The 56,202-nt window shown below is 31.7% G+C and overlaps 2 protein-coding genes across 3 annotated transcripts; both read left to right on the top strand.

Annotated features, from left to right (window-relative positions):
• Positions 1 to 8,101: 8,101 nt before the first annotated feature.
• Positions 8,102 to 18,742, top strand: LOC137828148 (amino acid transporter AVT1C-like). Its single transcript, XM_068634600.1, has 13 exons — positions 8,102 to 8,289; positions 8,735 to 8,967; positions 9,363 to 9,670; positions 11,318 to 11,532; positions 11,864 to 11,887; positions 12,084 to 12,264; positions 12,663 to 12,879; positions 13,144 to 13,279; positions 13,407 to 13,428; positions 13,900 to 14,043; positions 14,234 to 14,277; positions 14,360 to 14,422; positions 18,351 to 18,742. Exons 2-13 carry the CDS (start codon positions 8,789 to 8,791, stop codon positions 18,447 to 18,449), a joined length of 1,632 nt encoding a protein of 543 aa, XP_068490701.1. The 5' UTR covers positions 8,102 to 8,289; positions 8,735 to 8,788; the 3' UTR covers positions 18,450 to 18,742.
• A 23,756-nt stretch (positions 18,743 to 42,498) lies between these two features.
• On the top strand, positions 42,499 to 49,959 carry LOC137827675 (pumilio homolog 4). 2 transcript variants are annotated; one of them, XM_068633920.1, is made up of 12 exons: positions 42,499 to 42,693; positions 42,876 to 42,943; positions 43,272 to 43,956; positions 44,907 to 45,591; positions 45,707 to 46,292; positions 46,370 to 46,511; positions 46,619 to 46,726; positions 47,260 to 47,472; positions 47,576 to 47,686; positions 48,494 to 48,688; positions 49,041 to 49,215; positions 49,511 to 49,959. In XM_068633920.1, exons 3-12 carry the CDS (start codon positions 43,291 to 43,293, stop codon positions 49,534 to 49,536), a joined length of 2,907 nt encoding a protein of 968 aa, XP_068490021.1. In that variant the 5' UTR covers positions 42,499 to 42,693; positions 42,876 to 42,943; positions 43,272 to 43,290; the 3' UTR covers positions 49,537 to 49,959. The 2 variants fall into 2 exon arrangements, with proteins under 2 accessions (XP_068490021.1, XP_068490020.1); XM_068633919.1 differs by having other exon boundaries at positions 42,536 to 42,693; positions 44,907 to 45,612.
• The last annotated feature ends 6,243 nt before the right edge of the window (positions 49,960 to 56,202 follow it).

Here is a 56,202-nt window from a genome sequence, read left to right as displayed (position 1 = left end):
AATTTAAATATTTAATATATTAAATAGGGTGTTTTTACCGAAAACAAGTTCTATGAGTGTAACTCGACGAGGACCGTGAGTTCCTCGGGGAACGAGCCTTCAGTTGGTCTCCGATGATAGGGGAAGGTCCACCGACAAATTTAAGACTCTCTGATGTTTAAGTTAGTAGGAGTACAAAGATAGTATGTTCTTTAGTGTATGAGTTTAAGAGTATGAGATAAAATGAATCTGTACTTCCTGGATAGTGAATATTTGTAGGTTGATCAGGTGGTGTCCTAAGTGGACCTATTTTGTAACTACTATTTATTTCTTAAATAATCATTCCTCCTTTAAGGCCTATTAATTAGTCTGTTTTCTTTTTTATTGCCCTTTATGACGAATAAAGGCTCGGTTACGAAATTGGATACTAACCCCGAGCTAACGGTCGTGCCCGATCTCAAATCAGGTAGGTACATAAGGAATATCAAAACTCATTCAAAGCTTTTATTTTCTAAAAGCCCGACTTTGTGGTGTGAAGTTAATTTGCATAAAATTCATTATCATACGAGTGGAAGAGTCTTCCTTGATTTTTTTTTTTTATCTAGTTATTTAACTATTTGATTTAGATTTTTAACAAATATATTTCGTTTGAGAAAGAAAAAGAGAATCACTAGGAAAACGTTTTAACTCAATACCTAAAAAATATTCAAGATCATCAAGTTGTTTGGGAGCAAAGACTAGGTGCAGTTTAGAGATGTCAGACTGTAATAGTATAGAGGAAAAGCCTATGAAAATTACATCATCTACATAAATGAGAACATAAAAGCATCCTATAGCAAATTTCAACATCCACAAATAAGGATCATACTTACTTTGAACAAACCTGAAATCAACAAAGAGTGGTGGTGAGTTTCTCATACCAGGCTCTAGAGTTTTAAGCCATATATGGCTTTCTGGAGTTTAGAAACAAGAGTGGAATCAACTGACTCAAAACTAGATGGTTGAGTCATGTAAACATCTTGTAATAGAACATCATTTAAGAACACACTATTGATGTCAATCTTTTTGAACATAGGCTTTGATGTCTCCAAATCCAAGTGGATTGCTTGAAGACTCTGTTGTTGCTTGTGTGTGTGTGTTTTGTGTAGTTTGAATTTGTTAATCCCCTCATAGTTATGATCCAAGGTTGCGATTCAAGTTCTCTTAAAAAAGATATGCTTTCTAAAGAGAGTGGAAAATCAACTTGTTGAATTGTCGTTTCGACTAGTTGTTTTACACTTAGTGTTTTTGAAAAGAATTTGAAAAAGCTTGAAATTGGTTGACCTTGTTGCCAAGCCAATTCAACCAATTGTTTCGTGTTTTCAAACAGTTGATTTTTGGAAAATTTAACAAAATTTTGTTAAAGTGGTTTAATTTGCATTAAATATTTTTAACAACTAATTGGAGTATATATATAATCTATTTTATGTTCCTGGTTGTTAGTGATTCAGATTATCTCTTTCAAATCAGTTTTCTAAGATTGCTTCAAGCTTTGGATTCTTTCTGAGAGTGGAATAGGATTGCTTTGTGCTTTTCATTTTCAATTTGTGATTGAACCAAGTGTTATCATTCATTTTCTCTCTTGACTATTGTATTTATGTAAGAACTATTGTGGTGCAGATCCAGAGGTTGTTCTATGATATGTGGTGTTGTTTGCCAAATGTGGTGTGTGTTCTTGAAGGGTTCAAGATCACCACTTTGGTGTGTGTTGTATAATCAAGGTGTTTGATTGCTTAGTGGAATTCTCAAAGGTTTCTGAGGACTGGATGTAGCTCTGGATTAAGAGTGAATCAGTATAAAACCTTCTATGTTGATCTTTCTATCCCTTATCTAATTTAAATTTGTTCTGCTTTGATTTCATTGACTGCTGATAAAAACAACCGATTGTTTCACAAAAACAATCGGTTGATTTTCTGGAATCATATTAAAAACATATTTGTTTTTTGCTGAACTGATTTCTCCTTCATTGATTTCTCATTGGCTTTCAATCTACTTTCAACATTTGTAGAAAATCTTTCATAAACAATTCACCCCCCTCTCTTGTTTAAGGCCTACAACAAATCTTTTGAATGCGCCATTTGTTTGTAAGAGTTAAAATAAGATTAATGGGAATTGTAACAGGCCACTTGATAAAAAGTCTCAAAATAATCACATCCAAATTTTTTATAAAAACTTTTAGCCACTAGACGAACTTTGTATCTATTAATAATACCATTTGCATTTTCTTTAATTTGAAACGCCCATTTGTATCCAATTGCAGTTCATCTAGCTTGAAGAGAGGTGAGAGACCATGTGTCATTAGCTAATAAAGAATCATATTCCTGATAAGTGTCAAATTTCAATAATATTTCATATTAAAATACAGGCACTTATGAGTACTAATTGCTAAAATAAGTATAAAATAATCCCTGATTTATGAATTTATACATTTTTAGATATTTTATGATTTGTATTTGAATAAGAACGATTTATTTCCAAATTTTGTGTTAATTTCAGGATTCTAGGGGATAATGGAGATAATGGGGCAAAAGAAAATATACAAAGCTAAAAAGAGAAAGTTTGATTGCATCAACACTCAGCAAAGTGGCCCAACACGAAAAAAGCATCAACTGCCACTAGGGGAGCTCGCTTAAGCAAGCTATATCTCGTTTGAGTGAGATAGCACCAGTGAAGTTGGGTTGGACGTCATTTTGCTCGCTCAAGCGAGAATCCACTTAAGCCCATGAAAAATAGGTTAAATAGGGGGCTTAAGACACAACCCTAGTGTGCAAAATTGAGAGGAAAACACCATTGAGTGACTCGTCAAGGAGAAACATCCTGGATCTTCTTTTCATGTCATCCCTACGTGTAATAGGTATCATGAGTGACTAATTCTACCCTTTGGAAATTGGGAGTAATCTGTTCAAACTCTGATGTATTGAGATGATATTTAAATATAATATTGTGTTTTTATTGATTATTGGTATTATTGTTTTGCTTCTAATTCTTGATCTAGAATCTTAAATCTGATTGGGAAGTATTTTTAGGGTTCTGGCCTAAACGATAATACTTAACATATTTGAGTGCAAGAAATAGACATGAAATGTTAATTGTCATCAACGTCTAATTTTAAAGATAAGTTGTTTTTATAAATATGCGAGAAATCAATATTTAGGAAACATCTTAATAATTTTATATGTGAGAAATCGATATAAATGAATTTTATACGGTATCAATATCAATCAACAAACATAATGTTATCATGCTAATCAAAATACATAAGAGTGGGGAAGATGTAACTCAATTCCTATTTTTTCAATTGAAGCAACAAATTCCTGATAAACTAGAAAAGACTCAATTTCATCAAATGAAAAGAAATCTAGCTTGCTATTGATAAGACAAATAAATTATTCATATTCAATAGGAAGACCTCTAATAAGAACATCCAATTGCTCATGTTTAGAGACCGGATCACCAAGAGAATTGAGGGAATCAACAAGAGCCTTGATTCATATTAAAAACTTAATCGAATAATCTTCTTTCTGCATATTACGTAATTCAGATTGCAACTATTATGCCCTAGCTTCATTTGGGAATTGAAGTGCGTATGAGTCTTTTCTCAGAATTGAGAAAGCTTGCAACCGATTACTTTGGCTAAGAAAGATGCAGACAAAGAAAATTATAACCATGAAAACAAAAATTGGTCTTGCATTTCCCAAGCACTGTATTCAAAATTTTCAATCCCTAAATCACTATCAAAAAAGGAAAAGAATTGTTATGGAATAAGAGGATTAACAACATATCGATGAAGACAATGTGCCTTAATCACATACTCCACTTATTGTTTTCAAATAAAAAAAATTTGTATCGGAGAGTTTTTTTGGTATGGAATACGAAAAGATAACTAACAATCAAATTTGCAAAGCCATAAAGATAATAAATGTTGGCTCAGGAGTGATAGCCATAAAGAAAACTATTTCAAACTAAGAAGATGATCACCAGAATTGACACAAGAATGATAACCATAAAAGAGACTCTTCATACTATAATAATGATAGAATTTATATTTGCAAGTAGAGAGAAAAAATATAAAACTACAACCAATGAGTACATAATGCATGCAAGAGCATTAAGAAGCTTGTAACAAGTATGCATAACAAAGTGAAAAAATAAATTCTAACCAAAATGGTAAAAGATTGTGTCGGTTTGCTCATTAGTACCAACTTCAGTTCTTAGGTGGGACCTAAAGTCAAGTCCCTTCAAAAATGACTAAACAAGCTTTAGCCATTATATCTATCAAGTTTTGTTGTTATGTTATGATTATTATTATTATACTTATTAGTATGATTATCAATCTTAATATAATTAATAATATAAATATTATTCATATATTTAATATCATTCATATTATTAATTATTATAATAATGTTATTAATATTATTAAAATTATTAAATATTATTAATATTATTAAATATTATTATATATTATTATATATTATTATATATTATTAAATATTATTATATATTATTATATATTATTATATATTATTAAATATTATTAAATATTATTACATATTATTAAATATTATTAAATATTATTAATATTATTAAATATTATTAACTATTATTACTATTATTAATATTATTAATATTATTAAATATTATTAGTATTATTAATATTATTAAATATTATTAATATTATTAATATTATTAAATATTATTAATATTATTAATATTATTAAATATTATTAATATTATTAATATTATTAATATTATTAATATTATTAATATTATTAATATTATTAATATTATTAATATTATTAATATTATTAATATTATTAATATTATTAAATATTATTAATATTATTAAATATTATTAATATTATTAAATATTATTAATATTATTAAATATTATTAATATTATTAAATATTATTAATATTATTAAATATTATTAATATTATTAAATATTATAAATATTATTAAATATTATAAATATTATTAAATAGTATAAATATTATTAAATATTATTAAATATTACTGATATTATTAAATATTATTAATATTATTAAATATTATTAAATATTATTAGATATTATTAAATATTACTGATATTATTAAATATTATTAATATTATTAAATATTACTAAATATTATTAAATATTATTAATATTATTATAAATAATATTAATTTTTATTAACATTATTTATATTATTAATATTATTATAAATAATATTATTTTTTATTAACATTATTTATATTATTAATATTATTATTACTAATATTATTAATTTTAGTCATATTATTAATATCATTAATACTATTAATATTACTAATACGACTAATATTACTAATAATAATATTACTCATATTATTAATATAATATTAATAATATTATTTATATTATTAATTTTATAATATTAATAATATGTATAACAATATTATTAATTATTATTATTATTTATGAATATTAGTTTTAATTTTATAATTATTCATATTATAATAATATTTTAATATTATCTATATAATTATTATGATAATAGTTGGTAGGTAATAAAGATTTGTGGGAAATAGTTGGTAGGTAATAGAGTTTCATGGGTAATATAAATTCGTGGATAATAGTTAGTAGGTAAATAAAAATCCGTGGGTAATAGTTAATAGATAATAGAAATCTGTGTGTAATAGTTGATAGGTAATGTTAAATTTGCATACGGATTCAGATTCATGTGTAATATCCGTAGTTAAGGTTATCCGTAGATAATACTCGTAGGTAATGCTGAATTTACTTGTGAATCCAAATTCGTTGATAAAAATCCATAGATAATACTATTTTTTTTGTAGTGGCTATTCTCTCTGACAAAGGTTTCAAATTGCTGAAAGATAAATTTAAATTGCTAAAAGGTTTTATCTTTTTATTTGGATTTGAGTTACTAGTTTTGTTGTTCTTTATATTCTAGTAAATTTGGTTTGGAAATTTTATAGTGGAGTTGCTGGTTTTGTTGGTTTTTATATTCTCGTGATTTAGAGGTTTATCATTGTTTGTTGACTTTGGTTTGGTTTTGGAAATTTTCTGGATATTTATGTGAGTTCCGTGGAAGGAGTTTTTATTGTAAAAAATATTTAGTTTAATATGTACATATTTTATATCTAACTCTTTACTTGTAGCTATTTGCTAATTAGTATTATAATTTTATCTTAATATCTCAAATAAACCTTTTAATATTGACTTTTATAATCTAGATTAATAGGTGCATTTTAATTTTAAAATTTTGCATCTATATTTTACAGTATTTTATATCTTTTATTTCAACTACGTTCTAGTGCATATAGATTTTTTTTAATATAGCCGACATAATTATGTATTTAATTAATTTAATTATTTTGTTTGTGTGAGCTTGGCCGATATATGATGGTGTCTTTGATAGTATTTATGTCGGTCAGGGTAACGATATTCTCGTCTGTCTTACTTCAATTTGATCAACGCAATTTACGTCTCTTGCTGATCAACGCAAAATAACTCTTTCATCGACTTGTTGATCGACTTTGTCATTTGTTTTATCTTGCATCCATTTTTTACTGATGTAAACCGATTGTTTTTTTTTTTTTAATAATTACTGTGTAGTGAAACTTATTTTTATTTCTATTAGTAATTAATAATGTATTTTTAATACATATTATATATATATATATATTTATTGATTTTATTATTAGTTGAATTCATTAGGATTAAAGGAATAAGACGATTCTCAGTTTATGTGATGAATTTCGGTCATAATTTCATTAGTCTCACTGTGTTCCATTCTCTAAGTATTTTACTTTGAGAATATGCTAACAGTACTCATAAGAGAAGTGTATGACCACTCTAATGATATAAGGTAGAAGGGAAAAGGTAAATTTAATTTACTATTATTTCAATAACTAACAAAACTATTTAGTATAAGTAATTAAATATAAGGTTTTTTTATCAGCGTAACTGTACCAGAAATACCAAATTCATATATAACCAAAATCAGAAAACAACATAAAAAATAAACATCAATATATGATTCTAGATAATCTGCCCAATAAAAAAATATATTGTGTTTTAATTTTTTTTGTTAGCAGTAATTATTAAATGAGATAGCGATATTTTGTGATGTAATTTATAGGTGGTTGTTAATTCAAATGATGTCATCATTATATCTTTAGGAATCCAAACTTGTATCTATAATTGATATACTGTTATGAATTGAATTCATATTTCAGTTAAATTTCTATCACTTTTTATCACAATTAAACACTATATATTCCTTCTTTCTTTTATATCTTTTCAGGTTATAATAATAATAATAAAACAGTTAAAATTAATACTTATTGATATTAAAATTATTATCAACTTCTTCTAATGTTATTAATTTCTCATAGCTCTAGATTATTCATATATTATTTTACACTTGTCTTGAACATCTCGTAAAGGTAGTTTTTCCTTCACATCTTTTGAAAAATGCTAAACATACCTATGCCTATGAGGTAGATATATTGAAGAAAAAGATAAATACAAATAAAAGTGAAACATATATATATATATATATATATATATATAATGAGTTTTAATTATAAAAAATGTCAGTTCGGATGGAAAGAAAATTAGATAACTTATTATAAGGAGGATTTGAGTCCCTCCAAAATATGAAAATCAAATGCATGTGAAATTACTATTATAATTATTATTAATTATAATAATAATAAATTAAAAAGAAAATACTAACGTGTAATCTTTTTTCATTCGCTTGTAAGCACATGGTTACAGTACAAACGGATTACAAGGACAACAATTTTTTTATAATTTGAGTAAGGAATTGTTTTCATTGATTTACCTTAAATATAATAATTTTTGCATAAATTTGTAACCATAAGATTTATTTTACATGATAAAACCACATTGTTATATTTGACAAAAAATAAATCCTAGGCTAACAGGTGCCTAAGATAAAGTGGTTACTAGCATATGATTCATGATGAGCTATTACAACAAACAAAAGAAAAATGGGGGCCCATGCCAGCATGACAACATGGCAAATTCACTATCTATTGTTTTCCAGTAATGTACGGCTACGATTTCTAATATGCCTGCACTGTTGAAGACAAAGTACAGATGTGCATAACAATAAACTGCTACACCTTCCATTATTCTTCTGCTCCGTCGTCACAGATTCTTTTTCAAGTTTTTCAGTTCACACAGACACCATCAAAACCGCTATAAGAGTTCGCAACATTGAGAGTCTAGTGTCACTGAAAAAACCACAAAGATAAGGTAAATAGCCACCCTTTTTTTTATCTGTGTTCTTCTCTCCCTTGTTTTTCACTTTGTTTCTTTGCAAAAATTTAAGGAAACATACAAAACAAAAACCATGAGAGGAAACACTTTAAAGGTGTTTCCTTGCCACCCCCCTTTTTTCTTTACCTTCCTTGTGTGTGTTTTCTTGTTTGGCTTAATCAAACTTGATGAAAATGCATGCATATCCAAAATCTAGCTGGATTCGTTAATACAAGCTTCTGAGTAAGAATACTCAAAGAGAGACCTTTTTAATCTCACCCCACGTGAAGTTTTTATTTTGGTTTTGAAGAATAGGTTAAGGAATAGGATACGGTTGATCCCGACACAGATTCTATGTTGTAAAATTGCCTTGAATTGCTCATAGAGATTTTCTTTCTTTCTGCTCATATGTGTGTTTTATGAGTGTGGTTATTCTGTGAAGGTGAATTGTTGAAGAGGTGGAGGATTTTTTAACGGAGAAAGAGCTTGAAGGAAAATGAATAATTCTGTTTCTGAGAACAGTTTTATCATCGAGAGTGATGAAGATGATGTGGAGAAGGATTTCAACAAAGATGGAGGTGATGGTAACGATTCTGATTCTTCCAGTTACTCAACCGAAAACCCTCCACAGCGAAAGCCCAGTTCTTACAACATCTCGTGGCCTCAGAGTTACAGGTCTTCTATTTTCCTTGTTTTAATTCCACTGGATTTGTGAATTTCTCATGATTGTGTTTTCTTCTGTCCTTTTCTCTTTTATGTTTCTAAAGTGTCAAAAGGGCACCCTCTAATTTCTCTTCAATTATTGTTCGTTGTCTTTTCTTTTCCTCCTTTTTCATTACGTTTTTGAAAAGTGATTTTGCCTTTTTTAGGGTGAATGTAAAAATTGTTTGGAACCTTTTTCTGATTAGTTTTCGGCTTTAGAAGAAACCAGAAGATGCCACTTGTGTTTGTCATAGTTAACAAACTATATCCAAAAGTTGAAAAACAAAATCTAACAACTTAATTTTGGTGTTTCCTAAGTAAAGTGCATGAACTGAATACGTATGTTATCATTGTTGATGGTGTTTCAGGCAGTCTATCGATCTATACAGTAGTGTGCCATCACCAAATATTGGATTTTTGGGCACACCCTCATTGTCAAGACTAAGCAGTTCTTTCCTTTCTACATCACTGACAAGGAGGCACACTCCTGAAGCACTTCCTTCAGTGGCAAAGCCTCTTTTACAAGAACCAGAAGATGAGCAGCATCAGAGACGTAGCTCTCATTCCTTGCTTCCTCCTCTTTCTTCTAGAAGATCTTCTTTGATTAAGAAGGATTCCAAGGTTTCTCATGAAGTTCCCTCTCGCCACTGCACTTTTGGACAAGCTGTGCTCAATGGTAAATTGTTGAATCTTGGTCTGTTATGTTCTTGGTTTGATCTATGCCCAGAATTCTATTTTATTATAAGAGAATAAACTGTTCAACCTTATCTTCGGAATAAATATAAAGGACAAAAAGAAGGAAGGGAAAATATCAAATCATAGTTAAGGTAAATTGAATGCATGATAATGATACAAATTAATTGGTGTACTGTATATGTTGTTTTCTTGTCATTATGTATCAGAAAATTTGAACTTCATTATATAAATGAAGGAGTTTCCTACATGCAAACAAAATTTGGTGAGAAAAGAGAGGGTTGTAATTCTCTTGATGTACATTATTTTTTTTCTGTGTTCGGGCATGATGATGATTCTGAGTTATAGAGCTTGAAAATTGATATAATGCACGACTTGCATTAAATGAAGCTAACAAGCAGATAACACTCTAAAAAACAGTGTCCTTATGAGTTACATCACAAAAAAAAACATGGTGGGTATGCACTCTGCCCCACTTCATGGATTTGGACGGTGTGGATCAGATTTTACCAACTTGTAAATTGGGAGGTGGGAATAGATTTGAGATATGGACACTCACATAAACCATTTTAAACCCACAATAGTTCTAGTGTAACATTTTGTATATGGAACAGAGTGTAATATAATTTAGTGATTATTTTTTAGAAATTAAAAAAAAACACAAGTTAACACTCCTAAAAAAGACACCCACTTGAAAACCAATATATTAATATTTTAATTCTATGATAACCAATATATTATTTTTTAATTTAAAATACTATATATATGATATAATATTATTGAAGTGAGTGTTATGTTGTGAAACTATCATTTTTGTTCTTTATAATAAGAAAATTCAGCTTCTAAAGAATAATTGATTTTAGGAGAAATTGTTTTAAATAGTTTATAATCATATTTATGTTTTCTGATTATTTTTGGTTTTTTATTATTTCAAAAATGATTTTTAATGAAGTTATTCTTTTTAGAAAACCTTAAATAAATACTTATCTAGAAAGTCACATTTAGCCCAAAACTGAGCACATTATACTTGAACATTATAAAGTAAATCATAGAGTTAAGCTTTAAGTGTTCAAATAATTGGTTAAATTTCTTCATTTTATGAATTATTTAATTTAAAACTACTTGAAACTGTTCTACTAGAAGATAAGGATTGGGTGTTCATTTATTAGTGAATGGATGTGTTTCGGAACATATATTGTTTTTTCTGCAAACTGCAATTAAGAAGTCCCACCGACATACTCAATCAATCCTCTGACTGGGGGGACCATGTTAGGCAATGATGTAAATTGATAGCTTCTCAGGCCTACCTAAGTTAGACAAGTGATGATTATTAACCACTTTGTCACCATCACTTGTTCAAAATGCTACATAAATTCATTTTCTCATTTCTGAGTTGACCATGATCTTATATTTAGATTTAATTTGTACTAAAGCTAATCACATGCATTTTTGTATTCACTAGTCCATTATAAATTTTGAACTGCATGAACCCCAATAAAAAAATCATACCTTAAATTGTAAAATGAACCGTAGGTTAAAATATTGTACAGCATTTGGTTTGAAACTGCATGACCCCTGCAGTGCAGGTGATGATGATGTTCCCTTATTCATCATATTTTGGATTTTGTAGGAATAAATGTTCTTTGTGGAGTTGGAATCCTTTCTACCCCTTATGCTGCCAAAGAAGGTGGATGGTTTGGACTCTCAGTTTTGTTCCTTTTCGCAATTATTTCATTTTATACTGGGCTGCTCTTGCGTTCCTGTTTGGACAGTGATCCTGAGCTTGAAACATACCCTGATATTGGCCAAGCTGCTTTTGGTACTACTGGACGTATTGCCATTTCAGTAAGTCTTCCCTTCATGCTTCTCTTTCTTACATCTATTATGAACTCTTGTACTGACATAAAAATATCACAGTAACTAGATAAGTTATAACATTTTATTATGTCTGTAATGACTCGTGCTCACTTTTCAAACATTGATTCTCTGTTTTGATTTAAGATTTATGTTTTATGTTCATTTCATAGGTTGTATTATAATTGTGTCAGGTCTTGTAATTTTAAAATTTGTTGTGTTCCGATGTCTTTATTCTAGGGGGACAAATTCCATGTTAATTAAAAATAACTATGCCTCTAATCACTTCTTAATACCTTCTCCTTTTTTTCTTTGGATGCAGATAGTATTGTACGTGGAATTATATGTAAGTACAGCCACCTTCACTCATCTAGTATTCCATTTGAGGTCTCATCCAATGTAATTTGTTAAAGCCAATTAAAAATGATGAAATTCTATGTGGCTACCTTGTTTGGATTCCACTGTTACATCTATTGGCTGCTAAGTATAATCTTTCTAAATTTATAGCAATTACTTTGCCTATTGAATATTCCTTCATGCAGGCTTGTTGCATTGAATATATAATTTTGGAGGGCGACAACTTGTCTTCCTTGTTTCCAAATGCACACTTGAATTTGGGTGGAATTGAACTGGATTCACGTACACTGTTTGCTGTGATTACTGCCTTGGCTGTTCTTCCTACTGTTTGGCTCCGCGATCTAAGCATTCTCAGTTACATATCTGGTAAGTGCTTATTATTTGGTTCAACAAATGATTAGTCGTTCATTCTCTGATCAAAAGTTAGAGCTTCGTCTCATTTACACTTGGCTCGTATGTCATCATTTCTCAAACAAGGTTTTATCATACTTCATGTTGTTCTTTTCTGTATTGGGATAAAGCTTTGTTGTTGCTGTGAAATGAAATGATAATACATGATATTGGTCATAATGTATGATATTGGTCAATTATATATAACATGTGCAGCTTCTCAAATTTCATTCCTCTAGTTATTATCATTCATGCTTGGTTACTATAACTGCTCATGAATCTGTCTTATGTTTTGGCAGTCAGCAATCATATATTATACTATCATCATTATTTGAAAAAGCTTATTATAACCTTATACCATGTTCTTTTTATAGCTGGTGGAGTTGTTGCATCAATTTTAGTGGTTCTCTGCTTGTTATGGGTTGGTGTAGACGAAGTCGGATTTCCTAGCAAAGGGACCCCACTCAATCTTGCAACTTTTCCTGTTGCTGTGGGTCTTTATGGTTACTGCTACTCCGGACATGCTGTTTTCCCAAACATTTATACATCCATGGCAAATCGAAACCAATTCCCTGGAGTGCTCTTAGCATGGTAAATAATTTTTGGCCATAATCTATAACTCGGTTGTCACTGGTCCTTCCACTGTATAGTAGATCTAAGTCTTGTACAAATGCAATTTACAAGTATATATAGAAGATATGATGATCTCTTTTAGGTAGTAAACTAGTAGAGAAGTATAAGGTAAATCACAATGCCTCAAGATGTGGAATATACTTGCATAGGATTTTTATTTTCTTCAGTAGAATTTCTTTTTCTGAATCTAATATATACAAGTATGATTTTTCCTTTCCTCAGTTTTGGTATTTGTACCTTATTGTATGCTGGAGCTGCTGTTATGGGATACACAATGTTTGGTGAAGCTATACTCTCTCAATTCACTCTCAACCTGCCTCAAGAATTGGTAGCAACCAAGATTGCTGTTTGGACCACGGTATACATTCTCTATTTTTGTGTCATTTATTATTCTCATACTATGCTTAATTCTGTATCAGCATATTATCAATTTTCAGGAAACTACATAAATAACCAACATTTGATCTGTTTCTTTTATTTTGCAGGTGGTTAATCCATTTACCAAATATCCTTTTTATAGGGGCCTTACATAAGTAGTTAAATACATGAGAGAGATACGAATAAGAAATGGTTTTGTTTCCATCCTGCATTTATAAATTTGAAATTCCTTCTTCTTCTAAAGTGATATTTGAGAGAGAAATATGAATAATTATCTCTTGCAAACAAAATATTGCCAAGTAACTCAAGCATCTTGCATCAGGAAGAGCAAGGAATGCTTCACAACTGAAAACATTTCTAATTAGCATCTTGCTTTACTAATGGAAAAAAAATTATAAAACCTGACAAATGTTTGTCCTTGTATTCCTATTCATGTACAACATGTTGATTCAAGGTGAAAGTGTTTGACAGGAAAGAATGTGTTATATCAATGTGTGTTTGAACATGTGTTTTATGATATGCTATTTCTCTTGCATTCCCTTTTAAAGACTCTCACACGGTGAGCAAAGGAAGTTGTTTTGAACTTAATTAGAATCACATTTGCATTGACTATATCTCCGGTGGCAATGAGTCTGGAGGAGTTGATACCATCAAACCAAGCCAAGTCTTATCTATATTCCATCTTCATCAGAACAGCACTGGTACTTTCCACCCTGGTTATTGGTCTCTCAATTCCCTTTTTTGGTGAGTCTTTCCGCTTCCTATTCTCATGTGCTTAGTTGTTGATCTATTTATCTTCAATATTACTTCTTTACTAAATCTGGAAATTACTTATTTTTGGACAGACCAACTTTTTCATTTCAGAAAATCATTGTACCGTGACATAGTTCTACCATGTTTTTATCAACAACGTATATAATTTTCTTTTTTGTAGGTCTGGTTATGTCATTGATTGGATCGTTGTTCACAATGCTTGTTGTAAGTTTCATTCAGTTGATCTGTTCTTGCTTATTGATCTCGACATTTTATTAATTAAAACTAAAACCATCCTCGATGACAGTCTTTGATACTACCCTGCGTTTGTTTCCTAAAAATCTTGCGAGGCAAAGTGACGCGAGTACAGGTATGATGCTTTCACTTTCAATAATACTGCTCAATATAAGTCATAAATTTAAGTTGAGTTGATAACCACTCCCTCTATTTTTTAAAAGCTTTGGAAGATGGTGTAAATTCAAGATTAAGAAATACAATAAATTTCTATATTTATATTTTACTTTATACTTTTAACTTCTTAATATGACCTTACTATTTATCTCCCATTTATGATAAATGTATAAATCTTTGAGAATTACATGGAGATAGGGTTACACTTGAAAAGTGTGAAGATTGATTCAGTAAAATCTTGTCTAAAAGGTTTCTGGACCGTTTGATTGTACTAGACCGTCAGCTTATACCATATGTGGTAGGTGGTCTAAGTCTAGTCTCAGTGTCTACTAACACTTGGACCGTGTGAAGAACCACTCTAAGAACTTTCCAGCTCGGTAATGAAAAACACAATTCATGTGTCTTCCTTATTAATTTAGGCATATTTTACGTGAGTTAATTATAACAGTATTGTTGTATAAATATAAACTTTTGTATTATTAGGGTTGGCTAACATTTGAGTTATGCTTAACTGAGAGTATGAGTGGGAGTTTGATATGAGAAAAACTACAAGTTGTAATCTTTGAGTATAGTGAATCATGTGATGCACGTAGATTGAAGTTCAAAAACACTTCAATTGAACCAAGTTATTTTTGTGTATGATTCTTTACTGTCCTCCCTCTTATGTGTACCTTCTACCTGGTATGCTTGCAAGTTTCTTTGTTATCGTTCTCTGTTTGTGTGGTAAACGGATTTGTAGTGGATTTGTCTGAGCTTATTCCTATAAAAATGGTGCGGTGAGTGTGAAACATCAATCATCATGACATCTGCAAAGTACAAGGTTGAGAAATTCAATGATTTGAACAACTTCAGATTGTGGAAAGTGAATCCAAGCTTGGTGCACCCATGGTAGGGAAGGACAAGAAACATTGTTAGAGAAGGTTCACAACGCTATTGTTCTTAGACTTGGTGATAAGGTGTTGAGGCAAGTCTCAAAGGAGAATAATGCATAGGGACTATGGACTAAGCTTGAGAGCTTGTACATGACAAAGTCCTTAGTTAACCATATGTATCTGAAGCAAACATTGTACTTATATAAGATGAGTAGTGAAAAGACAATTAGCGAACAACTAGATGAATTCAACTAATTCTTCATTGATCTAGAGAATCTTTATGTGTAGATTTATGATGAGGATCAAGTATTGTTGTTGTTGTTGTATTTTTTTGCGTAAGATGCGGGATTATTTCAAGGAAACCATGTTGTATGGATCAAATACTCTTTCTCTTGAGGAGGTTCAAGTTGCTATGAGCTCAAAGGAGTTGAACAAGAAGTTTGATGTAAAGGTGTCTTGTGCAAGAGGTGGTCTTGTAGCAAGGGGGTATATTGTCATCACAAAGGAGGTTGAAAGAGGTTAAAGTCGAGGACACACAATGGTAGAAATACATAGTCTATTAGATGTTATCATTGCAAGAAGAATGATCACACTATAAGGTTTTGTCTTGAGAGGAAAAAGAAGGCTAACAACTTTTGATGGATCGTTTGGATCTTGTAGAGAGTCGTCTATGTCTGGTATAGCAACTATGATGGAAGATAGCTATTAATCATCAAAGGTCCTCATGGTGTCAAGCAGTGTTGATGATTACGAGTGGATAATGGACTCGAGATGTTCATTTCATATGACACCTAACTGTTTATGGTTCCAAGAGTTTACAGAACTTGAAGAAGGTTCGAAACTATTAGGTTTCATCTACATGATGGAACTGAAAGACTGCTTCAGGAATTTAGGTTTGTACCTAGCTTGAAGTGCAACCTAATATCCTTTGGTGAGCTTGAGAAGAAGGGATATGTGTTTAAAGGAGAGAGTGGAATCTTGAAGGTGTTGAGAGGATCCATGGTAGTGATGAAGGGTGTGAGGAAGAATGATCTATAAGCCTTGGAAGGTGTTGTAATATTTGACTCATAGTCTATTATTGAGTAGACCGTCTTGTCTAAGATTGAAATATGGCATAAAAGGTTAGTTCCTGGAAGTGAAAAAGACTTAGTTGAGTTGAGAAGCAAGGCTTGTTTAGCAGTGACAAAATTGAGCAATTAAAATTTGTGAACATTGTGTTCAAGGAAAAGCTTGCAGAATTTGTTTTAATGTAAGGCAGCAGAGAATAAAGGTAACCCTTGATTACGTTCATGCTAACCTATAGGGACCATCTTCAACTGCATCACACTCTAGTACTAGATACATCCTGTCAATAGTAGACTATACTCAAGGAAGTTACGAATCTATCCTCAAATACTTACTATATCCACACCTCTTGCTTCTCACAATAAGTTGAGTAATGAATAGTCTTCTAAGATAGTGGAAGAACAACATTATATGGTCGGTATACCACATGCAAACATCGTTGGTGTTGTGATGTATGCGATGGTTTTCACTCGCCTTGATATAGCCTATGTTGTGAGCATTGTTAGTAGGTTCATGTCAAATTTTTGGCGAACTCTCTAGCAAGCTCTTAAGTGGATTTTCTACTACTTGAAAGGATTGCTTGGATGAGTTCTAGTTTATGATAGAGTAAGACTATCTATTAGAGATGCTACCATAGAAGAATTTGTTGACTCCGACTTTGTTGGGTATTTGCACACCAAAAAGTCTCTCACAAGCTATGCGTTTACTACTTATGGTACTGCTATCAATTGAAAGACCAGTTTACAAAAGGTAGTGGCTTTGTCAACCACTAAAGCATAGTAAATTGCTATGTCAAAAGCTATGAAGGAAGCCTTATGGGTGAAAGGTCTAGCCAAATAACTGAAGGTGCAAGACCAAATTGTCACCATCTACTGTGACAATAGCAGCGAAATACAAATCATAATCATTTTGATATGATTACAAAGGTTTTGTTAGGCAGCAAGTTCCTTCATTGCTTGGATTTTATCCTGCTTATTGGTGATTAAGCTTGTAATGAGCTTATTGGCAGGTAATGACTCTCACTCAGATTTGTGTTGAACCAAGTTAGAGATTTGAGAGATTGGCTCACTAAAATCTTGTCTAAAAGGTTCCTAGACCGTCTAACTATACTAAATCGTCAAGTGTTTGCTATGTAGCTTCTATCAAATAGATGGTCTCAGTAGATTATCTTGTCTCTTAATGTCTACATAGAGTTAGACCGTCTAGAGAAACTGTCTAAGTGTCTTTCCAACCAAATAATGAGAAGCATTGTTTATGTGTATTCCTTGTAGTCGAGACGTGTTTCACGTGATTTGTGGCTAATGTTTGAGTTGTTCTTAACTAAGTCCGAGTGAGAATTTGTTGTGAGAGAAACTACAAAGTCTATTCTCAAGTATACTGAATTATGTCGTGGATAAAGATTGAGATTCGTTAACACTTCAATTGAATTTCGTTACTTTGTGCGTGAGTCTTTCTTGTTCTTTCTTTACTTTCACCTTTAGATTGTTACGTGTGCAAGTTTCTCTATTATTGTTTTCTGTATTGTGTAGTAGATATGTCTGAAATAACTCCTAACAAAAAAAAAAGAGTAAATGATGTTGTCTTTAATTTCTAAATGGACAATAAAAAGAAACATTTTTCTTTGAAAGGTGAACTGATAAAAAGTAGAGCATTGATGAGAAAAATAAACTCTTTAGGACTTTATAGAGTATCGAACATGGTGACAACGAATAGTTTCCCCTTAAAATTAAGTGAACTACTCAAAGGCTTCAAAAACAAATATTTTGATATTAACACAGCTTAAAGCATACAAATGAAAAGCAATTTTAAAACAGAAGCGTATCATTCTGACATTAACACTTAAACAAGACACTCAAATCAAGAATCTTACCACTAATTAAGTTCAGACATTACTTGAACAGTTATAATAAACTCTACTGCTACTTTACTTTTTATTTCCTATGTCTGCAGGCAACAGTTTGCATTACAATCATCACAGTAGGTGCTGTCTGTTCTGCTTTTGGAACATACTCTGCCCTCTCAGAGATTATTAAGAGTTTGAGGGGATGAAGTTTTGAGGCTTAAATCCTGAAAGATGAGATATGTCTGCTGTCATATAGTCTGTCCAGTTATTCTATTTGTTTGGATTGCACATCCACAATTTTGAGTCAATTTTTCGCTTGCCACACTTTTCATTTCTGTTTTCTGTGGTTTTTCTGATTCATAGTTACCTTGTCATAAAAGTTTTGCTCATGTTTGTTGAGGTATTGTATTGGTAATCATAGATTGTGGCAGAGAAACACTCAACAGTTTGTAAGGACCGATTGAGTGAGGTTATTAAAAAGAATTTTTTCACGTTGAAAGTGTTGAGTGCAATCTTTTGGAGACGATAAAGGATCTCTATAACCATTTAATGCAGAAATATTGAGTAACCAAAAGGGTTTCCACATAAATTATAGCAGAATGAATGAAAATGGCATGAGTAGTGTTTTCAACGTTTCATTCAAGACAGCAAGGTTTGTTAGCTAGGGTTGATGATAGGTGCAGTTCATAGTTGTAATTGTTGAACTTTTCTTTGTTTTCTTGTTCTTTGTTCATATTTATGGAGCATAAAAGCGTGGTTGAATAAACTAGATTCTCATCCTTGGAGATGTGATTGCACTGGTGAAACAAGTTATAACACATTAAATTCACTAACCATCGTTTCACTTTTCATCATCATTTTGAAGAGCTATAACTAACACCAACAACCATCAAAAGCTCTAACGTATTCATTTCATTACTCTGTCCCTCATTCCCTAGATTCCAAAACTAAGCTTTTGAGATTAGTTTATGAGGCTTTAAATTACCAAAAATAATAATAATTTATCATGATTTTAAAATCTGTAAAGGTTTTATTCAAATAATTTACGTGATCAATACCCAATTAAAAAATAGATTGAAGACATATTTGAAAATTCTCAAATCATTCAAAAACTTGATAATTTAACTAAAATTACACTTAAAAAAATTATTAAATAAAAAATAATTTTAGAGATATTAATTATTATATAAACTAAATTAGAGACAAAAAAATTATTAGTATCGAAAGAGTTTCTATTATTAATAAATAATTTTTAAATTAGTGTTTAATTAGTTAATTATGATTTAAATATCAATAAATTTTTATAATTTTTAAAATAATATATAATTTAATCAATATAGTAACTAATTGTTTTTATCATTAAATTTGATTTCTATTAAATGATTTTTTTTAGTATTAAATAAATTAACATGTTAATTGTAACCTCCCCAAATTTTACTCATATTTGTTAATATATTATGCATGCAATAAACATATATTGTTTTCTCATATTTGTATCTCAAAACAAAAGATATCCCTCTTCATAGGGATTTAATATATACAACAAAAATTTTTAGAAAAAAACAAAATAAAACATTCAATTTAAATCTATCTAACTGAGGAGCTCTACTACCTGCAATCTCACCGCTCCCGTGTAAATACACTATCATCACAACCAAATAACAGGGTAAGCTAGCCATATAAAACAAAATTTTATAAAATTTCACTTTGAAATTAATAAAACATAAATCATAAGTCTCATACAAATTCTCAAATCATCAAGTGTCACAAATTCTCAAATCATCAAGTGTCACACAAATTCTCAAATCATCAAGTGTCTATTAAAATTCAATATTCATCTTTCACATGTCAGACTTCAACTGACTCATATCACATAGACACTTGACTCTACTTTCGGAAGACTCGTGTATTGAAATTAGAATCCTGAGACCTGCACCTGTCATACTACTCGTTGTGAATCCACACAACCATGCGCATAAACATCTCAATATCTTATCATCTCGTATGACAACGTAAATTCATATGACCTGAAAGACCAGATTATATTTCAAACCCCAAACAAAGTCATATGAACCTCCATCGACTCTCATCAACTGAATAACTTCATCTATGTGATTCCATTATATCAGTAGAGTCAGGATGTCTCATTACGGGCCTAACAGATCAATACACCCTAACAACAATCTCACACGGTATTTCCTTTCCTGAAAATACTATGTCTTGATCACACTTTCAAATCATTGCACACTTCATTTAACACATCAATACACCATTCAATCATAATATATAATTTAAACTTTCTAACAATCCAAATATATCCAAAAAGTTATTTAACAATAGTAATATAAAATAAACTATGCTAAAATAATAAAAATAGCAATATTCATATATGTATACAAAATTTTGGATTGATCGAAAATATTTTAGGTTGATCGAAATCACACCAGATAGCACCCAGGAATTTTGGTTTGAACGAAAATATTTTAGGTTGATCGAAATCACACCAGAGAGCACCCAGGAATTTTGGTTTGAACGAAAATATTTTAGGTTGATCGAAATCACACCAGAGAGCACCCAGGAATTTTGGTTTGAACAAAAATATTTTAGGTTGATCGAAATCACACCACAGAGCACCCAATTTAACAAAGTCCCTGCTGTAGCTAAAATTACTCTAATCAACATCAACAACCAATACTCAACAACATTATAATTGTATAACAGCAACCATATATCCAATTTTATCTTCAAATCTTCTAGCCTAGTGTTCTATTGGAAATTAAGGCTAGCTTCCCTTACCTGAAAATTAGAAGATATTCACTAAGAGCTCCAAAACCACCAAGAACCCAAAGGTAACTTAACCTGTATCACAGAGTCCTAATAAAAAATCTAACTATATCACTAGGACCCTGAGCTAACCGAGATTAACCCTAAAGCTAAAAGGGTCACATGCAAGCAAGGACAAAAAAACCTAACAAGTTCCAAATTTGACTCAAAGAGAAGAGCAAAAATGAACTTACTCTATCAAAGATTCTGATCGGGCAGTCTTGTAGTACTCACTGTCAGGAGTCTGATGGTGGACTCTGATCATCGAACAGATGAACGAGAAAGTCAGAATTGTAGAGAGAAGGGAGAGGAAAGGAAAAGAACTTTATAGAGAGATGGTGGTTCTATTTATATGCCCTTTTCATTTAAAAGTAATTTTCTAGATCCTTACATTAATGTAAATTAATTTTAAACCAAATTAACCGTTATCTCATCTTAATATATAACATACCATTACGCTAAAATAAATATATAGACAAAATATTAAAAATACCATTAATGTTAGTATTATTAAATAAAACTAAAATATGAGACGAATAAGAAAATTATAATATGAAATAAATTATATAAGATATTAAAATATATAAAAAAAACTAAATTAAAATACAAGAAGCCCAATAAAAGTGAATAATAAAAGAACTAATAAATAATTTATAGTCAGATTCATGTTTTGCTAAAATTCCTGAATGAATGTGTTGATGGTTTAATTAAGGATTTAAATAAATAAATGCATACCTAGGGATTTTGTAAGGAAATTTTATGATTGTGAATCGTTAAAAGATATATTTGTCCTTTTTTAATAATTGGAAATGTTCTTACAACAAGGACCAAGAACACTTGAAATGGGTTAATCAAGACTAATCCTTCAATCTTGGGCTGAATATTGTCTTGGGCCGGGTACTTCTCTCCTTGATGGTGCTCTCGGCTTCTCCTCTCGGCTGGTGCTATCGGCTGGTGCTCTCGGCTGGTGCTTTCGGCTGGTGCTCTCGGCTGGTGCTTTCGGCTGGTGCTCTCGGCTGGTGCTTTCGGCTGGTGCTCTCGGCTGGTCCTCTCGGCTTCTCCTCACAACAGGTGGGGGTTACCTGCAAGTCGCTCCGATGCCAAAGTCAGAAAAGGTTTAACGTTCATCAGATAAAATCACTCTTACCTCTTTCTATCTCTGAACTCCTATTTATAGAGTTTCTTTAATGGGCTTTCCCTTTACCCTTGGGCTTTCTTTCTGCACCTTTTTTATTATTTGTGCACCCCTCTTGTAAGTTTTTATCTAATTGGGCTTTTACAACTTTTATATTTGTTTTATTCTTGTCTTTATTACTTTCGGTCAAAACCTCTCGGTTTTAACTTAATCATCTTAATTGTTATGCTATGTAGTTCTCGGCATGAACCTCTCGGTTTTACCCTATCAGTACACTAGCCCCCCAAGACAGAAATATTTTAAGGTCTTGTAAAATATTCATGTCTTAATAAATTATAGTATATTTGACATTTGATTTGATTTGCTATTGAATGTCTCGGTTTTTGGGCCTTGCTGAGTTAAGTTGATTTGACGTGAACTTGTTGCAACCGTTAGATTATACCTTTTTGAACGGTTTCAGATTGCTTGCAACGTTTCAAATTCTAGGGTGTAACTTTGGGTTATAAATAGGGTCTTCTTCCAAATTTTTACGAATGTGTTTCGTTGTGTATTGAGAAAAGCAACTTTCTTTCAATCTATAACCAGTTCGTGCAAAGGTAATGTCTCTTTCAAGTTTTTCTGCTTCTGATGATTTTTCAAGCGCGGGTGGTGAATCAACTGGGCGAGTGGTGCGAGAAGAGGATCGCCAAGACTCGAAGTCTTCATCTGCTACCCCTTCTTGTATGAATGATTCAAATGGAGCACCGGCTGTTGATGCTCCTCAAGAATTCGGCATTGTATTGCCTCAGAGAAATCTTCGTCCAGGTTACCAATGGGTTAATCCTAAATTCCGAGAGTATTTGTCCAAATATCGTTCTGCTATCGAACTTCGTAGTTTCCTTTCCCATTCCCAGATTTATTATTCTGACATTGAAAATGATATTATTTCTTTTCGGCGTGTTGGAGATGCCGACCATGTTTGTCATGGTCGAGAGGGTGACAGTCATGAGTTTTTTTATTTTTATGCTTGCTTTTTTAGAGATCTTCATATTCGGTTGCCTTTGAACAATTTTCAAATAGGTGTCCTTAAGTTCCTTAATGTCGCACCTACTCAGCTCCATCCGAATGGTTGGGCTGCGATGCAAGCATTTAGTATTTTGTGTAAATTATTATCGCTTTGTCCTAGTCCTGCTTCCTTCTTGTATTATTATAGCTCTCGGCCTGGGAAGCGGCCAGGGTGGTTATCCCTTATTAGTAAATCCAATGTTTGTTTTCTTAAACCTTTTACATCATCATATAAAGATTTTAAGGGCAGTTTTTTTAAGATTCTAATAGAGCCTGTAGGAAGAGAGTATTTTTTTTTTATGGAGATTCTCCAAGGTTCCCCCTGTATTGGACGAAAGATCCTGTGAAGTTTAATTCTATTTCGTTTCATTCAATGGGTGTTGCCGATCGTCATGTTATCGAGGTTTTTAGTCGGCTCTCGTACCAGGTTCCCACTCGCGCCCTGCTACAACTGTATACTTCATCAAATCCTCGAGAAAATCTGATTGGTACGTGGTTGTTCCACATTTTTGCTCTTTTTAGGATAAAACTTTTAACTTAGCTAAATGTTTTATTGATTTTCAGCTTTGATGGCGAGCACTAATCCGAAAGCTCGCTCGTATTTTTCGAAATTGCTGAATAAGGTGGGTGATGTAACTCCTCGTCGTGAAAATGTGGTGAACCCTGTGGTGGAAGAAGTCGTGGAACCTATTGTGAATGTGGAAGCGGTTGATCCGGTAAGCCATGTTGAGGCTGCTGGTCCTTCAAAGAAATCAAAAAAGCGTGATAGGAATAGCAAGAGGTCGCATTCGTCTTCTCGGCGCCATCGTCAGAGTGAACATGTTTCTTCCGAACCTCTCTCGGAAATGATATTTAGTGCTACAACGAAGTATGCGAAGTTTGTTCAGACATCTTTTGGTGAATCGTCTTATAACATGCTGAAGACTATGGATGCTGCTGCTTTGGCAGATTCTGTTATTGAATTGTCAAGCAGAAATCTTTTGATTGGAAAGATGTTGAAGGAGAAGAATGGGAACTGTGTGGCATTATCTGAGTTTGACAAATTGAAGAATGATTTTGCTGAGTATAAAGAAAAAATGAGCTCTTTATCGGTGCAGTTAGAAGAGATTAAAAAGCAGAAAATGGAACGAGAAGTTGAAATAGAAGGTCTTGAGAAGAAAATTTCTGATTTAGAAAACGAGAACTTTAAATCTGTTGAAGAAAATGTTCGACTGTGTAAAGAAAATCAAGGTTTGAATGATAAGGTATCGGCGTTATCTTCTGCAAATGATTCCGATAAAAACACCATCAAAGCTATGGACGAGGAGATACATCAGCTGAGAACCAATGTTTTTGAAGCCGAAAGCTTTATCTTTGAACAACATAAGCTGGGCTTCGAAAAGGCTCTTCAACAAGCAAAATATTTCTATAAGATTCCTATTGATGACGGGAATTTTGATGTTAAAAAGGATTTTTATAATGGTGAATTAATTCCTGTGAATGAAATTCCAGATAATGATGCCGAAGATATCAATATCGAAAACTAGGCAGATGTAGATGTTAATATTTTGTTTATAGTGCCTTAGTTTATATGAGGAGGCTGTTTTGATGTTGAAATGTCGAACGTATATGTGGAAGTTTTGAATCCTTTTTGTAATGTCTCCATGGAATGTTATCAGAAACTAACGAATATTATTCCTTAAAGTTATGTTATTTACTTAGTATTATTTGTTGATTCCTACGTTCGGCTTTGTGCTAAATGTTTTAATGGTTTGGTCTTCTCGGTTGTATGATAAACCTTTTGGTCGAACGATGTGAGGACTGTATTTTGAATTATTTTGATTAAACGCTTTTAAATGTTTAACTTAGAAACGTGACGAGTATTATTTGGTTTTTATTAACCATTAAGGTTTATTTTTCGGTTTTGTATTGCCTTGGTATTGTTGTTATTTTTCGGTTTATATTACTTTTAGAGTAACCAAAAACGTAGACGTGAGTGAATAAATGTAACTTGTCTTTAGTTGCCAACGTTTGAGTGAAAACACCATGAACCTCTCGGTTTTATATCTATTGCTTGGAGATGTCTTGTGAACCAATTGAAGAAAGAATCGAAGACCACCTTTTTCGGGAGGGATTTCACCTGGAGTGAAAGCATCCAAGACCGAAAAGAATTATGTCTAATTTTGTCGGGAGGGATTTCACCTGAAATGAAATCATCCAAGCCCAAAAAGAATGGTGTAAAATTTTTTCGGGAGGGATTTCACCTGAAGTGAAAAGCGTCCAAGACCGAAAAGAAAAGCATGATTCTAATAAGATGATGTTACTGGATAATTCTTCTTGATTAGATAATTGATATGTATACAAGTTTCTGGCTTACATCTGTTTCAACTGAAATAGAACTTTAAATGACTCGCATTCCATGTATTCGGTATCACTTTTTCGTCTAGAGTTTCTAATCTATAAGCTCCGTTATGTAAGTTTTCCATTATCCTGAATGGTCCTTCCCAGTTGGCTGCCAACTTTCCATGTCGTGGATCTTTTCGAGCATCAGTACGCATTCTCCAGACCAAATCTCCTTCCTTAAAATCCCTGAACTTTACTTTCACATTAAACCTTTTCATTGCTCTTCTTTTTACTGTTGCTTCTTTTATTTTTGCTCGTTCTCTGAGTTCTTCAATAAGATCAAGATCAGTTCTTAAGCATTCATTATTGATATTCCAATCTTCCATTTGCCTTCGTAATGTTGGTTCGGTAACTTCTACTGGTAACATTGCATCTGTTCCGTACGTAAGGTTGAATGGCGTTTCTCCTGTTGATGTTTGTGGTGTGCATCTGTATGCCCATAATATTTCTGGCAACTTCTCAGTCCATAGTCCTTTAGCACTTCCTAACCTCTTCTTTAACTGTCCGAGAATAACTTTGTTCGCGGCTTCAGCTTGTCCATTTGTTTGTGGGTGCTCAACTGATGTGCTCGTTGCTTTGATCCCCAAATCTGCATAAAATTCCATAAGTTTTTTGTCAATGAATTGTCTGCCATTGTCAGTTATAATGGTGTGCGGGATTCCGAATCGACATATTATATTTTTCCATACAAACGATTGGACCTATTGAGCTGTTATCTTAGTTAACGCTTCTGCTTCTATCCATTTTGTAAAGTAGTCGACAGCTACTATCATGAACTTAGTTTGTCCTCGTCCCAGTGGGAATGGTCCAAGTATATCCATTCCCCATTTTGCAAATGGCCATGGGGAAACGATTTCGTGCAACTCTTGTGCTGGTATGTGATTTAGACTTCCAAATTCTTGACATTTTTTGCATGCCTTGACATAAAGTTCACAATCTTCTCGGATTGTTGGCCAATAGTAACCGGCTCTACAAACCTTTGTTGCCATTGTTCGAGCTCTGCAATGTAGCCCACAAATCCCTTCATGAAGCTCTTTAATTACATATTCGGCTTGTTCATTTGAAAGACATTTTAACAAAGGCACAGAGTATCCTCTTTTGTATAATTCTTCACCAATCAACACAAAACTAGCTACTTTCTTTGCCATTCTTGCATCCGGTTCAACACCTTGTTCTTGGCTCTTTATTACTTCTATGTAAGTCTTCATCCATTCATCTTTTGAGGTTGCAATGTTCAAGCATTCTTCCACACTCACTGTTGGCTGACTAAGAGTTTGCTGTATGATGGAGTTGTGTTGGCCCTGTCGTTGTTCACTTGCTAACTTGGATAATGAGTCTGCTTTCATGTTTAGTTCTCTTGGGATATATTTCATTTCGGCTTTATTAAAACATTGCATAATATTTAACACTTTATGACAATATTTCATCAGTAATGGATCTTTTACCTGATACTGTCCCTGCACCTGTCCCACCGAAAGTTGAGAGTCACTTTTGCAAATGACGTTTTCAACTCCCATGTCTCTGGCTAATAGTAACCCTGCAACAAGAGCTTCATATTCTGCTTGGTTGTTGGATGTTCTGAACTCAAATCTTAGCGCCATCTCCACCTGGAAGTTATCTGGTCCTTCAAGCACTATTCCTGCTCCGCTGCCTCTTTTGCTTGATGCTCCATCTACATACAATGTCCAGTGCTCCTGCTGTGTTGCTGTCGGCATTTGAATAATGAAATCTGCAAGGGATTGGGCTTTGATAGGTCCTCTTGGCTCGTACTTGATTCCATATTCTGATAGCTCCATCGTCCACGTTACCATCCTACCTGCAAGTTCGGGTTTTCTCAAAATTTTGGATATTGGGTAATTTGTTCTCACAATTATCTGATGATTCTGAAAATATGGCCGAAGATGTCTCGCAGCATACACCAGGGTTAAGGCTACTTTTTCAATTTTGGGATATCTGGTTTCGGCACTCTGTAGGGATCTACTCACAAAATATATTGGTTTTTGCTCTGGGGTTTCTTGAATCAAAGCTGCTCCTATGGCTTCAGCCGAGGTGGCTAGGTAGACTATGATAGGTTGGGTTGACACTGGTTTAACCAAGATTGGTGGTTCGGCCACTATAGTTTTGATTTGAGAAAAGGCTTGCTCACACCGCTCATCCCACTCAAAGGTTTCGGATTTTTTTAACAAGTTTACTATTGGTTTGGTTTTTTCGGCAAGGATTGGTAGAAATCTTGATAATGAGTTGAGTTTTCCCACTAGTCTTTGTACCTCCTTCAAATTCTTTGGGCTTCCCATCTTCATTATTGCTTCGCACTTGTCGGGGTTTGCTTCAATGCCTCTGTTTGTCAACATAAAACCTAGAAATTTTCCACCTCTTACCCCAAAAACGCATTTTTCTGGATTAAGCCGAATTTCGTATTTTCTTATCTGTGCAAACACCTCCTCAAGGTCTTCCAAGTGTTTCTCTATCTCTCCTGATTTCACAACCATATCATCAACATACACCTCCATATTTTTTCCAATCTGATCTTTAAACACCTTGTCCATCAACCTTTGATATGTTGCTCCAGCATTCTTCAAACCAAAAGGCATGACTTTGTAACAATAATTCGCAGTGTCTGTGGTGAAAGCCGTTTTTGGAACATCTGGCTCATACATTTGTATTTGATTATACCCTGAATAGGCATCAAGAAAGCTCATCATCTCTTGTCCAGACGCCCCATCCACTAGTCGGTCTATGTTGGGTAGTGGGTATGTATCTTTCGGGCAAGCTTTGTTTAAGTCTGTATAGTCTGTGCACATTCTCCACTTTCCATTTGGTTTTTTGACAAGCACTACATTGGATAACCATGTTGTGTATTGAGCCTCTTTTATGAAACCAGCTTGCATTAACTTCTCGGTTTCTTCTATTGCCGCTTTTCGTCTTTCTTCTCCTAACTTTCTTCTTTTTTGAGAGACCGGTCTTGCTTCTTGACATACAGACAATTTATGACAAACCACTTTCGGATCAATCCCAGGTATATCAGATGGTTTCCAAGCAAACAAATCCTTGTTGTTACGTAACACTGTGATGAATTTACTTAACAACTCTTTTGGCAAACTACCACTTACATAAGTGCATTGCTTCTCGTCTTGACCCAATACCACAGCTGTGGTTTCTTCTTTTGGCTCTATCCTTTCGTCATTTATTCTTGGGTCCAAGTCGGCCATTGCCACCATTCTTTCAGTATCATGGTTTGCTCTTAAATTCATCTTTAAGCCTGCTGCATAACATTCCCGAGCATCCTTTTGATTGACATAAACCGTTGCTATCTCACCTTTTTCTGTTGGGAACTTCATAGCCAAATGTGGTGTTGAAACTATTGCTCCCAGTTTATTCAAAGAGGATCGTCCTAATAACACATTATATGATGTAGTAGCATCCACCACCAAATATCTGATTTTGATTTTTTTAGTTTTATTGCCTCTTCCAAACGTGGTCATCAAATCAATGTACCCCTTAGTGTTAACTCTTTCTCCCGAAAAACCAATGATCTGTTCTCGGAAAGGTACTATATCTTCTTCTCTTAAGTGTAATCTTTTGAAAGTATCCCAAAACAAGATATCAACTGAACTCCCCTGATCAACTAAGGTTTTCATAACAGCATATTCAGCTATTTCTACTGTTATCACCATAGGGTCATCGTGATCGGGATCAATCTCTTGAAAATCTTCATCTGTGAAAAGCATTGGTGGCAGGGTTCTTTTTTTGAAAATATGATTAATTGTTCTGATGCTTCTCCAATGTTGTTTTCTTGCTGATGAGGATTCCTTTCCTGAAAAACCTCCTGAAATCGTGTTTATAAATCCTCTGACCGGCCTACCCAGACTTCGTTCCCTACTCCGCCTTACTGACTGAGTGTTTTGATGATCCCTATCACCTCTTCTTTCTAGCCTTCCATCTCTTCTATCACTTCTCTTTTCAACTCTTTTTTCATCTCTTCTTTCAAATCTTTCAACTCTTCTCTGGCCCATTTCTCCCCCTCTCGATCCTCTCTCAGGACTTAACCTTATTCTCACATTTCCTCCTTGGACGAAGCGTTTCAACTGTCCAGCTTGAATTAATTCTTCTATTCTATCCTTTAACCCGATGCATTCTTCTGTATGATGGCCATGATTTTTATGATACTCGCAATGCTTGGTATGATCTGCTCTTTCTGGTGTTCGTGCTTTTCGCAGTGGTGGTATTATTTCTGTTGCCATAGCTTCTTGTAAAACTCTAGCTCTGTTTGCATTCAAAGGTGTGTATTGTTGGAATTTTCGGCTTCTGAATTCTTCTCGGGCTCTTCTTGCAACAGGCGGGTGTTCTTTTTCTATCACCCTCTTCTCACCTCCATCAAACCTTACCTGATTTCGAAACTCCCTTAATTCCTCCATTTGCATAAATTTTGATGCCCGTTGCCTTAGTTCATCCAGATTAATCGCAGGTTTCTTGCACAGACTATCGGCAAATGGTCCCGGTTTTAATGCCGTTATCATATGATGCATGGTAACCTCTGGACTAAGATTTCGGATTCCCAAAGCAACCTTCCCAAAACGTTCCATGAACATTCTTAAAGACTCTCCTTTCTCTTGTCTTATGTTCACTAAGGCGATCGACGTTAAATGATGGGGACGACTAGTTGCAAATTGGGCACCGAACTTTTCTATCAACGTATCAAAACAATCTATACTCAACAGTGGGAGGCGTGTAAACCAGCTCAATGCTGCCCCTTTCAGAGTTGTAGGAAATACTCTGCACATAACAGCATCATTCCATGTATACAAGCTGATTTGAGTAGTATATATTGCAATATGCTCATCAGAATCCGTACTTCCATCATATTTGTCAATGGTTAAGTTCTTCCAGTTGTCAGGCAACGGAGTATCGACTATAACATCATAAAACGGATGTTTTCTGGAAGATGTTCCTGCACAAACCCCAGAGTTTTCAAGCCATCTTCTTCTGGTTTGAGAATTTTCATTATATATCCTCTCGTTCACTTGTACACCCGGTTGGACAGTTTCGGAAGATGAATTCAAAACCGTTTCCTCTTGTAACTTTCTCCTCATGTGTGCATTTTCGGCCCTTAACATACTTAATTCTTCTTCATTATTCTTTTACAACATCTCGAATTCTTTTTGTAATTGGACCAACATTGCCATTGGCATATTAACATTGTCTTCCCGATCTCCACCTTGTTCTCCTCCTTGACTCATCTTGTCTTTAACCCTTCTCAATTGACCCTCGGCCCCACGGTGGGCGCCAAAATGTTCTTACAACAAGGACCAAGAACACTTGAAATGGGTTAATCAAGACTAATCCTTCAATCTTGGGCTGAATACTGTCTTGGGCCGGGTACTTCTCTCCTTGATGGTGCTCTCGGCTTCTCCTCTCGGCTGGTGCTATCGGCTGGTGCTCTCGGCTGGTGCTTTCGGCTGGTGCTCTCGGCTGGTGCTTTCGGCTGGTGCTCTCGGCTGGTCCTCTCGGCTTCTCCTCACAACAGGTGGGGGTTACCTGCAAGTCGCTCCGATGCCAAAGTCAGAAAAGGTTTAACGTTCATCAGATAAAATCACTCTTACCTCTTTCTATCTCTGAACTCCTATTTATAGAGTTTCTTTAATGGGCTTTCCCTTTACCCTTGGGCTTTCTTTCTGCACCTTTTTTATTATTTGTGCACCCCTCTTGTAAGTTTTTATCTAATTGGGCTTTTACAACTTTTATATTTGTTTTATTCTTGTCTTTATTACTTTCGGTCAAAACCTCTCGGTTTTAACTTAATCATCTTAATTGTTATGCTATGTAGTTCTCGGCATGAACCTCTCGGTTTTACCCTATCAGTACAGGAAGGTTTGAATGGTTATGAAAATTTGTACTAACATGATTATTTACTATTATATTTTTTATTTCTACAATTATATATTAATTGTTTAGCTAAAGTATGGTAATATTTTGAATATTGTACTGTGGGTGATATGATTATTGTAGGTTTTCTATTCTCTTCCATTTAAATTTTTATAAAATATATAACTATACTTCAATTTTATGATGGATAATTTATATTGTGACACAAAGTTTTTTTATTTATTGTTATTTTTCAAGTATTGAAAAATTAACCATGAGTGTGAAATTTTCTTTTGCAAAAGATACTGTGATACCTTTTTCTTTACTTTTTCATCTTTTAGTTTATTTTTATACATTTGTTAAAAGTAATGATAAGTGTGCAAAAAAAAATTGTTTTCAAAATGTTTCACTTTGTTACATTGAATAAAGATAAATATCAATATCACACTATTTCCACGCCTTTTCTTACAAAAAAAAGTAAAATATATTTTAATATTTTTATTAATAATTGAAATTTATTATAAGTTATACATTTTAATAAGTATTATTCTTCATTCAATGAGTCCTTAATTTGATTGATCGTGAGACCATGAATTTTTTTTAAAAAAAATTAGCATTTCAATTATAGTTACATGACTATTAATCTTTACCATATAATCAAATATACATATATATTTATCTTTTTTAAAAATTTCAAAAAAAACTTTCCTTTTCGAAAGGAATCATAATATACACACATCTGAAGAATAAAAACTGTAATTTCTTCGTTATATCGTTTTATAGTTACTAATTTTATTAAATGATAAAATCAAGTATTCAAAAATATCTTTTTATATTTTATTTTTAATAATTCAACTTATAAATTGTAATCTTTCTAAAATAAAACATATCACTTTTAACATTTTTTATATTTTTTATTACAAGAAAATCATCAAATAGAAATCAATTTTGAAAAAAAAAATTAGTTAATATATTAACTAAATTAGATATTATTTTGAAAACTAAAAAAATTATTGATATTTAGATTAGTTTGTATTAAATAAATAATTTCTAAATTTGTATCTAATTAATTATCAAGATTTTAGCTAAAAAATTTAGAATCTAAATAGCTAAAATCTTAATAGCTATTTAGATATCAATTTAAAAATTATTAATGATATCTAAATTAATTTATATTAGATAAATAATTTCTAAATTTGTATATAGTTAACTATCAAGATATTAGCTACAAAAGCTAAAACTTTAGTAGCTAGTTAGACACTAATTTAAAAATTATTTATTAATAATATAAATTAATTGAGATACCAATTTAAAAATTATTTATCAACAATAGAAATTAATTTAGATACCAATAATATTTCTAGTCTCTAAAATAATATCTAATTTAGTATAGCAACTAATTATTTTTTCTCTAAAATTAGGTTCTATTTAGTAATTTTCTAAAAGTGATAGCAACTAATTATTTTTTTTATTAAAAGTTTTCATGTTAGACATCACTATGCAACTTGACATCTCAGCTAGGCTGACACCTCAAGTAACAACAATCATATGTCATCACATGAAAAAAGTATTATTAAAAAAAAATACAAAAATATGGGGAGACTAGACCAAAACCCACATGTTAACAAAAACGATACATAGGTAGACTATACCTATTCATAAAGAATTCTAAGATCAGACTAGATGGAAGTCTATTATACCAATGAAATGATTCTCTATGAATGAACCCTAAATTAGCCAACTTATCAACATATGCATTCCCCTCACGAAAAATATGAGTAACCCTAAACCTGATTGTTCCACAATAATTAAGACAAGTATTCCATCGATTACGAAGCATCCACGGAACATTAGTTCTAGCAGTAAACGCAGCACAAACCAAGACAGAATCACATTCAAGTCAAACATTAGTAAGTCCCATCGTTTGAGCTTCCTCCATAGCATGTATAACTCCATAAAACTCAGCAACCAAAGCAGTCTGAACTTCAAGAAACCCTGAAAAAGCACCAATAAATTCTCTCATACTCCCACGAAAAATACCTCCACAAGTAGCAAGACCAGGATACTCCCTAGCAGCCTCATCCGTGTTAATTTTAACCTAGCCTGATGAAGGAAATTCCCATCTAACAGGAAGAGGACGAAGAACTTTCCCACTACGAGTCTTAATACCAAAAAACTTAATCACGTTGAAATCCAACATATCATTCTTCATTGAAACTTTAGATGAATTTCCCACTAGACAAGTTAAATCTTTAATTACCGAAATAGCCTTAGAAACCTCAATCTTATCCTGAAATCTAGCATAATTCCTCATACGTCATATCATCTATATAGAAAAGATTGTCACAGCAAGCTTAATCAATTTAACCAAAGGACTACCATCACTCTTAATAAAAGAAAGAAGATCATCCTTATTAGAGAAATGAGAAGTAAGAAAAATCTGTCGAACCCAACTCCAAATATGTAATGCATTAGAACATTCAAAAAATAGATGTTGAATAGATTTTTCATGCTTTTCACAAATCGCACACATAGAACATATATGCAAACCCTTATTCTGAATATGCTGATCTGTAGGAAGTCCCCCATGAAAATTTTTCCAGAGTACTAGAGTTTTGGAAGGCGGAATAGATGAAGACCAAATGAACTTACCCCAACCACATGGAACTCCTGGTTCCAAGAAAAAAGATTAAAAACCTGCGGCATCTGCTGATAAGGGAATATTCCAATCATAACCTGACCAAAATTGAGAGACTGTATCCGGAATGCTAGCCCCATCAGATAACCCTGCAATATTTGCTAAAGAAGTAGTAGAACACCATTTATCATTCCAGAAATTAATAAAAGAACCTATACCAACAGTCCAAGAAGTATAATCAAGTATGATAGAATAAAATTGCTTAATTTCAGGCCAAAGAGAGGAGGATCTATAAACCATTCTAAACTTGTATTTTGATTTAAGAACTCTGGCTTTCTAGAGTAAAGACCAAGGTTTGTTGCTATAAGCAAAGTTTCAAGCAAGCTTAAGAAGATATGCATTATTTTCATGATGAAGATTAATAATATTCAAGCCTCCATCCTCAAGCGGTGAACAAATTTTCGTCAAATTAACGGTAGCGATACCTTTTTTCATAATATCACTAGTCCAAATAAAATTCCGGCACCATTGCTCAACTTGCTTAATAAGTGAAACAGGCCATTTATAAATATTAAAACTATAAGCTAGAAATCCAGTAATCACTGTATTGACCAGCTGGATCCGACCCATCATGCTAAGGGAGTTACCTTTCCAAGATGCTAGCTTTAATTTGACTTTATCAGCCAAAGGTTGAAGAAATCGGCACTTTGGAGCACCAACAAAGATAGGCACTCCTAAATAATTGAAAGGCAAACAACCATGGCTACAAGAAAGAATATTTTGAATTTTGGTGACAAATCTTGGAGAATTATCCATGGTGAAGAAACTACTTTTAGAGTTATTAATATATTGACCAGAAAAATCACCATATGTTTTAAGAAAAGTACTTAAATTTCGAAGAGACTTAATATCCCCCCTACAAAAAATAAAAATGTCACCAGCATACAAAATATGAGAGGGAGTGATATAACCTTTCGGAGTGGCCATATTTAAAATCTTCTTATCATTCACAAGCTTAGAGATACCTCTACTAAGAACTTCCTCTGCAAGACAGAAAAGTAAAGGAGACAATGGATCACCTTGTCTTACACCTCGACTGCAAGGAAAAAAACCCACCAAAATACCACTTATTCTGATAGAAAGCATAAATGAACAGAGAATTGTACTAATCCAACTGACAAACGAGGGGTGAAAACCAAAGCGTTTCAAAACTAATAATAAGAACTTCCAACTCAGAGTGTCAAAAGCTTTATGAATATCAACTTTGTAAGCCACATTACCTCCTCTAACCTTTTTAGAAAGCATGGTTCAGAAGCAATACCAATGCAATCCTGAATCTGTCTACCCTGCACAAACCCATATCCGCTAGTCACAAGAGCAAGCATATCCGCTAGTATCTTGGAAATAATTTTAAATTTGAAATTAGCAACAGCAATTGGCCTGTAATCTTTAATGGAATCAGCACCCGGAATCTTAGGAATAAGAGATACCACATTACTGTTCATTCCAGGGAGAACCCAATTTTTTTTAAAGAACTGTTGAACATCATTACAAACATCTGACCCAATAATTTCCCAGCAAGAATGATAGAAAACACCACCAAAACCATCAGGACCAGGAGCACTATTACCGTTAAGATTAAAAACAACATTCTTGATTTCAGAAAAATCAGGACATTTAATCAACATCATATTCTCCTCAGAGGAAACCATCGCAGGAATATAAGTACCAATAAAATCTTCCATATGATCAGTATCCAGAACATTAGAAATAGACTCAGCATAAAGATTTTTATAAAATTCCAAAATATGATCCTCAATGATTTTAGGTGTAACATCCTTAATTTTACCCATATATAATGTAATAAAAGTAAAACAAGCAATATCTAATTACAAATAACATATACTACTTTCTCATATGTGTATCTCAAAAGAAATATCCCTCTTCATAGGGATTTAATATATATACATAAAAAAGTTTTAACAACAAAACAAAACATTCCAATAAAACTATCTCATTCTCCAGCTGTTCACTAAGGAGCTCTATCACCTGAAATCTCATCTGCTCCCATGTAAAACACGATCATCACAGATAAAGAAACAAACACAAACAAATAACAGGTAAGCTATCTATATAAAAAGTTTTGATATAATTTAAATTTCAAATTAATAAGCATAATTCTTCAATTCTCATATGATTTCTCAAACCATCAAGTGTCTATTACATTCATAAAATTCATCTTTCATATGTCAGACTTTTACTGACTCACAACACATAGACACTTGACTCTACTTCCGGAAGACTTGTGTATTGAAATTAGCATCCAGAGACCTGCACCTGTCATACTACTGCCTTGAAACCCACACAGCCATGCACATAATTATCTCAATATCTCATCATCTTCATATGACAGGGTAAATCCATTTGTGCTCTGAACAGTTCTTTCAAACCTCAGAATCAGCCAATGGACCTCCTTCGACTCTCACCAACTGAATAACTTCATCTATTTGATTCCATTATATCAGTAGAGTCAGGATCGTCTCATTCACAGGACACTCACAAATCAATACACCCTAATAACAATCTCAACATGGTATTTCCTTTCCTGAAAATACTACGTCTTGATCACACTTTAACCTCATTACATACATCATTTAACATATCAATGCACCACTCAATCACTTCATATATATAAACTTTCTAAACAATCCAAATATATCTCAAACTTTACTTAAAACACATAATTAATTCCAAATATATGCTCTTTAAATCAATCATCATCTGAAATCACACAACACTTTCAATTCTCAATCACAAACAGTTTTCAACAAATTATTCCCATAACAGATTCAAAATCAACCATTCCAGTCAATATATTACTTTACAAACAATCCTGCAAGCAAAAACAATTAGAATTGGTGACCACGTCACCTCCACATCCAGAATCTTCTAACCTAGGGTTTTATTGAAAATAATAAGACTAGCTTCCCTTACCTGAAATTTAGTTGATGCTCACCAAGAGCTCCAAACCTACCCAAAAGCTTAAAGGTAATTAACCTGCACCACAGAGTCCTAATCAAAATCTAACTATATAACTAGGACCTTGAGTTAACAGAGATTAACCCTAAAGCTAAAAGAGTCACATGTAAAACTCATGTAGACAACCTATCAAGTTCAAAATTTGACTCAAAGAAAAGGGCCAAAAATGAACTTACTCTATTTAGGATTTTGATCGGGCAATCTTGTAGAGTTCATTGGCAGGAGTTCAATGGCAGACTCCGATCGTCAAACTGATAGCTGAGGATGTCAGAATCATAGAGAGAAGGAGAGGAAAGGAAAAGGGTACGAAAATAAACTTACTCTATCAGAGATTTTGATCGGGCAGTCTTGTAGTCTTTGCTGCCAGGAGTCTAATGGCGTACTCTGATCGTCGAACAGATGAACGAGGAGGTCAGAATCTTAGAGAGAAGGGAGAGAAATGAAAAGGGAAACTTTTAGAGAGATGGTGGTTATTTTAAAATGAAACCTGAATAACTGAATTTTCTATTTATATGTCATTTTCATTTTAATAATAAAATATTCAGGTATCATTTAAAATATATCACTTCTACTCTAAGGTTATTTTCTAGATCCTTACATTAGGATCCTCTGTAACCTCATTATCAATCCGTAGACAATGAATCCCACTAGAATTATTTCTCCTTTTGACCACAGCATGGAAAAAAGCGGTATTTCGATCTCCATCCTTGAACCATAACATATTAGCCCTTTCTTTCCAAAACAAATATTGACAGTGAAGAGCATGATCAAGCTCCTCCTTAGCAATATTTTCTTGACAGAGAAGCCCATCACTATCAGACAAACTAGCAGTCTCTAAGTTTTTTTGAATACCAATGAGGATACCCTGCTTATAAAGAACTGCATTGTGAACATTGTCAAAAGAAACTAATTATTTTTTGTCTTTAAAATTTATCTTTATTTAATGATTATTTTGTAATATTTATATATATATATATATATATATTTATGTATGTAAGAGTGGTATTAATAATTATATATTTATACATATTCTTCAGTATCTATATATCTATAAACATATTTTTCTAGGAGAATTATAACTTTGTTATAATTTTTTTTTTAAACGTTAGTCAAGTGACATAATAATAATAATGAATTAATATGAGTAGATGTTATCGAAATATCTCATAAGATCTCATATGACCCATAAGAAATATTAAAGTTAAATCATCAAAGAGTATAAAAAGCAATGATAAAGGTTACTATATTATTTTGGCCATTTACGCTCCATTGCAGGCCATAAATGTAAATTGTTCTATAGCGGAAAATTGTTCAATGGAAGTCATTTATACCTGTGTAACAGTATAAACATGTGTGTTTATTTTTATTCTTTTTGAGAAGAAAAGAAATGAAAAACATAAAGGAAGTGAGAATAAAAATTATAAAAATGAATTAGATGAAAAACAAAATATCATGTGTTTATAACTTGTTTTATTTTTATTTTAAAAGAATACATATAAATTGTTTTGTAGTGACTAGTCGAAATAAAATCAAACTCACCATATTAATAAAAATATGTAACACTATTTCATTTTTGTACAATTTCTTTTTTTCATTTAAATTCCTAGTGTTAAATCTACACATATATGTCACTTTATATATATATATATATATATATATATTTCAAATATACAATTATTAATTATTTAGAATTTTAATTATTATATTTATATTTGTCAAATAATATTTAAGGATATCATATTAAACCATCATAGTCATAAAAAAAATATATAACAAATTAAAAGAAATTGAGGATAGAGACATGAAATAGATAAACAAGTATAAAAAATGTTAAATATTTATTCCCTTACATTAGTAATTGCAGTTGATACAATAAAATATGATCAAATATTTGTTTTTCTCCTTTTTTTTTCTTTTTATATCTCATTCTTCTTCTTTTTCTTCTTCACTTCCTTTCTCTCTTTTTCTCTTTAACTTTACCTCTCATACTTAAAATTTCTTTCACTTAAACTAAAACTAATGTGTATTAGAGTTAAGTTTCTATTATGTTTTCTTGATTTCTTGAAATTTATTCATATCTTGCTTTGATTCAATTAGGTTCTAATTTGACAATTACTTACTTTATTCTATTACAAATTAGAACATAAATGAACAAAAGAGAACACAATTTCTCTTCTTTCTTGTTATTCAAATCAAAACACAATTTCTAAAATTTGGTTCCAATATAACTCGAAAAAGGCAAAAAAATCCTCTCAAAAGAAAAAATAACTTAAATGAAAGAAAAAGCCAAAAGAAGAGTAAGGCATTGCACTTTGTGGACCTAATAACAATTAGGCTAACACATTTAAACACTTCTATTAAAAAAAATAAGTTTAATTACTTATGTAGTCAACATTAAGGGTCAATAGTCAATCTGATATAATAATTTAAAAAAATTTATTTTTGTCCCAATACTTATTAAAAGATATGCAAGTTGATCTCTTATGTTAATTTCGTATGAACGACGTTAACTAATGATAATACGGTACACAAAGTGACATTGTTATGCACACATGTCTAGTTGAGAGTGTATTTTAACACACTTCTCTACCTTCCCTCCATTCTCCCCCATTAAAGTCTCATATTCACCCTCACTATCCAACTTCTTAAAAATCTCTCTTCCAATCTAAACATTAACCGACACCCTTATTGTGCTTGTTGCGATCTACACTTCATTGTCACCACCATCACACACCCTCTATTGACGGAATGATCCTCTATTAACGGAATGATTTGACTGAGAAGAAGACTCTATTGAAGCAATGGACACATGTTGCATGTGTTGTGCAATAATGTTATTCATCATGAATACTCTTTGGACCATGTTAATTAGAAGTTGAAAACTTGAGGATGAAGATTTTCCTTAGAAAAAAGTAATTTTAGAAATGAGGCGTCATACTTTTATAAATTTTTTATTGGTGGTGCAGTGAGAAACTATACCCCAATTTTCATAATTAAAAATTAATTAAAAAAATTATAACAAAATAAAATAATAGAAATAGATCAATTTTGACTTTTTTTTCTTCAAAACCGAACTATTCCATTCAGTTTGCAATTTAATATTTTGGACTTGATCCAAAGTAAATTGAACCGAAATTAATTATTAAATAATATTTTATTATAAAGAAATATGCAACAAAACCTTAAAACCAATCTAAACTACACTGCAGGGATTGATTTGGTTTTATATCATTTTTCTTTTACAAAATAATAAGATTTATGTTAAAAATATATTTTAGTTAAAACAATAATTAAGTTGTAGGTACAAACAGTGACTTATAAAAAAAAAACTATTTTGACGATTCTAAGTTTGAATTCTACCACTACATATAAAGATAATATAATTTATATCTAAATATTTTGCATCTTTTCAATAAATTTTATTTGTAAATTTTATTTTAAATCGAGATTTTACAATCATATTTTGAAAATTTTCATACATAAAAGTACCTATATTTATTTTCAAGTATTTATATGATTTTTTTATTCTGTGTTGATTAACCAAGGAGTGTAATACAATACAACACACGCACCTCTATTTTTTAAACAAAATATATACTACACTACTGTTTAAAATATATTAAAATTATAAAATCATAAAAGGATCCATCAAACAAAGAACGAGAGCTAAAAGATTATAATATTTTAAACTAACAATGATAAAGAATGTGTTGCTATATAATATTAAAAAATTCAAAGACTTTTTTTTTATGTAAACATGAATCTTATAAAAATCTTACAAATAAATAGTATTTTATTTAATGAGAATAGTTAATTCTCAATAAGATCACGTGGCATGAGGGAGGGACAGAAGGTGGTAAAAAAAAAAGCCACGTGCCAGCAAGTAGAATGTAGTTGCAGCACTGAAATATCCCTCTCGGAACAAAATAATTCAATTCCCATAATACCCTTTGAGTTATAAAAAAATCGTCAACATTGGTTAAAATTTTTTCGTCAACATTTAAAAAAACTGAAACAAATTATTGATAAATAATAACATGTAAAAAAAAATATCAGTATGTACATTAAAAAAGTAATCATGACAAATGATTTTTTTAAAAATAAATTAGTTTATATTCTAAAAAAATAGTATCTTTCACATTGACCAATAAAATTCTACTTAATATGGAATAAGAGTGGTTTACTACAATAACAAAAATAAAAAATAACTTTAATAATTTAAATAAAATATATATCATTATCGATAAAAAAAAATATTCAACATCAATTGAAAATTCTTCATCCAATACACTGTTTTGATTTTACTTAATTTAATGACTCACATCAAAATTGAATTGTGAAGAAGAATAACAAAAAGTATAAATTTAAAAATTTTTGGTATAATTTTAAAACTCTCTATTTTAATCCAATTATTCTCATAAAATTCTTGAATTTTAATTTAAAATTATTTAAAAAAACATAATTTATTATGAAGTATTTCTACTAATTTTCATTCCGATAAATTACTTTTATTAATTCATTCATATGGTTAAACACTTCCTTGTTAACCTTGTTATCTAAATTCATAATTGAAGTTGCAACCTTATTATTAAATATGTTTATTAAATCTTATTATCAAATACAAATTTATAAGTTCATGCTACACTTTATCTCTTCTTTGGTGTAACTAATACATAAAAAAATAAAAATTAGTTTTAAAATCAAAACCATTACTTTATTGTATGAAAAAAAAATAGAAACAATAATCATAGGAGCGTAATTTATCCAACGAAGAAAAACTATCAAACGGTAAAAATATTATTAAAAAATAAAAATAAGAATTATTTGAGAAGAGAAGAAAGGTAAAATGAAGAGAAATGACGAATCAAAATATTGAAGCGTGCCTGTAGATTTTAATTTGTTAAGATTTTAAATATTGGTTAATTAAATAAAGATAATAAAATAGTGTCATATTTTATTCATTTTAAACCCAACAACCATATGAAAGAGAATCTTAAATTCCCAGGTATTAGGATACAGAATAAAACACAACATTCTGAAATGACTTATCTAAAAATGGGTGTAACATGTTTTTGTTCTATAATTTGTAATAAAACTTTATAAGAAAGTTATAAAATGATTTAACTTTATATTATATTAAAGAAATGGTGATAAGTATTATTAGAATTTGAGTGAGACAATTATTACTGTAGGTGATAAAGGCATTCCTCTTAATAATTGTTAGGGTTTGATTAATGTTAGTGGTAAATTGTTTACCTCCAAAATTTGGAATACACTTCAAACCTTTGAAATTATAATCCCATTTATAATTCTAAGTTGGCAAAAATTTGATGATCACTACAATTATATATGTAATAACAGAAATCAAAGAAAAGGGCAATGTGATCAAATCGGCCCAAGGCCCACCGCATCATCATCTCTCTGAAAATAATTTATTTTTCTCAAAATTCCTGTTTTCGAGATTTGGAACAGAAAACAAAGCAATTTTATTTTCAGCTTCCTCATCCTCACAACTCCATTCAGAACGGTAACTCTTATTCCCCTTTCATTAATCTCTGCAACTCGTTTTTCCTTTCATAGAATATTCGTCGATTTCTCTGCCTGATTTTTGTCGAAATGTGCAAGATTTACGTGTTGGTTTGCACGGGAATTTTTGGAAGTGGTTGTCGTGTCTTTTTTTGATAATGGGTTTCTCGATTTTTGTTTCAGGGAGGATCGGATTCCGGGTTTTGTTTGGGTTGATGTGTGACGGTTGCCTTTGAGCTCTGGAGTCTTAGGTATGATTGTTTTTCCCCTGTAATTGAATTTTTTTTTTCATTGATTTGTGCATGTCATATTTATGCGTAAAAGGAAGAGAGAGAATGTAGTAGGGGTTGTTTGATGAAATTATGGGAGGAGGATTTTCCTTTTGGAGGATATAGTGAAAGAGAAGAAACCGTGATTGTTGTTTTATTTTTTGTATTTGGTTTTGTTTCCTCTGATCTCTTTGCATCAAGGAAGTGGGTTAAGGTGTGGATTTGTCTTTTTATTTATTTATTTTTCATTCTGTGTTGATTTTTCGGTTTGGTTCAACTTTGATGGAATATTTTTTTGTGGCATTTGTAGGTGACTTCTTGGTTGGAAAATGCAGATGACCAGTGGGAGTAAGCAAACATTGGATGACGGTTTGCATCCTCTGCCAAATGGGACTGTTGAAGACTCCTTGCAGAGTGAGCTGGAGAAGATACTGCAAGAGCAGCGTAATCAGCAGTATATCAATCGAGAGAGGGATTTCAATATTTGTAGGAGTGGAAGTGCGCCTCCAACAGTGGAGGGATCCTTGAGTGCTTTTGGGAGCCTTAGGAATTCTGATTTTGGATTGATCAATGATAGGAGGAGTAGTAACAGTGGACTTTTGACTGAAGATGAGATCCGATCACATCCTGCATACCTTTCGTATTACTACTCACATGAGAGTATAAATCCTAGGTTGCCTCCACCGTTGTTGTCGAAGGAAGATTGGCGTGTTGCACAAAGATTTCATGGTGGTGGGTCTTCTTCAATTGAGGGATTTGGGGACTGGAGGAAGAATGTGGCCACAAATGGCGATAGTTCATCTCTGTTTTCAATGCAGCCAGGATTTTCTGTGCAACAGGCAGAGAATGATTTGATGGAACTGAGGAAAACCAGTGGATGGAATGTCTCTAGGCAGCCTTCAAGTCAGATGCTTGACAGACATATGGATGGTTTGACAAGAATGTCAGGAGCTGGTCTTGGGGGGAGAAGAATGGGTTACACTGACATTCTTCAGGTAATTAATTCAGAAAAAGTTATTTAAAAAGCTGATCTTTTGAAATTTTGATTTTTAACTGAATCCAATTATTGTTGTTGTTGTTGCACGTGCAGTGATTTTTAATTCTAGATATAAAATAAAATTTTATGCGTGCTATTACCTGTGAGGTTTCATTTTTTGTCACAACATCATTTTGACACCGAATTAGATGGTAAAAATTGATTTCATTATTAGTTTTACGCAATTGTATTATCAATAGTATTTATTTAACTGTCCAACCGCACGTATCGGAATTTGCAGCATTGTCACTATTTTTTCTTTTGCATTTTATTTTCAAACATGGATAACTGTGTTGTTATTTTGCCAGGGCAAAATTGGCTTAACTGTTCTAATGTTTAGTTATTGCTAGTTGTTGGCATGTTTCACCAATGTAAATATAATCGTGGCAGTCACAAGAAAATTGCTTCTTTTTTTGGACACTAGAAATTTGATAGTAATGACTTACATACTTTGTATCTCAAAATGAGATTTTGTAAAGCCTTCTTAAATATTGGTCAACTTTTAGATAAAATGTTTGAAGTACTTAGTGGGGCATTTCTAATTTTGGTGTCTTCTGTGGTAGAGTGTCCATAAAAATCTATATTAATATTGTCCTGGGTTTTCCAGGTTAAGTACATATTTCCTCTTAACGCATCCTTCCTTATTCTTGAATCATTTGAATTTTGAAATTGTAAAGTGTACTTATTGATTTGGGGTTGAATAGTGTTGTTAAATACATCTATAGTGATCATAACTTTATCGTTATCCTTCAATCTCTATTTTTAACTACAGCCATCCAATAAAACAAAAAAAATGCTTTTCACATTAATAATATAAGCAGATAAACTGATAGAGCATGCGTTACTAATTTTTTATACTGAACTGTTGGCCCTCTGTTATTCTTTTAACTGAAGTTAGCGTTTTAACAGGAAGGACTTGAACAACCTGCCTCATTGTCTAGCACCATGTCACGTCCAGCAAGTCACAGTGCATTTGGTGATATTATGGGTTCAACTGGGATTGTTGATCGTGAATCCTTTGAGGGCCTGCGTTCATCAGCTTCTACGCCTGGTTTGGTTGGACTTCAGAACCATGGTGTAAATCTTTCTCCTAGTTTTGCATCCGCTGTGGGTACTTCTCTGTCAAGGGTGAAAACCCCAGAACCCCAGGTTATTGGGAGGCCTGTTGGCTCTGTACCTTCGCAGATGGGAAGTAAAGTTTTCAGTGACAAAAGTGGTATTGGCTTGGGCACCCAGCATGGCCACCCTTCCAATATGACTGATCTTACTGATGTGGTGTCATCTTTAGCTGGGTTGAATTTGTCAGGTTCTAGACATGCAGAGCAAGATAATCATGCTGATGTTCTTTTAGGCTCACAATCTAATGTTAATTTTCCCAGACGAAATGAGATTATGCCAAACCTTAACTCCTATAGTTCAAATGAGCAAATCAATCTACTGAAAAAAACTGCCTCTTCTGCTAATCTTAGAGCAAATATGCATTCTGCTGGAAATGCAACAAGTTTGCCATGTGCAGACTTCACTGCCCATGTTCCCACTGCACATCTTGTAAACTCGAATTTGAATTCAGTTTACAATAATAATCTTGAGACAGGTCTCTCTCCTAGAATCCTTTGTATGTGGATTTTTGTGAATTAAATCATTTAATTTATGTTCAGTGGAGTTTAGCTTGATTATATTGCTTTAACAATTCAGCTTTTGCATTCCAGCTATGAGGTTTCGTAGGGATGGACAAAGTTTAGATGCACAAGGAAACCAAGTTGGTCCTGAACTTCATTCCACAACTCTGGACCCACGCCTCATCCAATGCTTGCGGCAGAGTTCTGATTATTCGATGCAAGGGATGAGTAGTTCTGGTCATCCTATTCAAATGAGAAATTTCCCTGATCCTTCTTCACATGGAGATTTGGAGGGACTTAGGAAAGCATATCTTGAGACACTTCTTACTCAACAAAAGCAACAGTATGAACTTCCACTTCTGAGCAAAACTGGGCTTAATAATGGGTTCTATGGGAATCAGCCGTATGGTCTTGGCATGCCATATTCTGGAAAGCAGATTGCAAATTCCGCACTTCCTGCTCTTGGATCTGGAAATCCACTCTTTGAGAATGAGCGTATATCACGCATAAATTCTATGATGAGAAGCTCAATGGGAGGTTCTAGTGGCTCATGGCATGCTGATATTGGAAATAATATGGATTCAAGATTTGCTTCATCCTTACTAGATGAATTCAAGAACAAGAAGACTAGACCTTTTGAACTTTCAGATATCATTGACCACGTGGTTCAATTCAGGTATCAATCTTGCACCTCCAATATTTTTATTGGCATGGCTCTGGGACATTGAATTAATAATCTGTGTTGCAATGCAGCACCGATCAGTATGGTAGTCGCTTTATTCAGCAGAAATTAGAAACAGCATCAGCTGAAGAGAAGACCAAGATATTTCCTGAGATCATTCCTCATGCTCGGGCCTTGATGACTGATGTATTTGGCAATTATGTTATACAGAAAGTATAGTTAGCTTCTACAACTGAATATACTGAGTACTCTCTTAAATATGCTATTTTTTATTTGGTTATTGATTTAAGAATTTCATGCTTGACGTTGCATTGGTGCAGTTTTTTGAGCATGGTACTGAAAGTCAAAGAAAGGAATTAGCCAGCCAACTTTCAGGTCATGTTTTACCACTTAGTCTGCAAATGTATGGTTGCAGAGTGATTCAAAAGGTGCATTTCAAGCCTTGTATTTTCCCATTGTTTCCCTGTCTTGCACATTAACTTATGCCCCGAGTATTAGAATCCCATTTCCTCAATTTTAGCATAGCCTTTTCTCTTGCCAAACTTTAGTCCGCTGTTTATAGATACAGGTGACCTCTGTTTTTCATATCGGTACTTTTGGCATAGTTCTTCTTCAAACTGATGAATGTATGCTTCAATATCAAGTAAATAATGAAACACATGAGATACTCTTGTGCATTACTTTCTTATTTCCTCAGTACTGAAATTTTTCAGTTTGTTATTTATTTGATATTTTCCAGTGACATCTCTTTCAAACTTTTATCATCCTTAGGTCTATATTAGAAATAAAAAAATGTTAATTTAGTTCTTATTTGGTTTATGGTGATATGATAAATATTTATTGTTACAAGGTTCAAAGCTTTAAGGTATTGACCCCCCTCCCATTTATTTATTCTCTTGATTGCTTTTAGATAAGCTGAAATAAATGCACTATATCAAACTTCACTAACTCTATTTGACAGGCCTTGGAGGTGGTTGATGGGGATCAGCAGGGTCAAATGGTGTCTGAGCTCAATGGTGCAATAATGAAATGTGTACGCGATCAAAATGGAAACCATGTTATTCAGAAGTGTATAGAGTGTGTCCCTCAGGATAAAATCCAGTTTATTGTTTCATCCTTCTATGGCCAAGTTGTTGCACTTTCTACTCATCCCTATGGGTGCAGAGTTATTCAGGTCAGACTATTTCACATAGTGCATTTTCTATTGAGGCTGTGATGCACTTTTTTTCTTTTAGCATTTTATTTAACTATTAACAATTTACATGGGATTCAAACAGAGGGTTCTCGAACATTGTGATGATCTAAATACCCAACAAATTATAATGGATGAAATCATGCAATCTGTCAGCACGTTAGCACAGGATCAGTATGGAAATTATGTTATTCAGGTACGCACAAATTATATGAACTTTCCCTTATAGCATAGGATATGCACATATGCATTAGGGATGCACATTTTATGGTTTGACATTTTGGTGCTTAATACCTTCCCTTGTAATATATATGCATTATAGTTTTATAGGACATTGGTTGTGTCTCCCATATTAGACATCTTAGAAAAGTACGGTGTTCATGTTTCTATTTTGTCAAACAGCATTTTCTACTTCTGTCTTGGTCTAAGTGTTAGGTTTTTATGCATGTTGCTTAGCTTATTTGACCAGAAAATAGCATTTTAGATCTGATGCAAATTTTTTATACTGTTTGTACGGCTTACTTGTATGATATAACAATTTATGATGAAAAGGTCCACCTTGGGCATGTTCATTTTTTCCAAAACTAAATGAAAAACATTGTTGAGTAAACTAATAAACTACATTTATTGTTCTCATGTATTCTGTTACTTGCAATTGTTATTCCAGTTTTATATTGTCTGTATGAGTTATTATATGGAGGTTTCATTATCAAGTGATACAGAACTAATATTATGATTATGATCTCGCCCATTATTGATAATTGAATGTATTGAGTTTCATCTTATTGTTCTGATGTTTTAGCACCAATTTACATATCGAATATTAAGATGGCTTTTATTTGTTTGCACTTGTGGATGCATAAACCTTATTTTTCCTTTTTTTAAACAGAAATTTTGTTTGCTTATTATTTATGCCAATTTGATTATTGTTGCTGTATCATAATATCTATTTTATGTTTATTGTTATGTGTGATGCTTCTATACCATACTTTTTTTTTGGTAGCATATTGTGGAACATGGTAAACCGCATGAACGGACTGCTATTATCAACAAGCTTGCTGGGCAGATTGTTAAGATGAGCCAGCAGAAGTTTGCTTCTAATGTTATAGAGAAGTGTTTGGCTTTTGGTAGTCCTGAAGAACGTCAGATTTTGGTGAATGAAATGCTTGGTACTTCTGACGAGAATGAGCCCTTACAGGTATGGACCCTTTGACTCTTATATTCAAATTTCAGCTTTTCCAAGGCTGGAGAATATCTGTTACTCAAACGTTTTCATGTGATTTAATTTGGTATCAGCTGAGGGAGGTTAGTTTGTAACTTTTATTAGTGTGTGATTATTGTTCAAAAAACTGTTCATGCGTGCATGTTCACTTCCCTTTCCTAAATGTTTTGTTTGCACTGCTAAAAATGAAGCTTTTATGGAGAATGGAGTATTTAAGGATTCCATTTATTTCTGATAGAAGGTCAAGTCACGTATGAATTACATTGTTTTTTTGTATATTTATCAACCCTGAGGCGCATATTGAATAATGACATAACATAATTTGCAGGCTATGATGAAAGACCCTTTTGGAAATTATGTTGTGCAAAAGGTTCTTGAGACTTGTGATGATCGAAGTCTGGAGTTGATCCTTTCTCGCATCAAGGTTCACTTGAATGCCCTGAAGCGGTATACGTATGGCAAACATATAGTTTCCCGTGTGGAGAAGCTCATAACCACTGGAGGTAAGGAATGGAAAGACTTAGGATGTGTTTGATTTCAATGTTCAGAAACTATTTTTAGTTTTCAAAACTCTACTAAACACGGTTGCTCATACAACCGGTGGAAAGTGATTCAAGACGCAAAACAAAGTGTGCAATTGAAGGAAAGATTGAACAAGATGAAAACCGAAAGAGAATATTAGAAAACATTTCATAGCTGTTTCTAGTTTTTTTGGTTTTAAAAACACTTGTTTCTAGAAACAATTTTGATGAAGTGCCTTGATTTCTGATGAGCCCCTTTTTTCCATTTTTTTTGCAGAAAGGCGTATTGGATTGTTGGCTTAATGTACTAGATCCTGAGGCGTCCAGAGAAGGTGTTGGGGACAAACAGTCCTTCCACTGTCCCAACCTTTTTGTTTTGTACAGCTAACATGAATGTTTATATCACCAAGTTTCGCCTGCAAGCTTTACCATATAAAGCTTTGGAGATAAACACGGTCAGCTGAGCCATTAGAATAAATTATGTTTGTTATTTTGCTTGATTTCGTTACTATAACTTGACAGAAAAATCTCCGCAAGGAGAGTTTAACATAGGATGTCAAGAATAGACGGCAATGTGTATTTATTGTGTATGTATATGAGGTCCATTGTCTGTAAAGAAAATAATGGTAAAATGACTTATTGCAGTATCCAAGAGTCATTATTAGATCAGACTCTGAACTTCTATTTCATCTATGTAAATAATATGCTGCAAATTTCTTGGGTTCATCATCTTTGCTTTTGTTTATATTAGGATTCACTTTCTTCACAAAATCAACTTAAATCAATTACCCCAGAGATAAATCAATTACAGTTTGTTCACACTTGGAGTTATTTCATCATTCTGGTAAAAGGTTTAAATCAAAATTTTGATCCTTAAAAATGTTACGTGTAACTGCTTAAGTTAAAGTGTAATTAAATTAAAATGCAATTATATATTTATGTACGTAATTTTATATTTGACCTATAAAATTGTAAGTTGAAGTTGTGGTTCAGTACTAACCACAATTATAATTAGGTGGTTTTTTTAATATTCTTTTTGAAGATTTTTCACCATCTCTCGCTTATTGGAATGATTATTTTTTAAATATATTCTTTATATTTCAAAGTAAATAAGAGGTGGTGGAAGATATTTGTGGTGGACATAAAACGAGTGCCCTGTGATTATAATTATGTTGATTCAGGAATGAGTTTTTTGGAATATAAGACATGAAATATGCCATATTATAATTATGTTTTACACGATTCCACTTTTCATTGAAAAGTTTCCAAGTTGGAATTGGTTAAAATTTACACCATTCATCACCCAATTCATTTTAAAATATATGGCTAATACATGCTAGTACATGAGGACTTACTGTTTAAAACAATTTCATTTAACTTATTTGTTATAGGAGAGAGTATTTAAAATAGTATCGAAATGTTTTAAGTTTTGCTTATTATACTATGTAAGTGCAAGTCAATATAATATTTATTATAACTTATTTAAATACATACTTTGCTATAAAACTTCTAAAAGTTTCCTGCGATGAACTTCTATACATGCTTAATATTTTAAAAAACAAATGTGTGTGTGTGTATATATATATATATATATATATATATATATATATATGATTTTAATATATTATAATATAATTAATATAATAATTTTTCAATAAAATATTATTATTCATATTTATTTAAATATATTAAGTTGTTAGACCTAATTAACTTACTAAAAATGAAGCCTAGTTAAAACTAAACCTAAGTCATAAGTCCATATTACATAACATGATCTATAAGTCATTAAAATAATTTTGGAATATATTTTTTATTTATTTTTAGAATAGTAAATTCAAAATTCATATAAGATGTGTTTTGGAATGGGTATTCTAGAATGATTCTTTTACCATACCTTAGGGTATTTCTTCTTGCACCCTATCCAAATTCTTCTTGCACCCCATCAATTTTCATAAAGAATGTTTTATCATTATTTAGAATGAGTTATAGGCTATGTTTTCTGGAAGATTTTTCTCTAACATACTTTCCATAGTTTATAAAATGTATTCCAAAAAGTGTTTTTTAAAATAAAATTCTAAATTTTTTCATAATAATAATATGTTCCATAATATATTTTCTGAAATAATTTTTCTGGAATGTGTTCGATTTTTCAGAACAAAAACGAATTAGATGACACATTTGGTCATTCCACCTATTATTTAATAGATGCATTAATAACTTTGATGGGTCTGGAGTTATTTTACCCAGATTGAAAGCTTAAAACAGGTTAGAGATTTTCTTTAGAAGAAACATTCAATACTTTTTCTATGAATTTTTTATAAGAAAAACAGTAAAATATCATTTGGAAGATTTAGAAAATAATAAATAAATTGTATGTGTTCGTATGTGAAACTTTTAGAGAATAACTTTTTCTTATAAACAAATTGAAAATGTTTAAAATAGTTTTACTACTTAAAATTGTATAATTTAATGTATTATCTAAACATTAAAAATATGAAATTCTTAATTTGATTACAGTTGAAACATCACTCACTTAGTTGAAACTAGAATGTGATGATTAGGTTAAGGGTACATGTTGACTTGATATTAGTTTTTATGCTTAAATTAATTAGTTTTTTAATCAATATTATTAAAATTATTTTTTTATGTAAATTAATATTATTTCTTAATCACTATTAATTATAATTTTCATTGTTAACATTAACATGATTTTAAGCTTATGTTAAGTAAGTTTTTTTAGTTAACATTAACAATTTTTTCAACCTGGATCAAAATTATTTTTGATTTAGTTGATGTTATTTAGAATTTTTTTATTGACAATGAGAGATTATTTTATAATTAATACAAATAAAAAAAAACTTCATCAATAGAAGGTTTTTTATATTGTTGGAATTCGTATTTCATCAATCTAAGCCAAATATTTTTTTTCATCAACGTTTGTCAAAATTTGAGACTCTGAACTTTAAAACCTTTTCTCACTTCTTTCTTATTTTTCTCTCTCCCTTCTCTTTCTTTTCTCAATTTTTTTTCCATCATCCTTAATCTATTTCAAAATTTAATCATATCCTCCCATAGTTGAGAGTCATTGATCATTTATATTCGATCAAATTTTTAAATAGAGTAAGTTTTTGTTTACTACATAAATTATTTTTTCTTTTTTCTCCTAATGATTTTGTCATCAATTCCGGTAAGGTCCGTTGAGAAAAATGATACTCTCAACTTGATCAAGCTCATCCTAAAACACGGTGATGTTTGGATACCTTGCTCTAATTCTCTAGATTTTGGAGTGACTCCCCTGCTTGAATAGAAATTTTCTTGGGATAAGAATTTACAAGTAAAAGAAACTATTTATAGTTTTTTTTTATAGAATTTTAGGATTGATTATTTAAATAAGATGTTAATTAGTAATTGAATTATGCATGTTGGAGTGTAAAGTTTGTTAAACTAAGTTTTGATATGGGTTTGTTGAATATATGAGTTTGAATGATTTAAAATTGATTAAAATGATCGAAGGATGACATGTGAATTTGGATTGTTTAGAAGTTGTATTATTAGAATATTTATGAAAAGATATTTGAAAAATGCATTTGATTATGTTGTTGAGGTTGATTTTTCTTATATTTTTGCTTAAGCGAGCCAAATCTCACTCAAGCGAAAATAGTCATGCACTTAAGCTTGTTTTCACTCAAGTGAAAGCAATACTGAAAAATCAGTCACCTCGACCCAATGCTTAAGCTAAAATATTCTCACTTGAGCTAAAAAAACTTATTTTCTTCTTTTCTTTTCTTATTGCCTCTTTAATGATTTGAATTACGAATGAATGTTTTATTTATAAATTTAAAGTGAATATTAGTTTATAGATGTAACGTGAATATATTATTTTGTAAAATTTTCAAATTATATGTATTGTATAAGAATGATGAAATTTGTATGGAATTAAGGTCATACATTTGGTATAATGTATGAATTGTTGTTTAATTTTTGTATTAAATATTGACACATATGTTTTAACAGAGTAAGTCATGTAAGCTAATATATTAAGTGGTGAGAAGTTGATGAGGGAGTTCACACACATTGAGACCGCCTATAGACACACGATATTGGATGTTTGAACTTATCCTGATCCTATCTTGTAGATTTGCTTGTAAATCTAAGTATTGGATATTGGATTAGATGTTAGTATCTGGTAGAGCCTACTTGATACGAGTCTTTCGAAAGACGTCAATTGATATTTTGTTTGCTGAATATCTTTGATTTATAGATCCATGTGTGATCTATATATGATTGTTGTATATTGATATTGGAATGAAATTTTATTATTGTGGTTGGTACATGGATTTTGTATGTATGTTTGATTAAAAAAGACAACTAGATTGTTTATGAATTATTAATCTAATTGTTTCTTTATATGAATATATATATATATATATATATATATATATATATATATATTTGTATGTTAGAAATTTATTTCAATATCCTTGCATGTGTTTGTTTGTATTATGAACTGCGATAATTATACTATTGATGAACATATGTTATTCACACTCAATAACCTTAATCATAAGATTATTGGACTATAATAATAAATAACTCAATTGTTTTAATTTATATTCTTCTATTTAGGTCTATTTGGGCCTTTATTATTATTTCTGTTAATTGGTATTCTTTTAACCTAAGTTGCTTCTTTTGGATTAAAATAGGAAACCAAATCTGAAATAAAGAATTAGATAATTAAATTTGCAAATATCTTAGAAAAGGAATTAAATGTAAATTTCTGTCAGGATATTCTCCAAAAATCCTGCAATTAAAACTCCTCTACAAAATCCTTCAAAAATAGAGAAAATATATTTTGAAGATATTATTCAAGAAATTCTTCTGCAAAATCTCTCACAACAATGTTGGAATCAATTACAATCAATGCACAAATATCGAAAGAAATCTGGAAACAATATTTTTAGAATAAAATATGAGACTATTTGGGAATGAAGATATATATTTAATAATTTGAAACAGGAAAAGAAACATCTATAATTGTAAAACAATATCATAAGGGAAATTTTTAATTTGACTTTGTGCAAGGGAAATAAGATTATAAAAGAGACTTTAGAGGAAGGAAGAAGCGACTTTTTTTATCGCGTTTTAGGGGAGCTTCATAGGGTTTTCTTAGTTTCTTTTCTTCTTTGTAATTCGTCTGTTTTGTCTCTGCATGGAAGACTAAAACCTTTTTGGTTGATTCCTTTGTAATTTTCCATTGAGTTTTGAGGTTTTGGTCCATAGAATTTTCGTTTTCTAATTCTCTATAGCAGTTGTTTTAATATTCTAATCTACTGAAAAACTGATTTTTGTGAGAAGTTGACTTGAACGCACGATTGAGAGTCTTACTTATCTTTAAACTTTTGTTTCTTAGTTAGTTCACATTGTTCTAATTAATTTCCTGGGTGCATGATTCAAGAGAGAGGAGATAAGCATTCCCATGAAGTATACACATGGAACAAAATGGGTACTGATTAAATCAGTAGACGCATGCTTTACTGGTGAGTTTCAGCTGAATCAGATTTACACATGTTTAATATGGTTTAACTCTGTCAGATGATTGAGAAAAGATTAATCTTTAGAGAACCTGTGACGAATTCAATGGTGGAAAAACATGGGGATCATTCGCTTTTTATTTGTTATTTTAATTTCTTTTATAGTTTATGCACAACTATTTCAACCCCCTTTTATGTTTATTGTTACTGCTAATTTTTCTTGCTTGCAGAGATAGATTCTGAACACTGATTTACTGATTTCACTATTGGATTTGTTGGCAGGCGAATTGAGGTCATCTGACCACAATTATACTATCATATATCTAGCCTTAGACATGTCTATGCTGAAATTATTTTAATTTGATAGTAAAACGACAACTCTCAACTATGTACATAAGCATATATATATATATATATATATATACACATATACATATATACACATATACATATATACACATATACATATATACACATATACATATATACACATATACATATATACACATATACATATATACACATATACATATATACACATATACATATATACACATATACATATATATATATATATACATATACATATACATACATATATACATATATATACATATACATATATATATATGTGTGCGCGCGCGAAAGAGACATATATAATGTGAATGATTAAGTTATAAAGTTTTGTATAGACCTTTTAATGGGTTTATAGCATAATGGGTAGTAAATTTTGAAAGTGTTATATTTATGGTATTAGAGTGGTCCGTCCTTATGATGACCTGAGGGTAGTGAGTTTGTTGTGTTTATTCTGCGTGTAAATGTTTCTTGAAGTCTAGTTTCAAAACTTAGTTATGTTGTGTCTAGTTGGATGTTTGAAAATGGTTTTTGAAATCTTGTTTGTATTTGAGTTGAAATTATTGTTATGAATGAAAGTAATAGTATTAAGAAAGAAAGAAAGAATCTTGATAAAGTATCTTGATAAAAGATAATTTTTTTATCTTAATTATGAAAGTTAGATTACATTTTAAAGATATATTTTAAATGATTATTTTATATTGTGTGTAATTTGATGTTAAACATATGTTTGATTCTAGTGTAATACGTTTTATTGTATTAAGTGTTTTTTTATAGATTTGAAAGTTATTTTTTAGATTAATAACTTTACACCAACATTTTTGTTTAGTGTAACATTTTTATATAGTATAGGTGTTTTGTTGTTGTTGATGGACACACGTTCTAAGTGAATTTGAGATGTTTATCTTTGAATGATTTAGGTATAATCTTTTGAATGAATTGACTCTATGTCAATTACATTCGTTTTAGTTTTGATGAACAAATATCTTCAAATTAGAAGAATATGGTGTGAATAGTTGCACAACAAGTTTTGAGTGAGTTACAAGTTGAGGCAAGTTGTTTCATAATTTGATTTCAGATAGAG

The sequence above is a fragment of the Phaseolus vulgaris genome, chromosome 7 (genome assembly GCF_000499845.2).
Source record: "Phaseolus vulgaris cultivar G19833 chromosome 7, P. vulgaris v2.0, whole genome shotgun sequence".
NCBI classification, from domain to species: Eukaryota; Viridiplantae; Streptophyta; class Magnoliopsida; order Fabales; family Fabaceae; genus Phaseolus; species Phaseolus vulgaris.
The sequence above is the reverse complement of the archived record's forward strand: the minus strand, read 5'-3'. Positions and strand labels throughout refer to the sequence as shown.

Coding starts and splice junctions, on each gene's coding strand:
- LOC137828148 (XM_068634600.1), top strand. CDS start 8,789: ATGAATAATTCTGTTTCTGAGAACAGTTTTATCATCGAGAGTGATGAA. Junction 12,265..12,662: donor CATTCTCAGTTACATATCTG/GTAAGTGCTTAT, acceptor TTCTTTTTATAG/CTGGTGGAGTTGTTGCATCA. Junction 14,044..14,233: donor TCTCTCAATTCCCTTTTTTG/GTGAGTCTTTCC, acceptor TCTTTTTTGTAG/GTCTGGTTATGTCATTGATT.
- LOC137827675 (XM_068633919.1), top strand. CDS start 43,291: ATGCAGATGACCAGTGGGAGTAAGCAAACATTGGATGACGGTTTGCAT. Junction 46,293..46,369: donor GACCACGTGGTTCAATTCAG/GTATCAATCTTG, acceptor GTTGCAATGCAG/CACCGATCAGTATGGTAGTC. Junction 46,512..46,618: donor GCAATTATGTTATACAGAAA/GTATAGTTAGCT, acceptor GCATTGGTGCAG/TTTTTTGAGCATGGTACTGA.